We start from the raw sequence: 72,089 nt of genomic DNA, 5'->3' as shown, positions 1-72,089 counted from the left end.
AAATTAGTTTTGATTATTCCCCTTTAATCATTTAATGCAGGTAGTAACTACAAAATAACAGTAAATCCAGTTCGCATTTATGACGATGTATCTCTGTAGTTGTTCGTAAAATAATTTTTTGCTGCGAACTGGTTTATTTTGGGCAAAAAATTCAAGACATTTTTTTTTTAGAATTAAATTAAAAATAAATTAATTTTTAAATGGTAAACAAATAATAAGACAAAAAGTTACGTTGGAAATAAATTTTAGGGGTTGCGTGTCTTTTTGGTAGTAGAAAATGTCAATTTAATTTCAGTGTTGTAACTTGTTTAGTGCTTGTGAAAAAAATTGTTAAACAAATTTTATGTACCCCCTTTAAGGGGCTGTGTTTCTTTATATGAAAGATCCTATCTTTTTTCGATGAGGAATCACCCCCTTAAATGTTTTACACTTATTTAGTTACACCCTGTATAATAAGGCTTACTAATTGAGTGTAAATATAATTTTTGTTTATAGTTATTTTATTCTACTGTTGCTTGAGTTTCAAGCTAAGCTATCTGCAAAAAAACATAACTATGATTTGATATCAGTTGCCACATTGCCAATAGTATCAATATGTTGTTTGTTAATTCAAAGTATTTTCTTACTATTTCTACTAAATTCAGGTCTTCAGTTTTTCTAGATACCACAAAAAAACAATAGAAACTTTTGTTTTGGTATTTGTTATCATGACTTGGAAGTCTAATCCTTTATCTTTCACATTTTCTACGAGAAAATTCATTGGCATTCATTAAAAATCCGTATTTCCTTCGTTGTTAATATATCAGACTTTTAAGTTTGTACCCATCTGATTTCCTCTTCAAGAATGCAATGTACATTTTTCTTGATATTCACATTCTTGTTGAGTGAACTGTTCTTAACATTGAGTAATAACGCCAAAGAGATGAAAGCTTCTGTGTTTTGCTTAGTTTATTGAAGTATACTAATAATTCTTTCCCGTTACTTGAATCTTTTTTCCTCTACACCATTTTTCATGTCAATCGCAGGCTTGTTGGTATTTCTACCGTGATTTCTCTGGATGCTTCATTCTCAATATCATTGTTTCAACTTATATTTAATATCAGGATTTTTAGACACAACTTTCACAATAGTTACAAGAAATAATTCACTGACAGCTCTGTTATACAAATGTAGAGAGTGGAATCTCTAGTACTGAACAGTAAACAATTTTTTTCTGGAATTTTCAGATTATATTCTTGATTATGGTCTAGAAAATTCTGTTCTCCATAACTCAATTCTGATAGTTCAGACTTATTAAGAATGAAAGAAGAAGAAATGAAAGGAGAAGATCAACGCGTTTTCATTGTTTCATTGTTCATTAAAAATAATGAAGGTTTGGCAGCTATGGTTTGCAATTTTAGTACAAAAATAGTCGGAATAGTGACTTAATTTCATCAACTGTGAAGAGATTAATTGAAAACTTCGGAGAGACTGGATCAATTAGTGATCTTAAACACTCTGGCCATTCTTCAACAAGTTGTTCAACACAAAACATCAAAGCAGCAGTTCGTGAGAGTGTTGCTGAGAGTTCAGGGATATCAATTCGGCACCGTAGTCAAGAATTAGACATTTTGAGAAGCTCTTTCACGAAAGATTTGCATATTCATGCTTACAAATTTCAATTTATTCAAGAACTGAAGCCTACTGACCACACAGAGCGAAGATAATTCGTTGAATCAATTATGGAACAACAAGTGGATGCTGACGAACAGCGATGAGGATTTTCATCTTAATGGCTTCGTTAATCGACAAAATTGTCGCATTTAAGTTTCAGAAAATCCACAAGTGATTGTTGAGAAACAAATGCATCCACAACGTGTCACCCTTTGATGAGGATTTTGGACTGGAATCATCATCGACCATTCTTCTTCGAAAATGCGGCTGGTCAGGCAATAAACTTTTGTGTCTAAATTGGAAGATATATATACAGACAACATGTAGTTTCAACAAGACGGTGTCTGCCACATGCTATACAGCCCGAGAAACAATTCAATCCCTGCACGAGTCATTTCCTGGTTGTGTAATTCCTCGTTTTGGTAATCAGAATTGGCTGCCCAGTTCATGTGATTTAACGCTGTTGGAATGGAAATTATTCAAGTTAGAATTAAGCCGATAATCTTCTACGGATGAGATTTGAAGTCCCAGTCGTGGAAGAAAGTAATTAAGTTACAGGGTGGAATCACATATCTGGTAAAGGAAATTACAAAGTTTCCCCAAAAAAAAGTTATTAAAGCTGAAGGCTGTCCTACCATCATCATGGCGCTAATATTTAATGCAAGCTAATGGGGTTAGCTACCTAAAACAGTTAGAAGCAGCCGCTTAACAAATAACTGATCCGAGAATGTGAACGCAAAATCGCATAATAGTAGACAAACAAAAGATTTTTTTTACTATAAATACTGAGGGCTATCTAAAAATGAGATATGGTGATGCACATCTCTGCAACATGTTTACCAGGTACAGTTAAAGGGCAGAAGACAACGCTCCTAAAAAGAATAAGCAACAACGTGACGCAGATTTAACGCGAACGACTTGGATTACCTCACTGCACCGATAGAATTCCAGGAACAACTAACACTGCTTGTGTAATTTAATGCGATATTCGCAGATCACTCAAGCTAGATGTAAGAATATTTCCGAAGTTTAGGCCAAGGCAGTGGACAGCGAAGCCGCCTGACAAGCATCTAGATGGTCAGAAGGCAGAGTAAGATAACTAAGGTTTCGGAAAGATCAACAGCGGAGAGTCGAGAATGAATGGTGAATGATTGTTGAAGAGCTTGCGAGGTTTATTGGGCAATTTTCAGAAAGGACTGTAATGTACTCATTCTTCTGCATTTATTAGGTGAAGATACCTGCAATGATGGAATTGCGGTGTCAAAGAATATCTTAGGAATTTTAATTTTAATTTGATTTAATTTAATTTCCTTTAGTGTCCATGCACTTAAGGATCATTTGGAACAATAATTGCAAACTGGGAAGTAATCAAAAGGAAATTTGGAATCAGATTGGATCAGATGAAACAAAAAGAGGTTTAGTGGGCCAATTGAAAAGATAAACTATCGATAAACTTAACACTGGCTGCAAAATAAATTAGAGATCAGGTTGGACGAGGTGAAACTTCTTCAGTGAAAACACGACATAAGGCTTTTAAAATCCATATTAAATTAAGCAAATAAACAGGATGAATTTCTTCTTGCTGAAGAATTGGCACGCAAAACCCAGATAACTGAGCCCAAAGATCCTTACTTCAGAACAGGTTATGATCCATCCCGGATATTATTTCAAACTATTCTGTTAACAACAACTTGAGAGACAACTTTCTCTTCATGTGAGTATAAGATTTAATTGAGTGATTTGAGTGAGACAAATCATTTACATGCCTACTCTCAACCCTCTTAGGGTTTGAAATAATCCATATTTTCTGTTTAGCTTAACACAACATAATTCGCAACAAAGCGTTTATAGATCATGTTAATATTAATTGTTTTGTTCATTTGTAATCTAAAACCAGATATATAAGGCAGATGTTCTCTTAAAATTCATTTATGCTAGCTATATATTTTGACTGCTTTTTATCATGACATGAGACCATGAGAGATTGCAAGATATGATGTAAGTTAGATTAACGCCCAAGAGGTAGTCTTGTCCAAAGTCATTAGTAACAGAAAATAAAACACAAATGATGTTAGGGGTTTATTATATTTCATTTGATGAGTGTTATTTCTCGTCTCCTAATACGTTAATAACACTAACTAATGATATATGTGTCTCCAAATTTCCAAGTGACCTTTAATGTATTATAAATGCTTTAACAATAACTGTAACGTCTGTCATAATGCTGTGAATAATTGGTGACCTAATTAATTTAATTCAATTTTCAGTAAAGATTAAAATTGTTTTATTTTTAATCACTTTGGGCCTAACGCTTATTATGTTCATGAATGAGGATAAATACACACCATTCTGTGTTATTTTAGTTTATAGCTTAATACGTACTTAATTTTTTGCTGTGATGTAGATAGATATTTTTAATTAGTTGTACACAATATGTTGGAAACCATAAAAAAATTGACAAAAAAGATTATCAATCTATAACTTAATGATTTTCTATAAGTATGTTAGCTTCGGTACGTTTTTCAGTTTGTAGCGACCGCCATAATTATGAGAAAACAAATAATTATATAAAGAGACCTCATTATTTAACATAAATATATTTTTTTCTGAATCTGATTCTCACGCAGATTTGAACTAATGAATTACTAGGCACCAAAAAAAAACTAGTTGATGTTTTGAATAAATTTCTAATATTAACTAATTGGATACATAACATTGAAATCACTAATTACAGATGTTAAAAAAATTGTACCGAATTAACAAGATTTCTTTTAAATGTCTTTCCAATTAAGTGCAACTTTATAATTAATTCACTAATCAATTATAAAATGAATTGTAATCGTGGCAGTAAGTTTCCCATTGTATAAAGTTTCTATATATGCTTCATTATTGATAAAAACTCTGTCCATATTGAACCGGTTATCTCGGTACTCCAACAGTTACTCTGAAACAATTTTATTTTCAGCACCTTTTTAGTATTCATTGTAGGATATTGGTTAGTTTTCTAGGATAAAATCTAGATTAACGTATTTGACCCATTTTTTTCTAAATATAAGCAAAGAATATCTTGGTGGAATGACTGATGTAATGATTTATTGATGTTTGTTTTTTGGCACTTGCAGAAATAACTGTCTGTCTTAAAACTAGAACAGGAATTGGAAAACCGGGAAATAAAATTATTATTATATTTTACTGTCACTATCTTATGTCCAAGAACATTTTGAAAATTTTTTTTTCTATTAATATAAGGGAAAGAGGTGATTATAGGATAGACGATTATATTGCATAGTAATTTTTGTATAAAACCTTATTCAATATTAATTTTACCCATTTGTGTATACATTATTAAAAACGACGGAGAATTTTTTGTTTTCAGTTAGATCTGTTATTTTTTTTTACTTTGGATTTTTGTCCAAACTTTAAATAATCAACTTTCAAAGTTTGTAACTAAATTATTTTTTTACGACTTATCGAGTCTTATCTTTACGAGTTATCAAAAAGTCAATGTTTAATCATATATAATCAATTGAATGTAGTATTACTTACATTCACAGGACTATATCTCAATAGATATTGACTTAAGTAGAGGTATATTGGTCTAAACATTGAAAAAAATGTATTTGTTGCAAACTGCAAAAAGTTAATACGAAATATTTTTAAAAGCGATAAAGATATCGTGAAAAAATGAACAAAAAGGTTCATCTGCCTGTAATTTTTAAAGTCGCAAAATTGTACTAAGATAACGTGATCTAAGTTGGTCTGACCAAAAGATAACCCAACCAGTAGCTATTGTGTAGCTAACTGTGGTTGGTAAATAGGAATAAACTTATATTATTGTCACAACTAAACATTACTGTAGTGATGCATATTACTGCCACAAGTAAACATGTTGCTGTGAACTCTCTCGTTTGCCCCGCCCATTTACGTCACGAATAACGGCGAAGTCTTCCGATGTTATAGATCGTAAACATAATTTTAAGACTGTGTCACAAATCGTTGTGCTGGTATAGTGTACAATTCACGATAACTTTGCGAGTGTGTAGTTTTGAATATTATGAGAAACAATGCTAAAATATATTTATTATGCCTCTCCTTGTAGCATCATCTATTTTTGGTAAAAAAAATGATTACAACGAGTTGGCTAGAATTTACTAGAATTCATCAATTTGATATTACATAATTTTTCATTCACCATCGTTGTGATTTTAAAGGATGTATTTTTAATTTGTCGTATAGATGCGTCATGAAAAAAAATGTTTTGCAGAATCCTTATAATTTCCGAGAAAAAAATTATAGAAGTTGTAGTATTTTCAACCTTTACATCGCCGGATTACGGTAGTCCCTAGCGTCATTCGCGTTGTACGCTGTGCGCAATGCGCGCTCTCTCTCCACGTGGCCCGAGTCGATTCCGAATACTGAAATTTACGTTTCTGCGATAGTGTTTACATCAGTTTTTCAATGCTTTACGTGTTTACTCGTGAGTTGATGAATATCGTTTTAATTTATGGTGAAGCAAGACAACATTTGTGTTATGGTGAAGCATTTGTGTTATGTTGAAGCAAGACAACATTTGTGCTAGTTAGAAACTGGTTAAGACGGGTCCATCAGGACCATAAGGTCAAATTTTACAGTGGACTAGTTTCTAGTGCCATCCAGAAGTATATTTTTAAATCATTTTCGTACTACCATTTTATATTTTTTTATAAAGTTCTATTTGTATGAGTCCCATTGTAGGTACATTAAAAAAATTTTGTTTTGGATAAATCCTGAATCACCCTGTATATATGTAATTTTTTTATACTTAAATTTTATGTGTTCTTAAAACGTACATATTTTTCTACGTTAAGAAGTTGCATGTACAATAGCTGTAGGATTAATTATAAAAATTACAGTTAATTAAACGTTCTCGAAAATTGCATCTTAGTGTTTACGTTGATAACATCTAAAATGCGCCATCTCCCGATATAACAGAATCCAATAATTATTTATTTATAAATTGTTATAATATCTGGTGATTTTACGGTTATAATGCTCAGTCCCGTGCAGGATAAAGGTAAAGAACTACTTATTTACCTTATTAACTCACCCTGAGCATTTATGGTGGTCATATATATTACGGGTCGTTAAGTATCCGTTACTACCGACGAAATGTGATTGTGCTACAAGCAGGAAACCTCGACGTTAAGTAATTTAACCTGGTGTCATGACATTTCCAACCACTGCTAATGAGGTATTCCAACTTCTAATAGGATCGCACCGTCCGCATGTTATGGCTTGAAATTATGGACCGCGATTATTAATTAGATAATTTTTAATTTGCGGAATTAGATGCTTAACGATGTCTCGGAGGGAGCGACGCATTCCGTCTTGGTTGGTCAGTCATGGTGGCAAAAAAACAAGATGTGGGTAATTTGAAAGCAGTAATATTTATAATATTTAGAAATATTATGAGTAGGTGATTCAAATATAAACGGGAATTTTGTTTTAAAAATTAAAAAAAATTACAATAAAATACTATGAATTTTACCGACTTAAGGCTCTTGTAAAAATATTGCATTGTGCTGTAATCGGTATAGCATGATCATATCATTCTTTCTAACTATTAGATTAACTAATATGTTTAGAAGACTCCTAATACAGTTTTTCTATACACAGTGCAAATGCCGTTTTCATTCATTTATTTGCGATTAAGGTAACTCAGCAGAATTTTGTCAAAAATTCCAATAAAAGGCTAAGTAATAAAATTATAAAAATCAATAGAATTAAAAAATTTAAAATTTTTGGAGAATATACAGGGTGGGCCACCAGTAACGCCTCGGTCGCTAGTGACCAAACGGCAAATGTTACAGAAACCTGTTTAGGTGGGTATGTGTAGGTTGATTACGGCTACATTTAAAAAATATTTTGAGATATACAGGGTGTCCAGGAAAAGCGTACCATATCAAAGTTATGTTTTTAAATGGAACACCCTGTATTTTACTGCATTTTTGAAAGCACCGTAAAAAAATAGGTGAACTTTATTAAAGGTTCTGCATACCTAGGACTTACAGTTTGTGAGATATTTCAATTTAAGTGAAAATGCAGGCATAGCGTAGAAATTTAATATTAGCAATAAAAAAATAATTTTAAGGAAGCAGCTTTGGAGGGTCTATTTTAGATCCTTGAAGTTATAAATTGTTATATTTGTCGTCACTTAGTATTATACAGGGTGTTCAAAAAACTGCTGAATACTTCTCTCAACTTTAAACAGCAATAACTTGGTTATTTTAAATGGAACACCCAGTATATTTTTACTTTGGGAGTTGGGAAATTTAAAACTCTTTCAAACTGTGTATAGGTTCCCTATACCTATCTCTAACGGTATTGGAGATATTTGTGCCGTTTCGTTTTTTATCGATTTTTTTTTTAAGATGTATCCACGTGTCTTTATCGAGGTCTTTACTGAATTGGTTTGGGTTCTTCTTGATGACGTCTCTTTAAATATATTGAGAAAAATGAGGATGCAATTAGATGGCGCACCTGCAAATTTTTCATATTCAGTGAGAAATTATTTAAATCGAAAATTTAGTAATAAATGGATAAGTAGGAATGGTGCATGTCAGTGGCCACGTAGGTGTCCAGACCTCACCGTAATGGACTTCTTTGTTGCGAGCTATATAAAAAATCTTGTATACAATGTTCCACCTATTACTTGCGATGATATTGGAGGGAAGGATTAGAGATGCATTTGCGTGAGAATATCATTTGAAGATAGAATAAGATGCTGTATTCAGGAGAATGGTTATCAATTCGAACATCAATTAAAATTTTTCTTTGTTTTTTCTAAAAGTAAAAGTTCCTTTTATCATTATCATGAAAATATTCAAAAAAGTTTTCTAATAAAAAATATTATTTTATAAGCAGAATAATTATAAAAAGTTATTAATTTTGTATAAATATGTTTGTAGTAAGTAACTGAATTATTTATGAACATGAAAAATATTTATTAAAGAAAATTTTACTTTTAGAAGAAACAAAGAAAAATTTTAATAGATGTTCGAATTGATAACCATTCTCTTGAATACAGCATCTTATTCTATCTTCAAATGATATTCTCACATTCCTTAGAATATTTGGGGTGATTGTGGCAAATGCATATCTAATCCTTTCCTTCATATCATCGCAAGTAGTAGGTGGAACACTGTGTACAAGATATATTTTTATACAGCCCGAAACAAAGAAGTCCATTACGAGAGGTTTGGACACCTGTGGTAGCCACTGACATGAACCATTCTTACCTACTCATTTATTACTTAATTATCGATTTATATAATTTCTCACTGAATATGAAAAATGTGCAGGTGTGCCATGTATTTGCATTCACATTTTTCTCCTTATATTTACAGAGACGTCATCAAGAAGAACCCAAACCAATTCAGTAAAGACCTCGATAGAGACACGTGGATACATCTTACAAAAAAAATCGATAAAAAACGAAACGGCACAAATATCTCCAATACCGTTAGAGATAGGTATAGGGAACCTATACACAGTTTGAAAGAGTTTTAAATTTCCCAACTCCCAAAGTAAAAATATACTGGGTGTTCCATTTAAAATAACCAAGTTATTGCTGTTTAAAGTTGAGAGAAGTATTCAGCAGTTTTTTGAACACCCTGTATAATACTAAGTGACGACAAATATAACAATTTATAACTTCAAGGATCTAAAATAGACCCTCCAAAGCTGCTTCCTTAAAATTATTTTTTTATTGCTAATATTAAATTTCTACGCTATGCCTGCATTTTCACTAAAATTGAAATATCTCACAAACTGTAAGTCCTAGGTATGCAGAACCTTTAATAAAGTTCACCTATTTTTTTACGGTGCTTTCAAAAATGCAGTAAAATACAGGGTGTTCCATTTAAAAAAACATAACTTTGATATGGTACGCTTTTCCTGGACACCCTGTATATCTCAAAATATTTTTAAAATGTAGCCGTAATCAACCTACATATACACACCTAAACAGGTTTCTGTAACATTTGCCGTTTGGTCACTAGCGACCGAGGCGTTACTGGTGGCCCACCCTGTATATTCTCCAGGAGAATTGTGAGTGTAATTATTGGAGTGTAAGCCTAAAATAAGATTGTTGAATGAGTTAGTCGCTACTTTACATTAAAGGCAAGTTTTTAATACACGGGGTTGCTGTTAAGTATGGAGACAGTCAATTATCTTTTAAACTAAGATAGCTATCGAAAAATCATAAGACACAAACGTTTTAGTTTTTTAAAATCTGTTACAATAAAGAAAAAAATAAGGATAAAGGATCAGTGATGACTAAACAAAGTTGCATTTACTTTAATGGAACACCCTGCATATTATTCTATATTTAAATTTTTCTTGAAATTCTAAACAAAATTCATATAACGCATCATGTACCTGAACTTAACCGTTTTTGAGATATCGAACTGGAAATTTATAGTCCATCAAGTTACCTTTGAAAGAACAATTCGTTTTGAAAGTTAATACAATCATATAAACTAGACATTTCAGAATATATGTTTAGATCATCATAAAAACAATATTTCAAATACAGAAGGCAACTCCTACTGTCATATACAGAGTGACTCGATGGCCATAGCTTAAATTATGGGCAATATTAAATTTAACACTAAATAAATCTGGTAAAAAGCATGTTGAATAAATTAATCTAGTGTTTTATTTAACAGAAATTTAATTAAACGTTTGGTTGAAAATGTCCCCACGCTGCCGCCCCAAAGATAATGGCCAAGAGCCGTTAGGTTTGGTAACCTCGGAGGCCAGAGAACTGGTCCTCCTCTTCCAATCCACCGGTTAGCAAAGTTGTTATTTAGATATTCCTTCACATTTACACCAAAATGCGCCATATAGTACTGAACCCACATGTTAACTGTATTCTGAAGTGGAAAATCCTCCATTATAGTCCACAGTACAGGCCCCCCCTCTGGAAAGTTGATTACCACATACTTTATAACTCCTGAGGAGCTTCGTTTTGACGAGTCTACCACATTTTTCTTCTGCGACTTTTCTCGATTCCTCCGCTTTTCCACTCGGAAAAGTCCAAAAACATGGCAATTTCCCGGGATCTTGAAAAGTCAAGACCACATCTTTTATTTTTAGTTGAAGTAACTGGAAATTTTGTTACAAATGCCGATTTAAATTTGTCCGACAGAAATTCCTCCGACGTTGATGTGTCTACCGGTCGAAACATGCCAAAATAACGGGGTATTGAAAATCAATTACCACATAGGTAATTTTTAGTAAAATTAATTGTAAATAATTAATTTAGACAAAAAGTATTGTTGTCCGACAAATTTCAAGCCGCGTTTTTTCAGTTCGACAGCTGGAAATCGGAATTTTCACGGGGTATGATAAATCGATTACCACATGTCGGACAAAACTAACACACGATAGAAAAGTGTATTTTATAAGCAAAAATTGTAATGTCCGACAAAAATATATCCGCAAATCGTCAGTCCGACAAAAAATGATGAAAAAAATTTCGTAAAAAATGTACACATGTATTTATAATTTCTAATAAGGTCTTTTTATGTATTAAGCAAAATTCCATATAAATATACAATACAGGGTGTTTCAGAAAGACCTCCCGTAAATACAGGGGGTGAGGACGACAAAAAATAAGAATTTTTTGACATATGATCTATATGTCTATCTCCTCTTCTCAAAGCTCAAGCTTATTTTGAGAAAAGTCACTTATTTTATAGTGTAATATTGTAGGAGTTTAATTAAAAGCTATTTTTCTCGAAAACCGTCTACATTAGGAAGTTCTAACAAGAGTACATTATTTTTAGAAAATAAAATTGTACAATAGAAATTGGAGCCCGACTGGTAAAATACCTGACCTTAAAAAATATATAACTTAAATTGTAATAAGAATGTAGCATAACTAGCGCCCTCTATGCCATATACAAAAAATAATTAGACTAGCGTATTTGGCATCCTTAAACACCTCGGACTACCAAATTTCATAAAAATATTTCGCACCATTTGGAAATTTTCATAAAAATGTTATTTAAAAAATTTTAATTTGTCTCTCTGTATCTCGAAAACAAGAGGAGATAGACATAGAGTTCATAAGACAAAAAATTCTCATTTTTTGTCATACTATCACCCCCTTTATTTATAGGAGGTCTTTCTGAAACACCCTGTATATATTTTTTATTTTATTCTTGTAATTGTAAATCTCTATATGCTCAGTTTAGCCAAACAAGTATCGAGAAAAGAATTAAACGATTTCAAAAAAGTATGTATGTAAAAAAAATATGTACAAACGTTTTTGGATTTTCCTTTAGAAAAATAGGAAAATTTTTGTAAAGAAAAATAACAAACGCGAATGAAAACTTGAAAGAGAAAAAATGATTTTTATATCAAGTATAATATTAATTTATTTAGAAATAATTAATTATACACTAAGATCGTATTAATCGCCTCAAAAATAACTTCATTTGTTTATTACTTTTAAATTTTTAAGCATAAAATAAGCAATATTATAATTATTTATTTGAAACAAATAATAATTTGCATAATAATAATTAACAACCATTTATAAATATGAATTTTTGGAGTGAAAAATTAAATTTCATCACGTTTATTGATTTATTGATTTTTTAATAATTTGCGGACATTAAATCGTCGGACATTTATATCACTATTTTGTACAGTAAATTTAAAAGTGGAAAAATTAAAATTAGATATGTGGTAATCGATTTTTCATATCCCGTGAAAATTCCGATTTCCAGCTGTCGGACTGAAAAAACCCGGTTTGAAATTTGTCGGGCAACAATACTTTTTGACTAAATTAATTATTTACAATTAATTTTACTAAAAATTATCTATGTGGTAATTGATTTTCAATACCCTGTTATTTTGGCATGTTTCTACCGGCAGACACATCAATGTCGGAGGAATTTCTGTCGGACAAATTTAAATCGGCATTTGCAACAAAATTTCCAGTTACTTCAGCTAAAAATAAAAGATGTGGTCTTGACTTTTCAAGACCCCGGGAAATTGCCATGTTTTTGGACTTTTCCGAGTGGAAAAACGGAGGAATCGAGAAAAGTCGCAGAGGAAAATGTGGTCAAAACGAAGCTCCTCACGAGTTATAAAGTATGTGGTAATCAACTTTCCAGAGGGGGTCTGTACTGTGGACTATTAATCCTGGCAACACATTTTGTAAAACATTTAGATACTGCTCGGATGTTAAACGTTCTTGAAATACGAATGGCCCAATAAGAAGGTTATTAAGAATACCACACCAAATATTCACCGAAAAGCGATGTTGAAAATGCGTTTTCCTAATTTCCAAAGGGTTCTCAAGTGCCCATGAATGTGAATATCTGGTATTCGTAATTCCATCTCTATTAAACGTGGTTTCATCCGTCCACAAAGCTGTGGGTGTGTAATCAACCAACAACAAAAGTCAACAAGCGCTGTATAGGCAATTGTAAATGTTGAACATATTGGATGTGATATGCGTACAAACCAAAATTTTGTAATATTCTCCACACTTTCATTCGACTAACATGAATACGATTAGATATTCTTCGTATACTAGTAGAGGGACTATTTTCGATCATGTTAAGAATAGCTTCTTCTTCGGCAAGTTCTTGCTGCACGGGACGTTCTGCAGTAGCTTTAGGAAACATATGTACCTGCTTCTGTCAACTGACGATGCACATTTATGAACACTTGCTTATTAGGTATTATTCGATCAGGAAACCTCCGATGATATTCCCGCACTAAAGCTCTCGCATTTTCGTCACAGTATCCCTAGCCATGTCAAATTAATCTTAAAATTACAACGTCAACGAATAAACAATGCCACCATAACAATATGACAAAATAATATACATGGCCTACCAGATTTATTTACTGTTAAATTTAGTATTGCCCATAACTCCTTAATTATTGAGTTTTGGACAGTGTATAGAAAACTTTCGACTTAAAATTGTTCAAGGAATACGACCTTAAGCTATGGCCATCGAGTCACGTGACACCCTGTATAAATAGTGAAATCAAGTGCAGCAAGGTGTGAACCCTGTGGTGCACCTACAGTGACAGCTACTGAGGAAGTTGAGCACTTATATAGCGCTACAAAAAAGGCAGGATTGTGGACCACACCAGTGTATCCCATAGTATTTTGACCCAAATATTCTGGTAAATTTTAAATATTTTAATTTGTCTTTTTATTTCAATGTTTTTGATTCTTATCTTCCTTCCAATAATTAATAAACATTAATCGCACAGCCGTTTAATTAAACAAATAGTAGATAAGGGATCTAACCGAAGAAATCTTTAAAAAACAAGCTTTAATTTAAAGATACAGAAGCGTTCTTTCTATTAATTATTATTATTACTAATAATCACAATCTTTTAATTAACAAAAAAAATAAAATAATCAACTAAAGGAACTAAATACTTTCAGAATCAACATCAACATTAGGTATCTGCTAATAAAATTTCTACACAGTTTTATAACTATATACATAAAAAATGAGAATCATCAAAGTAGACTATCTTATTAGACTTATAAACTTAAAATAAATAAATCAGGAGCTAGTGGAGAAACCACTTCAACCGCTCAGCTACTTGTCTCTAAGTATTTTTAATGAAATATGCTTTTAAAAATGCAACCGCATTAATAGCGTTATCTGACAATCGGTTTCCAGATAATGAGAAAATCCATTCATTTTATGCCGATGTTGGCTTTTTCTCGTCTCGAATGAGGCTAGATTTCCCCTTCGAGGAATTTCGACCAGAAACCCTACTTACGAAGACACACGCCTTCGTAACTGCAAAACACAGTACGCACTGCAAGCTGCTACGGTGGCCGCCACGAAGTCACTGTCTTTCTACTTTGGGTGTTGAATGCTGTTAATTCCAAGAAAGTGACGCATTCCTTCTCTTTTTATTCTTCTTTTTAATATGAAATTAAACTATCTACGAAACTGAGACAACCGTGACATTTTTCGTTTTCAGTACAAGAATACACTAAATCTCTAGGTATCAAAGAAAAAAAAACTTTTACATATAACTTAAGTTTATAAACAAGAAATAAGAGTAATGAATGTATTCATTCAAAAAAACATATGCTATTATTAGGTCTCATATGTTTTTACTCTTTTTTAAACGTGTTAAGCTAATTCAAACAAATTCAAAATAATAAAGAACAAAAAGAAAAAAAAATCAAATGAAGTCTGGTATCGCAGTCTTCGATACCAGAAATCTAGGTATGCAAAAAATATCCAGCCTTATTGACAAGATTGCTAACTGCTGATATTGCGGGACACAACTACTATAGGGACTATATGTCATTCTCTTTAATTATTATTTTGAATTTGTTTGAATTAGTCTTAATTCCATTAAAATATACTAAAATAATGTATTCTTATTTTTAAATTACAGGCCGTGATTTTATTTTTTGATATTATGTCATTTGTAAATTGTTGATGGTTTTACAAACAACTACTCAGTCCTCGTTATTCATTTTATAGCAAACCATGTTATGGAAAATATCTTGAATTATTCATGTTTGGGTTTATCTGGGTATTAGATTGCGCTGTTACAGAGAACCGTCTATAATATTTTACATTATTTTGCTTAAGTATACATTCATTTCGTTCGTATACGAACCGTTTGTTACCAGCATCTACAAGTTCGATACAATACAAATTCCAATACTCAAAAATAAGTAAATACTTACCTACTTATAAAGTAAGGACAATAAAAGCACTACCACTTTTATGAAAATCAATATTTAAAAATTTATGACGGAATATTGTGATTTATTTACACGATGCATTTTTATTCCTATGATAATAAATTAAAATATACAGGGTGTCCCACTGGGAACTGCGTCGATCGATATCTAGGAAAGTACTGTTCCGAAAAATTTGAAAATTTGACAACATGGCAACGTCCCTAGGGCGAGCACAACTAAAATATCTAGAACTCTCCAGCACTTTCGGTTATACCAGAAATCGACACCAACTTCGTTATTTGAGTAGTGACTAGTGACAAAGTATAATTATTGAATTATCTCGTTTGTTATTGACTTTACGACATAACTATACATAAACAAAGTTGAAAAGAATTATATTTTCTACAATTTTGATCGCTTTGATTTTTTCGCTACTACCAACATTTAAGGTCCTACGCTTGCGGAGACGTCAGGCCTATGGAATGTTGATCCCTTGAGTTTAGTTAGGCTTGCCATAGGCGTAGGCTTTGTCAATATTTCCCCCCTTAACTTGAAAAATATCGATCGCACGATAAAATTTGTAAAGAAAGAAGTTGTAGAAAATCGCATTTGCAACAACTTAAGTCCATACCATTTTTGTTGTAAAGTTGAAAATGGCCGAGATATTGAGCAAAAACTATTCCTTTGAAACCAACTCCCGCAAGCTCCTACGCTCGCGTCTTTACCGCAAGCGTAGGACCTTAAATATTGGTAGTAGCGAAAAAATTAAAGCGATCAAAATTGCAGAAAATATAATTCTTTCCAACTTTGTTTATGTACATTTATGTCGTATAGTCAATAACAAACGAAATAATTCAATAATTATACTTTGTCAATATTTTCCCTCTTAACTTGAAAAATATCGATCGCACGATAAAATTTGTAATAAAAGAAGTTGTAGGAAATCGCACTTGCAACAACTTAAGTCCTTACTATTTTTGTTGTAAAATTGAAAATGGCCGAGATATTGAGCAAAAACGATTTTTCCTTAAATTCAAGATGGCGGCTGTCGCAGGGGTGGAATTCAGTCGCGATTCTGAATTTACGCTACTATTGACCCCCCCCCTAAAGGTTAGAACAATAAAATTGTAGTCCCTAATTTTTTCCCGGTTAAATAACAACCCGACTCGACTGGGCTATTAAGTTTTCATAACTTTGATTTTATTTTGGACGCCATATTGTATGTTTGCTTCATTAGATTAAATTAGCAGCATTAAATTTTGAGTTCAACGATGTGTAATACTTGGATAAGGAGATTTTATTAAAGGCAAAAAAGTGGCAATTTTATGATTTATTCAATTTTATCGTAGTAGCCATGACAAAACTTGATATTTCTGTTTAAAAGTAAAGAAATCATTTGCTGCTGTAAATAAGTGCTCAAGTTTATTAATTGTTTGTGTTGACACAATATTCAGTAAGTGAAAAGCTAGATACTCTTACGATTTATTAACAATAAATTAATAATTAATAGAGAGAAGCAAATATAAAATACATATATTGTTCAAATTATTCCTCCCTATGTTCAATGCAAAAAAGTATTCTACGAGTTATGTTTCTTACTGAATCTGAATCTGAATTGTTTCCGGTGGAATTGATTGAAGCACTTCTGTTATTTTACTCCATTCTTCGATACACTGAGCTAGTCTACCATAAATCATATTATTTCCAGAGAAAATAATTCGAGAAATTTAAACGAGGCGATCTTGATGGCCGACCAGGACCATTATTTCCAATCCAGAAATCCAACATGATCATCCAAAAATTGTTTAACAATTCTTGCTGAAATCATTTTAAGTTTCTCAATTTATCAAGAGTCAACATATCTAGAATTTCTTCAAAGTCATTTCGTAGAAATTCTGTAGTAAAAAAATCGAGAATAAGGACATAATTATCGTATATACCTTAAATGTTGAAAGACTACACAAACACTAGATATGTGTACAAATGTATAAATTCTTCAGCAAACAATCCTCTCTCTTTTTTTGCCGAACGATAAAGAACAACGTCGACCACAAACAACCAAGCACAATAAATGTATCTATCTATAGGACGCATTAAAATATTGTCTCTGGATGGTATTAATCAAAACCACGACAGCTACATTGCCACATGCATCAACAAATCATCCGACGCTTAAATCGCTCAAGAGCCGGGGAACAAACGGAATTATCCCCATCAGAAGTGCGATGATGCGTGCAGAATATAGAATGCCATTTCCATATAGGTATTGTTAGTTTGGCATATGCATGATGTCTTCATTTTGGCAGACACTACCATGTTTAGAGGCTTTATTAGCAGCGTATTAACCATTTTGATGTGCTGACTCTCAAAAGGAAGATATACAAATGGCTCTTCTGAATAATATAACAGTTAGTTTGGATTTAATTATTCAATAAAAATATGATTCAACGCATTATGCATTTGTGTTAAAGAATTATTTCTAATAATAAATATCAACGTTACTTAAAGTGCCACTTAAGAAAAACATAAAAAGCTGATTCTCATCTTTCCTTTGCATTCTTTTAAATTTTTATACGAATGTTTTAAAGAAATAAGAGAAAGTAAATTCAGCTTGGTAATCTGTATGCATTTCAGAAATCTTCAGTTTTGGTCAATATTTCCTTTTAACGAAAAGTTAAAATAATCTTTGTAAGTCGTGCCTTGAGTCTCGGAAATAGTATATAGTGTTAGATGAGGTGCAAAACCTTACAGTAAAAATTGTATCAAAAAACGTGATCTCAATGTTGGTTCAAGTTCAAAACTGTGTAAATCAATACACAAATTTAAATCAATGTAAACATTATTTCGCAGTAACTTTTATTTACATATCCCAAGTGCCTATATGTAATATGTATTATATATAGTTATACGATTTTCTTGACTTTTATGGTCTCGTAGTACTCAGTCAATGAGTGACAAACATACAGACCTTTAAGGCCAACATAACACTTCCACGTATTTCATTTTAAGTTATAACATCTAAACCGTTTTAATATGAACTGTATGATATTGCACACAGATTGGCTAAATTTAAAACAAGATAGTAAGTATTTATGTTTAGGGGTATAGTTGGGAATATTTTTTTTCATTTCTATTATGTATCTATTTAAAATGATTTATTTCTGACATATTTCAGTTTTTTCTCTATTTATTTGTGAATATCTCTATTATGACAATTTGTAGGTATTGAAGCTGCGGGAATATATGCGACATATGATTTCTGCAAAGTTGTATTTCGTGATATCGAAGTTGCTATTGCAGGCTCAAATTTAGAACTAACTAAGATTTACCTACTTTAACTTTTTAATCTTTTTCATACCAAGCTATAAAACATAAGACAAGAATTAACATCAGCGTTTCAGGGGGTATGCAAATACGAGTTTTCTATGCTTTTATATAGGTTTCAATTTAGATAATAGTAAATTTTTATGAGAAAAATATTTCTTTAAACCCTACACGTTCATGCTCCCCTAATTCTAAAATTCGTTTCTGAAGTCTGTTGGCGTCATGTGAAGGTTTGACGATAGGCAACTAAATATACTTCAAAACTCCGTTCAGTTACTAGCTATATGCTACAAAGGAGGCAGCAACACACGGCTGCTTTGCGGGTTATATACTCGTACACATGCAGGCGCTAATTTCGCTTTATATAAAATATCAAACAGATTTTGAAATATTTTCATTGGTATTTTTGTTAGAACGTGGAACAATTGTCAAGTTTGGTACCTGTATATTTCTTCCTTCTTTTAACTAAAATCGATTTTTTATAGTAGATAAAAAATAATGATCATAATTGTGTAGAAGAAAAAAGCTATTTATTGGTTGAACAGTTTCCGAGATAGTCGGTTGTTTCCAAAGCTCAGGTAGTAGATAGATCCTTGTTTTGGTTGAAATATAAGACTAAAAATTTGCTGAAAAATACGGAACATCATGTCAAAATGCTGGAAATTTTATTGACAAGATCAACGAAATTCAACTAGATTCAAATATCCTAGTGAGTTTTGTGATGACATTGTTGCTCAGGAAAGAAGCTTTAGAAGACCTTCACCAAAGGCTTAAGGTAGAATATAAGAATGAAATTTCAATAAACTTGGCAAAAGTGTGCAATAGATGGATATTTTTTTTCCTTTTGGGATCAGTTTCAACAGCTGAAGGAGCAGCTATGGTTTTACTCTTATCTTAGGTTATGGCACCGCATCTGGGGTTGTAGATGATAAAGGGTGTCCCAAAAATAACACAGGATTTGAATTGTGCGTCATTTTAGTTCCGAAGAGTTGGCGTTAGATAAAATGGAGTGCTATACGACGGATGAGCGAGTGAAGATTGTGAAAATTCATTAGTACGGAGAGTGTGTAAGTGAGACTGTGCACAAGTTACGTGGAATTTTTGGTAGAAGGAACGCCCCGAATGAAACAACTGTAAAATTAGTTGCTAAATTTAAATAAACAGGTTTGGTTGCAGACAATACTTATAATGAATTAAAAAGGGCAAATTATTTCCCAATAGACCTTTTTAGTAGTGACGTCACATACGCCAAATAATAGGCAACCCCATAGTGCACATTGTCATGAAGAATTTCTCAATATTTTTACTAGATCGATTTTAGACCTTATGTACTTCGGACATAAGTGCCAAAAAATTTCTTCTTTGTCATATTCTGGCAATATTAGAAATATTTAAGAAGTTTCAAACCCCAAGTGACAAACTAAAAGAATTATAGAATTTCCATATTTAAATTTATAGAACAATATTGACTTTTATAGTAATTAATAAATTAAAATTATATCAATCTTACTGAGCATGCGCATTAAAGATAATTTCATGTAAGCGAAGTAGCCTTGCAAGAGGATATCATTCAAGAAAAAATTAGTTATGGTTAAGAGTACGTATATAATAAACCACATGAAGAAAACAACACTCGATGAACACATTGGTACAGCACAACACCAAGAAAAACAATAAAAATACTTGCCAGAAACTGCTAAGAAAAGAAGAAAAGAAGAGAAAATACGCTAATGATGACATACCAACAAGATGTCACCTGCGTAAGAGGCTATTCTTTCCGAGCATGCGCATTAGGGATCACACGGCTAATTTTTACTTTCTTTAAATTTAGGAATATTCGTTTATATCGATTTTGTAAGTTTTAAGCACATTAGTGTATCCATGATACGAAACAGGTATTGGTTGTTCTTAAATACTTTGAAATTTGAAGTTGTTCTATTCTTTCTATGGTATCTATATAAATAGTACACAAGAGTCAGATTCATTCTGTACAATTTCAACTTTGACAATTTATTGCGGGTTGCCTAAATATGTGACGTCACATTAAAGAGTATTACTCCAAAAGTTGTATGTATTTATCACGTAAACAGCAGTAACGCAATCACTACAACGTTTCTATTTTACAGTAGATACTACGCATACATAAAATGTAGAATAATACTATACTAATGAAATAATACTATACTAATGAAATAATACTATACTAATGAAATGTCAATCCAACAGTGTTACGGACTTGAATTTTCGCTACCAGAATGTGCGTGGACTAAACACCAAATTAGGAATCTTTTACCCCAGTGCTAGTGTCACGTCATCTGAGTTTGTATGCCTGACCGAAACTTGGCTTACTGACAGTGTTTCTAATGCAGAACTCTTCTCCGACGATTTTACAGTCTTCAGATGCGATAGAGACTTCCTAACAACTGGCTTATCTCGCGGCGGTGGTGTCTTAATCGCAAGTAGGGCCAATATTACTTCAAGCTCCATCGATCTTTCCGAACTTAGATCAAATTTTCCTACTGTTGATATTGTTGGCATCAAGTGCTACTTTCAGCAGTGTAGCCTTTATTTGTTTTATATATCCCTCCAGATACTCTTGCTCATGTGTTTGAGATGTTCCTTGATCAATTTGAGCAATATGTTACTAACTATAATAATTATGTAATTGTGGGAGATTTTAATGTACCTGGTCTTACGGCATTATTAGATGATCCCAAGAGCAGAAGTATGAAAAGCTTTATTGACTTCTTATCAGTTGTTCAACACAATTCAGTCACTAACTGTAATAATTCAATTCTCGATCTTGTCTTATCTGTAAAACGTTGCACCGTTGCTCGCGATCACGCTCCCCTTGTCTCTGAAGACTCTCATCATCCTGCACTTGTTTTTACAACACATGTAATAGCTGAACATCAGCAGAGATTTCCAATTAACTCACTCCATAAGTCATACAATTTCAAAAAAGCTAATTTTCGCGCTCTTTACGATGCTATGACTGTGGTAGACTGGTCATTTTTAGAAGCTTTTGAGGATGTCGACTTGGCTTGCGACGCCTTTTATATTAAGTTATATTCTCTTCTCGACACCCATGTGCCGCAGTACGTGCCTAAAAAACATAAATATCCCGTGTGGTATAGCCATGAGTTGAAACGATCTATTCAGCAAAAGGAGTATTTCTTTAGGCAGTATAAGAAACACGGTAATTTGTTTTATCTTAATCAGTTTAAAGTTTTTAGAACTCTAGTTAAAACACTCGCCAGTCGTGACTATAAATCTTATCTGTCACACATAGAGACTAACATTAGAACAGAACCTAGACGGTTTTGGAGTTTTGTAAACGGCAAGGCGGGCTCTAGTAGAATTCCTAACACGATGCACAGTACCGACAACGTTCTTTTAAATGACCCCGGCGCCATTGTGGAATCCTTTAGAGATTATTTTGGGAGCGTTCTCAGTAAGCTCCTCTCGGGTGAACATCGAAATCTTGGCACGTTTAATTGTACTAACTTTCCTTCAATAACTGTTAATTTTCTGACTGATGAGGAAATTATAAACTCAGCTGGAAAACTTAAAAATAAATTCACGTCAGGTCCGGACTTAATTCCCAGTTTCTTTGCTCGTGATTGTCGTTTCGTTTCGGCTAACCCGCTGGGATATATATTTAATCTCGCTCTTAAAACCGGAACTTTTCCTAGCGTGTGGAAGGTGGCAAGTGTTTGTCCAATCCTCAAAGGCGGCGACCCTTCTTACATTAATAACTATAGGCCCATTACTTTGTTATGCAATTTTGCGAAGGTCTTCGAGATGTCGTTGTATAATCGTATGTTTCCACATTTCAGGGGTATCATATCTCTTGAACAACATGGTTTTATAGAAAAAAGATCAACTACCACAAATCTGATGTGTTTCACACAGTTCATATGTAATGTTATTGATCAGCGTGGGCAGGTAGATGTCATATACACCGATTTCTCGAAGGCCTTCGATCGCATTGATCACGGCATACTCCTCCATAAACTCGAAGTATACGGGCTTTGTGGCAACTTTTTACAACTGTTTAGCTCATATTTGTCAAATCGTCTTCAGTATGTCACTTACAACGGTTTTAAGTCTAGCCAGTATTCTATTACTTCTGGAGTACCTCAGGGTTCCAATCTAGGTCCCCTCCTATTTTCCATCTTTGTTAATGATATTACGACTTACATTGACTGTCGCAAACTTGTTTATGCCGACGACTTAAAAATCTTCTCCTCTATCTTAACTGATGATGACTGTCTTCACCTTCAAAGTCAATTGGACAAAATAGTCATTTGGTGCGATTCAAATAATTTGCATTTAAATATCTCTAAGTGTAAAGTTGTTTCTTTTTCACGTAAACTTAAGCCCATTATAGTCAATTACAAAATTAACTCGGACGTCTTAGAGCGTACAGATACCATAAAAGATTTGGGAATTTATTTCGATAGTAACTTTACCTTTTCAAATCATATTCAATATCTGGTGTCCTCAACACTTAGTACACTGGGCTTTGTGATTAGACAAGGTCGTGAATTCAGTGATAATGTTGTGTTGTTTTCATTATTTTACGCGTTTATCCGTCCCAAACTGGAATACTGTTCTCAGGCTTGGATTGTTTTTTATATTAACCAAGCCAGTTTAATTGATTCGGTGCAAAAAAAGTTTTTGAAATACCTCGCATTTCGCTCCGATGGCGTATATCCTGCTCGTGGATGCGATTATAAAATACTACTAACACGTTTCAAACTCGACTCGTTACAATACAGAAAGCACTTCCATAGTTTGAAATTTTTACATGCACTAGTAAACAATAAAGTAGACTGTCCCGAGATTCTAAGTCAATTGAATTTCTTAACAGTTAGGTCGGCTTGCCGCTCTCCACTTACTTTTTATACTTCTGCTTATAATACCAATGTGGGATTGAAGTCTCCTGTTTCTTTTATGTCACGCAATTATAACTTAATCTGTAACTCTTGTGATATATTCAACTGTAGCTTGCAACATCTGTACACAGCTTTTAGAAGTGTCAACAATTCATGATTGTTAACATAGGTAGTAGTTGCAGCTTTTCTTTTTCTTTCTTCTTATTTTCTTTTTCATTTGTTGTTACACTATCTTATCGGTATGTTTGTTGTATTTATTCTTTACATTTTGTTCTGTATGCTCACATGTTTAATAATATATTATATACTTTGTCCTGTAATTGGTGGTTCACTGTTGGACAAATAATTTAAATAAATAAATAAAGAAATAAATAAATAAATAATAGTCAGTGTGTGGCTGATAACAATGGCCTATGATGGTCTCTGATTACAATGGCCTTCATTGGCCAATTGCGATGTTTGGTCCATCATGAAGAAGGAGCTTAACTTTTTAAACATCACACAATACAGTGAATCGATTGACAATGTAAAAATAATAAATTTCCATTCGAGTATTTTTCTTATTCTGTTTTAAGAGGACTACCAAATAGCGGTTTCTCTTTAATTGCGGAATAGCTGCCTGCGGGTGTTTCACTAGGTTTCAGTTTCTACGATTGCATTTCAAACATCTTCAATTGCTGATATAGATCGCTACAACTGATGATATTCCGCGAAACAAGTATTCTACAAACTAATGCCTGGACCAACATTATACCCGCAATATTTAGTCACCAAACATATACTGGTTTCGTCAATGAGTTTTCATAGGTCCAACTATTTTTGGCGTTTTAAATACATACATGGAGTGAGAGTATGAGATGTAACGATGAATCTACGAATTTATCGCTACTAAGCGAAACAATTTTTAACAGATAAATTGCGAAAACAACTATATATTGATATTGATGTTATAATTCAATGTAGTCCCCCTACATTAACTCCTCGAGACGTTGTTTCCTGCAATATCATCACTTTTATAAGTTGTTTCGCCTAGTGACAACTCACGTCACACTTGCATATAGTAGCAGGTCGCTTTCTGCCAGATTGTCCGTTTGAAGGTTTATGCATTGAGTAACGGTGACTGTGAGAAATACTTTTACATTTATAATTACAAATTTACCTAGTATTGTTTATTTTGACAAATATATGTATGTATACTGATATTTTTGTGATTTATAAAAGTTACCCTTAATTCAGATCAATTTTAGACCTAGTTATGATTTATATATAAAAAAAACATGCGGTTATGTATCGATTTTTATTGTAAATACCAAGTAATTCACAATGCATGTCAACTGGCTGACTAAATACATATTCTATACCTGCACCACGAACGTCATTTGCTAAAAAAATTCAATAAAATGCAGTTTGAAATAATTAGAAGCAGACTATTATTAATTTTATCAAATGATTGTTAATGTAGAACCCCTATAGTCACCTGATATACCTTATTATACAGATAGCAATTATACCCACATTCTGTAAAATATTTGCATATAATCAAGCAAAACGACATTCTGTGCAAATATTACTTACGGCCAATAATATCACAGTACATTCTTCTCGGTTCCATGCTAATTAAGTAATGGAAGTAAAAATTGAAACTTAGTTTAACAACATTTTGGAATATTTTAAATTTACCTTTACAGGGTGTTTGGAAAAGTTTGTACAAAATTTAAGGAGGTGAAAATAGAGTCAAAAATAGTAAAAAAAAGTTCCTATAAACATTGATCCTCCGGACCACCGTTACTGAGATATGGCCCTTCAAAGGGGTCATTTGGATATTTTTTAAAATAACTTTCTTTCTGATTAAGTCAATGGAGTGAATATTGTAGGTAATAATCATACCATAAGGGTCTTTAACTATCATAAGTTTCATCAAAATCAGTTATAAATAAGGATAGTTTTCTAACTACCTTTAACAGAAATTTTTCAAATTTTTTGTATTCCTTTGAATTATCAAGCAAATAATATTATTTTTTAATGAATGAAGAAAAAATATCCCTACTTTTTTCGAATTCTGCGTAGTTTAGTCAGAAATAATTATTTTTTAAATAATGTATGGCTCAGAACAGTAACTTTTTTTTAACATTTTCACATAGTAGGCATCTTTCATGTTGACAGTTTCATAGTAATGATACTAATGATTGTTACTTTCGCGTGCTAGCTTTTAAAAAATTCTTACGTTTTTTTATTTTCTTAGTTGTGATCTTTGTGCTTGACTTTGCATTTTATTCGATTTTTCACAACCATGAACTATGCTTTTACTAACCGTGAATATGCCGACATGCATTTTATTTATGGTTTCTGTAATGGAAATAGTCTGGCGGCTCAAACAGAGTATCGGTAACGTTTCCCTAATAGAAGGCAACCTTCTGCAAGATTTTTTGGGAAAATTCATGTAAGAACGATGGAATCAGGAGCCCTAACCCCAAGATACAGGTATCGTGAATTTGGTCGTAGGCATTATTTAGACGAAGTAATTTTCGGATTTTTTTAATGTAATCCTACTGCGAGTGTAAGAAGAGCGTCTACTCATGATGGTTCGTGGTTATAAAAAAATTAAATGAATGCAAAGTCAAGCACAAAGATCTCAATTAAGAAAATATTTCTGACTAAACTACACAGAATTCGAAAAAAAAAGTATAAGACTAAAGTGCTCCGGAGGACCAATGTTTATAGGAACTTTCTCACTATTTTTCACTCTTTTTTTTTCGCCTCCTAAAATTTTGTACCAACTTTTCCAAACACCCTGTATATCAAATTTATATAATTTATACCTTTTATATGTCCACTTAAAAGTAGATGTATGTTTCGCATACCTAACGTATTATTTCAAATGCTATTGAGAAAAACGTAATATTTTAAATACCAAAGAATTATTTCTCTCATGCAGATAATCTAAAAATAGTCTAATATATCTTTTAAAGTGTTATACCATAGATTTTATTGTGAAATTTCTTTCTTATACCCACTTTGCCTAGAATTTGTCTAACATATTTTACTGAATATATGGTGTTAGTAGTTTTTGCAAATAATCAATGAAGGTTATTGAAACGGTTGATTGATGAAATTTCTACGACTTTTTTCCTTTGACTTTTAAAGGAAGGCTTCAAGTTGTGGTTCATGGCCGTTTCTCTCATATCTATAATATTGGTCGCTTACCTCAAGTCTAATTGTATTCGAAAACCTATTAATATGAGCAAGGCAATTATTTTACAATTGTGTATATCTAACTGAAAGGGTAATACCATCTTATGATTATGATGATTTAATTTCAGAGAACATATACTTATGTTACAAACAAATTGCATTATTATGGCTTTACAATTCAGAGTACCGATTTAATAACATCATATCTTACCAATAGGCAACAATATGTAACCCAAAACAATGATAGATCTACTTATCTCACTCTTAGTGCAGGACCAAGCACAGACCCCACAGGGGTCTGTGCTTGGGCCTGTACTGTTCCTGATTTACGTGAATGATTTGTCACGTTCCATTGATAATTCTCTATTAACTATTCAGTTTGCAGATGACACTAATATCACGAGTCAAGGTCTTGAACTGACCGAGCTCCTAGATCGAACCAAACAAGCTGAGTTAATGATGCAGGATTGGTTTCTTTCGAATCATCTAAGCCTAAATAGAGCTAAGACAGAAAATTTGACTCATCAAGTATCAGTACCAACTTTGATTACAGCATACCATGGCCTCATTCACTCTGTTTTATCTTATGCCATACTAATCTGGGGTCATGCTACTCAGCTTGTAGTGTATTCAGCTTGCAAAGAAAAGCTATAAGAATAATGTCAGGACTTAAATTCAGAGATGGCTGTAGACAGCAATTTATTTTGTTGAAAATTCTAACACTCCCTTGTGTATATATATTACAGTGTTTGCTGTATGTAAAGACTCATATCGTAATGTATCCAGCTCGTAGTGAAATTCACTGTCATGGTACTAGATATAAAGACATGCTTAATAATGCGTACCTGAGGCTTAGTAGAACAAGAAATGGAACAGCATACTGGGGTGTTAAATTATATAACGTTTTACCACGTGAAAAAAACCTTAAATTTTATTAGTTTTAAGCGTAACGTGAAACAATTTTTGTTAAGACATGCTTTCTATAGCATAGATGAATTTTTAAATGCAAATATGCAGTAGATGCATCCCATCTGTTTCCGGTCTATTCTTGTTTTAGTTATTTGTTGCTTTATTTATTTTATCATGTTGCATCTATGTATTCCAATTGTCAGTCTTTACTGTATTTTTACGTTTGACTCTTTATGTTAATGTTTGTATTGTATCTAATTTGTATGTGTATTTTATATTTTGATTTTGTATGTTTAGACGTTAGATTTTAATGTTACTCTTACTATAGGACTCTATCCTCATTATTATGTTCATTCGCTTTTCCCCTTTCCGTGTTTTTTGACTTGTGTAAATACTTATGTATACCTAGCACCAATAAACTAAACTAAACTAAACTAAACTAAACTAAACTAAACTAAACTAAACTAAACTGAACTAAACTAAACTGAACTAAACTATGTTCAAATGTCTCAATACGAACATTTTATTACATTATACTTGTATACTACATTAAATGCAGTCTGTCTATATTCTGCTGCTGTTTTAAAAACTTTAGTTATTATTATTTACTTTATTGGTTTTTAGCTTATAATTCTATTTTGTGACGTTCTATCATTTTAGTACGTTAAAATCCTCAAAAATTGTGCAGAAATAGATGAATCATGTTTATTGACTTCGTCCCAAAAACACTGTTTGACAAAAACTGTTCAGTTAGACAATTACTACTACACTTTTTAATATTCGTAATAGAAACTATTCGGTCTACTTTAATAATGCAATCTCCAATACGTTTAGAATAAACTGAATAAAAATTATTTTTGTATAACAATCCAGTTTCTTGCCTTTATTATTATCATAAGTATATCTATCTACTGAAGACTTTAAACAAACTGATTGGTTGTTTGGCAGAATCCAGTCATTGTCTAACACAACACTCTTTTGGTATGTTCTATCGATTATATCATTCTTATCATCAAAACTTAAGTCATTCAAATAAAAGTGGTTATAATATCTGCGGAACCCCTGAGATAGTGGTATACGGTATATTCGAATTTGATCAATTCTGGTTATATTAAATATTACCGAAGTAAATGCTTCCTTTCACCAATCGGGAAAAATATTATTATTCAAAGAAAGATTAAGGAACTTTTGCAGTCTTTGACAATGAAAGCTGGTTTGTTGTCAGCTTCCGAGGTCATCCTATTCTTTAATTTTTTTTATTGCTGATTGAGGTAATTAATAAACACGTTTAATGAACTCACAGAACTCATTGTCAATTTCTTGAGATTTATGGTTTTAATGACACTAGAGGGAATTTTAGAATATCAACTTTTTTATGTAGATATGACCAAAAAAATTGGGGTTGTTGGTAATTGATGTTTTGTATCTATTATAATATTAAGTATCAAAAAAGTAACTCGAAAGAAGTGGCGCTAAGTTGGCAAATTGCAAATAACTGGCAAATTTACTTGTTTTTTCACTTTTTCACGAAAATCTAGACGATCTATCGGAGTTATATTTTGTTCTAGGCAATTACTACCCACAATTTAAGGTACCTAGATACATGTTTCACTAATTTGTTAACTGTAAAAAAAAGGTCAAACGCGGAAATATCAGTATTAGAAAATGACACTTTATTATGGCAAAAAGCGTAGAAGTTGATGAAATTTATGGAAAAGATGGTCAATCCAATGACTAACATGTGTGCCAAACGTCGCTTCAATTGAAATTGTTACCCCAGCTGTTTTTTAATTAATTTCGTTTGTTTTTTTCCAGCTAATTGTTTAATTACTAAACGTTAATTATATATGTTAATATTGTAGATATAGATTCTAATTGATCCAAAGAAACGTATCGAAAAAGAAAAAATTGAAAAAGATAGAGACCGAATTTGAAAGGTTCAAGTAAAAAATCTCGCGCGCGACGAGAGCGTAGTTCACGCGCATGCGCGGACTAGGCGCTCCTTCTCCCGCGTGCAGGCCGCTCATTATCGTTAACTTTTACTGCTGCTAGCCCGTTTATTAGATGAACTATCAACATAAAACTTTTTGGAAATAAAAGTTTTACCCTTTTTTTGATTGTCTCTAAAACCCCGGTCCGATACGTCCAATTAACAATAATTAACGTTAGAAAATAAAAAGCTATCTTAGGAACAAAGAGGCGTAAGTTTTTTTTTAATTAAAAATAAGCTCTATTTAATGTAAAAAGAGCGAATTCCCGAGCAGCTTTTGCCTGACTAGGACAATTTGTTTATAACGCTGTTTTGCACGTCCTACTTTGTTAGTCGTAAGGGGCTACTTAATTTCAACTTTTTGAAATTTTTCGTTTTCGATACGTTTCTTTGGATCAATTAGAACGTATATCTACGATATTAACTTCTAAAATTAACTAATTAAACTTCTAAAGTTTAGTAATTAAACAGTTAGTTGCAAAGAAAATGAACGAAATTAGTTAACAAATACCTGGAGCAATAATTTCATGGTCAATCTAGTCGGCCTTTGGTACACATGTTGGTCTTTGGATTGACCGTGTTTCCATAAATTTCCATCGCTTTTTACAATAATAATATGCAATTTTCGAAAACTGAATTTTCCGCATTCAACCTTTATTTTACAGTTAACGAATTGGTGAAATATGACTTTAAATAGGTACCTTATATTGTAGATAATTTAATTGCCTACAACATGAAATGACTCATTTTCCGATAGGTATAGATTTTCGACGGCATTAAAAAAATGAAAAAATACGTAAATCTGCCACTTTTTGTAATTTGCTAACTTAGCGTCACCTCTTTCTAGTTACTTTTTGATATTATCATTTTACATACACTTTCCGTCATAAAGTGCAATAAAATGTCTACTAATGATTTTTTCACGATCAAAGTCTAATTCGACTGGAATAGAAGTACCAAAGCAACATATGCGAATGTTCCATGAAATGATTCACTTTATTTTACTCTATTTTAAAGCCATCATGTTAAAGAAGTAAAAAAGTTAAGCAATGAAACGTATGCAAAATATATCCAATCCCACAAACAAAGCTCCTAACTGCTGATACTGCGGGAAACAACTACTGTTTGAACTATATGCCTAACTAGTATTGAATTTAAACTAAAAATGATACGTCTAAATATAATAATTAATATAAAAACGCATACCTGATACATTGAAATTGTTAAATAATGTAATTATTCAACGAAATATCCTGTATTTCTGCTACACTTGACAAAGATTAATTGCTTAAAAATAGCTACTACAAAGAGATCTTTTTGTTTCCACATTTTACTTGTTCGATAAGATTTAATTTATTTTAGTTTGTTTGAATTAGCTTCACCTTAATATTAATATTTATAATTGTATGTATGTTGTATGACGTAAAATGTGGAAACAAAAAAAGTTTTCTTTGTAGTAGTTGTATTTTAAGTGATTTGTTTTTGTTAAGGGCCCCATATTCTTTAAATAGTGTTTTCCGCAAAGACAAATAATTTCAAACATTTAATAACTGAATAATCTAAAGCTTATCAAATAATAGGAATGTTATGTCATGCCACCTGAGTATTTTCAAAGACGCCGCAGTAAAACGAATAAACAGGTGCAAAAAACGATCAAACCATCAAGGTTTTAGGTACTGAAATCTACGAAAATACTAACTTTTTTATATATAACTCCACATGTCAATATTCTTATAACATTTACTTGCTTAGTCCTACATATAAAATTGTTTACTTTTATTTATAAGTACCTACGTAAAAATAATTCTTAAAATGTGGGGTTAGGATAACAGAAAACGCATGTTTTACAAACGCTTTTTTTAGTTATTATTTTATTTGGGTAAATTTAAATGATAACAATGAATAAACAAAACATCAAGGATTTTATTTTTGTGCTTACTTTTGTTCTACATGTTTTACTTTTCAAGATTTCAGTACCTAAAAATGCCAGAAATTTCACCATTTCTCGGCCAGGGATATGGCCACCTTAAGGGTGATAATAGGATAGCAAAAATACAAGATATTTTTTTAGTGATTGTATTTGCTACGTTTGCCCACTCATAGACATGGCAGCATACTAAAAAAAACTAAAAGGGGCGAGACTGCTAGTTAGGTATATATAGCCTTTTTATTTGTGATTGATCGGTTGCAAAATTAGCAGAGAGTCCGGCAGCTCAGTGAGATAGGGCGTGGAGGTGCAGTCTCTATCTCTGCTGGTGCATCAAGGCTACGATAACTAAACGAAAATTATAAAATAACGATAGAGTATAATAACTTTAAGATTTATTGTAATGAAAAGAAAAAAATTCAATTAACTATGACTAATAACTGCTTTGATTGGTCAAGCTATGATCATAATAAGAATAGGCAATAGGGGGCGGCACTAGACTCAAAACGGTTACAGAGAATCGTACCAGTACGTCCCAGTTCGTGTTACAAACCCACGGTCATAGAAAATATAGTTACTAACGTAGAATGAAATGTCCCTAATATTGCCAATAAACCGCGAAACAGCGCCACGTAACGTTTTGGAAACTTACTACTTAGCTCCTAATGGGTAGGCAACACTTTATACTTTGTGAACTGATTACAGCGCCATCTATCGTATGCAAACGACTTCTCACTTATATCCTCTAATATATTATTTTAAAAATTTTAAAAGTAAACCCTTATACAAATAGGAATAGTTAAGTGTCAATACTTTTGAGAACAGATTATTTAGTTAAACAGAAAATGTAGGGAAAAACTAATATTCAGTACTTTTCTAATTCACTTCTGCTTTGATAACGAAACTAGAAAGAGGTTTCAGAAACGTCATAGTATTATTGTGATGTGTATTTGTTTTTCCAGTGCGTAACCAGACTTATACATGTAGATGTATGTCTCTGGCATTTCACTATTAGGCAAAAGTTTTCAGTATTGACACTTGACTGTCCCTATCGGTACAAGGGTTTATTTTTCCAGTTTTTTTTCTTCAAACTATGGCAAAATATCCAAATTATAACAAACATTTATAATGCCACAAATAAATACAGACAATTTCTTCTTATTTTATTATATTATAATATTTTTCAAATTTAGACATTTAGATATACTTAGTAAATGGTTTTGATAAGGAAATAAAACATTTTTTAATAATTATAAGTTTATTTTGTATCTACAATAAATCCTAATTGATTTATATAGAATGTTGTTATGCATGTACTATTAAAACAATTTCTTGTTATGTATTTCGTAAGTAAAAACGACAACAATTTAATTCAATTGCTTCATAAACTTGATAAGTTGGCAAGTAAGCTGTAAAAATATAAAAATTATGCATGAACTGTTATAATAATCTCACTTTCCGGAGAGTATAACCGAATATTTGTACAATTTTGGGTTAAATTGAATAGTTCATATAGTTTGGAACTTTCAAACCATAGAAAACTTAATATTAACACTATATTTTCTATGTCTCAAACTGAATAAAGAAAGCAATTCACCACCATTAAAAATTTTGTAAGCATCTAAGTATCAAAGGTTTCATAAAATATTAGTTGGAGTTTATCAACATACACATAATTATTTTTATCTATATTTAACTTAAATAATATGTAATTACGCATTTTATGTGGACTGTTTCTAACCGATTAATATAAGTAACATGAGTACGAGTGTTCCACATAATGTTGGTAAAGATATGGATTTGGTTTTTAATAAAACTATATAGCTTAAAACTTACACATCATATTCCCAGTATAATATAATAACAAATAGAAAACTCTTGAGCACTAAATAATTATAAACACAATTCTTGCAATACTATAATTTACAATTTTCAGAGAATAACCTAGGAAACCAAAGATAACGAAAGCCAAACCTCAAAAATACGTGCAAAGTGCAAACTGCATTATCAACCAACCCAAAATGACAGGGTTAGCATTCTCTGCGCCATCTTTTATTTTGGAAGCTAACTAACATGTGACGCCGCCATGACAGTTTCATTATTCATATGTTAGATTTCATTCTACGTTAGTACTATATTTTCTATGCCCATGGTATAGTACAATTAATATGAGGAATAAGAAGGCCCCCCGTAGTATATACTATGAGGTTTACAGGCGTATAAACGTTAAATATAATGTAATATTAAATGGCAATAAATTATTTTTAAGGGCTTCTTTCAATAAAATGGTAAACCATTTAAGGGCGTGGCTTCACCGGGTGGATCTTGGAACGACTAATGGGTAACGTAAAATGATATAAATTATAAATATGACCTTATCGTCCGGTAGTATAAGGATCCTGGGTGATAAGTAGTCCTCCACGGAGTGACCACGTGCTAATTTTGGGGTTGCGGCTGGTGTTTCGTTTCCTCGATCTCCGATGTTCTAACTGGATGTTATCAAATTATTGGGGCTGCTAGCTCCACGATGTATTATGTAAGTCGGTCCCAGAATGGACGACCATAGACAATCACAAAGAAAAAGGCTTAGAAATGAACGGAGTTATTGCGGGCAATAAAGGCAGTGAGGGTGAATAGATTCACCTCCTCAAATTTGTATAAACGGCTCTCATTAAAACCAAAATGTGACAATTCGCTTTACTTGAGATGTTGTGCGGCCTTTCTTATTAAGTCCTGTTGCACTTCACACCAAAAATCCAGACACTAATCTGCTTTCTAGCTACACCTACAATAACCAGTGGTCGCAGTGCAACGGATTATTTAATTAATCAACTGGGGTAGATCCGCAATTTTGCGTTTTGACTGCTTTCTTTCAAGCCTAAATACCAAGTCCGTCTTTAATTTTATTTCAAGCTGCAAAAACATATCGTCTTTTTGCCCATACTCGGCGGTGATAGAATTATAAAGACGTTCATTTCTAGCTGGAGCGAAATTATTGATATAATAATATTTATTGATCTTTTTCTTTCTTGTTATCAATAAAGTAATGTTAAGTATAAATAATAATTATTATATTACTATTATATAATTGAAATAGTTATGTAGGTATTTTTTGGAACCGAATCGTCTAGATCTTGCCGCAATAAAATAAATTCGGTATTTTAAAGGGTGACAAAATAAACCCGTAACATATTGTCTAACAATTTCAATAATTACAAATGTGTTTCTGTTATTCGATTCAATTTAAAAAAACAATTACTAGGTAAGGTTGTTACTTTTGATGAATTAAATGCGTGGTTAAAATTTTGGCATTTTATACTTGAAAAAAACCTAATTTTACTTTTGTGTCTTTTATCATTGAAATTAAACCAAGGACAGTATTAGATTTTGTAGTTTTTTATATTTTTATACAAAGAAACATTGCATTCCAATATCAGTAATTGTTTGTAGTTGACAGGAATTGTTCAGATAACTGTTTCGAGACCTGTATTATGTCCTTTATAAAAGGCGTTGACAAATCATTAATTTTTAATAGTTAAGTTTAATAGTACATCCAGGCCAATCCCGTTTATTATGTAGCTAGTGTCTGTATTATACATGACCAATGCATGTAAATACTGCTAAAACCGTGGTCGCCATAGCCACCAGAGTTGCAACAAACCTTGCGACAATAACATTCCAGTCGGCCAGCAGGACATCGCTAACAGGACATCGAGGCAATAAGGAAATAAACACTAATACAAAAAATGATAGCAGTAGCCACACTTACATGAATACCAACGTGTATTCCTTAAAATCAATTTACGATACCAGCAAGGTTCAAACGCAATTGTGAATGCAAACATTGAAAAGGGCATGCGTACTGAAAGCTTTCCAGTCGGCGCTTCGTTGAAATAACTGAAACCTTCTTAGTAAGTGCGTGGTGTATCTTGATTACAACTATCGTTAGATATAAAAGAGCCATCTGTTGTACGATGGTGATTAAATAGTTGATATCTGTCTCGTCGCTTTCGTTGACTGACCTTCCATAATTAACAGTTGAATATTAAGAGGTAAGTTGTACTCTTGTATAAAAGTTAGCTTTAGAAAGTTCATCAAGTACCAAATTTAAATTCTACTTATATACAGGGTGTTTCTAAATAACACCAAAAAAATGTAAGGGCAATTCTCTGATGAAATTGAATAAGGGTCTTTGGTATAAAATTTCTATCTCCCGAAAAGTTACGCCGCGCGCCGCTCCAAAAATTAAAAACAAAATGTTTTTCTTTTTTGTCTTCCATGTATATCAACCTAGAGAAAACAAACTTGGTGAATATTATCTGTCAAAAAAACTACACTTTTTGAAATTTTTTAACCCCGATTTTTTTTTTGTAAGTGGTTGAAATAATCAATGTTCAACGGTTCATCTTTTTAAAAATGCTTTGCAATACATTTATTTTTTTCTCATAAATCCTTAACGTTTCGGAAAAACTTAAAGTGATCAAAAATATAGTAAATGAATTGGGTTTTTTAGACATATTTTTTTAAAGAAAAAAAAATTATCTAAAAAAATTATAAGAAAAAATGTCATAGGGGTAGCTTTTTTGACATATAATGTTCACCAAGTTTGGTTTCTTTAGCTTGATATACATGGAAGATAAAAAAGAAAAAAAATAATAATTTTTGGAGGGTCATAACTTTTCAGGAGAGATTTTTTTTAAAAACTTTTATACCAAATACCCCTATTAATTTTTATCAGAGAATCGCCCCTTACATTTTTTCGGTGTTATTTAAATACACACTGTATATTTTGATTTGAGTACTTTTTCATTTTATAAACTTTTTTCTCGTTTTTGATCAGACACCTTGCATAATTTTGTTGGTGGAATTATGCAATATCCTGTACATCAGATTTATTCAGTTGTTTAGGTAATTATTTAAGTACCAGTTTTTCTGTGGTCGTGATTCTTTGGCGTACTCAGATATTTAGTAAATACCATTTAAAAAGAAAGAAGTTGCGGTACCTTAACAATAAATGTAAAAAAATTTTTTTTTTTAGTCATATTTTATTAATTCATTAGATTTAATGTGTAACTAAACAGTGTCATAAGAGTGAAATTTGTTTATCTAAATTCCAATTGAATACTATAGTACAGGGTGTCCCGAAATTAATGCAACAAAATTTGTATCACAGATTCTTAAGACAAATTTAGTGGACCCGTATTTTTTATTTTTGCCAAGTGGCCTTCTCTTTCGGAATTACAGCCCCCTAAAATCCGCCCCTAAGAATAGTATTTTTTTTATATCTCAGAACCCATTTTTCTCAAAAACATTGCGTTTTACAAATAAAATATCAATAGACAAAAGAGTTTCTAAATTCAATGGCTTTCTATGGAACTAATAATTTTAAAGAAATTCAAATATGCGACCAAATTTTTTTGGTTCCAACGACAAGGGGGCCCACGAAAAAGTGTCTTATGGGGGCTCTCCTCCAAAAATCGTAGCACTAACAGATTCCACATATCATAAATCCACTGTGTACCAAATTTAGTGATTCTCGTACAACAGGGTTCTGAGATATAAAGAAGACTTCTTAGAGGTAGATATCAGGGGGCTGTAACTCCGAAAGAGGGGCCCACTTGGAAAAAATAAAAAATACGTGTCTCCTAAATTTGTCTGAAGAATCTATGAGCAAATTTTATTGCATTTCGGTTTAATATAATCATAAATATTTTTAAAAATATTAATATTTTACGTTTCTGAAATAATTTTGACACGCAATATTAATAATTGTCAGCCATTTCAAAAATATTATTTAAACTACGAACATGTATTAATTAATTCGGTCTTTGTCCAGAGCTATTAGAAACAATGATAGTACATAATTTCTTTGACGACAAATCATCAATCGTTCTTTTAAGTCATACTACAAACAGTATGACTTAAAAGTGTTCATATATTTTAGGTATGCGTTTTTCATGAAAATATTTTGTTATTTTAGATAATTAGGTATGAAAATCATATATGAGCATTCTCTACTTCAGAATTTAGAAATATTTTAAGAATTAATTAAAAGCTGTTTAATTTCTTTTTTTAATTGTTAACATTCCTTTACATTAAGATATTAAGTTCTATGCTTCCTTTTCGCGACTTAAATTATTACTATACTATTAACTATATGTGTTCGTAGTACTAAAGTCACAATGTATCTAAAAATATGTTCCGTGTTTTCGATCAACAATAGAGCAATACTAATTCTAGGAATTCACTAACTATTTGAGGATAATTAAAATAAAGCTATGGAGTGGTGCAAAAAATGAAGCAATTGTTTTTGTGAAATCAATCCTCGCACTTAATGAACGTATTAATTATCTATACAATAACTAGAATATAATTCATCAGTTCTTATTGTCAGGTGTTTTTTGTAAGCGCTTCAGAAACGACTGGTACTTGTTTCTGGAAATATATTGACGTGTGAGTACAAAGGCATGAGAGATTTAAAAAATCGATGAAATTATTTGCTGTTTAATTATCGTTTTCTTTATATAAGGTATAGAGGTGTTATTGAACCCTAGTTGTTTTTTGTAGTTCAATTATGCTCTTTGGCTAATATTTAATCGGATAATTAACTTATGAAGTCGGGGAGAATTTTTTTTGTAGTTCTAAAGGAGATGGGGTTTATGTGATACAAATGGCAATTATTAGTATGAAAAACGTCTACATAAAGAAATATAGTCTAAAAACCTTCTCTTTTCATTAAAGGCTCTTTCAAAATTTATGTAATTATGTTGAATATGAAGAGCATCGTATTAGTACGTTTAATTCTTTTCGATAAGGGTTGGTAATCAGACAATAGGTCGTTTTTAAAATCATTAATACATGTTAATTTTTTATTAGTATGACAAATATGCATTGTACAGGAAAAATAATAATCCATTATTAGGACATCTGAATTGGGTCATGCCCTGAAATTTTGACTGAAAAATTGCATCACAACCAATAACGGCGGTGACAACATTTTTAATATTAAGGCGATGTTTCGCATTGTATTAGCTATGTCCTGTACAAATTTAGTTTCGTGCGACTCTCTCAAAGTTCAAAAAAGTGATAAACATTGTATTTTATGGTATTCTATGCACGCAGTTATGTGAATATTTCTTAATTAATATAACTGGTACATCGAGTTGAAGATTTTGATAATTTTTTTCTCGGAAATTGTTAAGTTTAGGACCCAAATCATAAAAGGTTTTTTTTTTGTTTATTTTAATGTATTCTATAATCTGTTAAAATTAAGGCAGTCAAACTTCTAACACCATGTACAATAGATGGTGAATGGAGTAAGACGAACGAAAATAATTTTCACACAGAGTAATGGTAAAACATTACATCCATCCACTAATACTTATAAAATGTGCACATATTTGCTTCGATTTCATTCAAAACGAAAAACTATATTATGTATTCCTTGCGGCAAGTTGACGATTTAGAAAAAGAAGATAGAAAGGAAAAAGTAAAAAATACAAATTGAAAACAACAAGTTGTAGTACAATTGGAACAAAGCAAAAAGAATAAAAACTAAAAAACTGGAAATAAGGAGACCGAATATTTTGTAGAGCCTGTGGGAATGTTTATAAAGACCATCCAAGAGAAAACTTTATACAGTTCTCATATTAGGTACCTGAATATGGGATCTGTATCAGGTGGTCGATTCCAATATATCTGCACTTAAGTTTTCTTACTCCATTAGATTCGTCATCTAACCCTGGCAACGGAATAAGATGATATAAATTGATTTTATAATTATTATTCTTGTTGTTTACAGAAAAATGTTTGTATACTTAACATTTATTTAAGTTTCGAAATTTCTAAAAGAAGTCCGAAACTTCTAAATTAACATTTTTCTTCTTAGTATTATTAATAAGAAGTGGATCTTATTTGTGGAAGGGCGAAATGGGCGGTGACTATTAGACGCTTTCATTATAGCCATATTTCTCTTTCGCGCGGATTTTTATGACTTTCTTTATCGCTCTCACGTAACGGCCGATGAACCATGGGGACTTTCCGACCCTGTATGTGTGAAATTAAACCTACACTTCGGTGAAAACATTTTATGTAGCATATAAATCTTGACAGTTATTTTTCCGTTAAAATCATGTAAATTTGTTAGTATAAAAGTGCATCTAGACTGCAAAATCATATGTGCAGTTTGTAAGAGACCCTCATCATTCCATATAATGTGTTTAAACTCCAACCAAAGGTCAATTTGTTGTGTAGGCTGTAAAATGATTGTCGGAGCGGAATGCTAAAAAACTTTCTTTCGTTTCTATCTGAAAAAACGAATATAGACTGTGTAAAAGGTGTTTAATAGACAGTACTAAAGGCATATAAAGGACAGACATGCTAAGAATTAGTCCATGTAACAAAATTAAAGTGAATTTTGTAAAAATATGTAACATTTTGACATAACGTTCAACTTAACCTAGAAAGGTGTAATTAGTGTCGAAAGACGCAGAAAAATGCAAATAATCTGAAAATGAAAAGTTTATGCATCACAAGTCCATTAAAAAGTCAGTTTTTGCAAAAATAAAATTCCAAAAATATGTTTGTTATGTTGCCATAGTAATTTTCAATTGTTTTGCACTTTTTATAAAACTAATATCCGGGCTCGAGGTAGCCAGTCTCCCATGTTTACCTGTAGCAGCAACATCGTAAGTTTTGCTCCTAAAAAACAAGTGCTATCGATTATTATCAACAAATCATAAAAAATTTGTCAGTAAAAAGTCCGAAGGTTACAATACTGGAAGTGACATTAGCCCGAAAATACGTTCAGCAGTCTCTACAAGCAATTAATAAAACGACAACAAATTGATACGAGGTGAATTTGTAAAAATTAAAAACAAAAAGGTGACAAGTGTAACTTTAAAAATATAGTGTGGTGTTGTTTTCACTTGGAAAAGTTTCTGTGGCATCACAAAGGATACTTCGGCAGTTTCCGCTACTAGACGTCAAACCAACGAGGTAACACTGGAACAGCGCGACTACATGCAGCAGATTTCACAACACAGCGTAGTTACATGCTGATGGAAAAGTCAAAAAGAAATATTTCACTGTAAGTGTCGACACGTAATAAGCAAATTTGCAAATTTAATAAACAAAGCGCTATATAAATTTCATATCAAAATTTCAATTGAACTACAGACAGTAGAAATACACTCATGCACTGTTGTAGTATAAATTTAAAGGGGGAATTTGTTATTTAATAATTTAGGATAAGCATTACAATTATTGTACATTGTGACAAAACCATAACCTGCCAAATTCTGTCAATATATTGAAATTTGTTAAATTAAATACATCTTTTAAGAAATTAGAACATAATCTCAACAGATTCAAACTTAAATTCATAATATATCAGGATATAAAACGAAACATAGGAACCCACACACTGAGAGAGTCTCTAATATCAAATAACAACACAAATAAAAAGTATACAGGCGCCCATAATAATAAAATAACAGCAAAAATAATAACACACTGACAGAGTCTCTCATAATAGTACGATCTTAGAACAAAATTTAATGTGTGTATCACGAGGTTAACATGAAATTCAAATTTCCAGGTAATTTGACGGTTATTTCCCTGAACGACTGGATCACTTTATAGTAGTAGGAAATGACATAAACATGAAATTTGACGAGGTAAAGCCAGTAATAATAATTGATCGGCGGTGGTGTAATATTTTTTGTTAATAATACTTATTTTTTTCAACACGTCGATAAAATTATCGATTCCTTGAATGTTCATACCTACTTTGCGTGCATGACTAGATAGAAGTAGGTATATGAATTATTAATAATTGTACTATGGGGTAGCTGTCGACTATTTGATTTTATTCTGGATACTGTGAATATTAATACACATTTCCTGTTCCAATAAAAATACCGCGAATTTATTGAGCGGACACATTTTTTTTCACTGATAAGAAGTATTCATTCTTCACTTTTTATCGGAAATATAATCACAGTAATCTAAACCACTATTATTTTTTATTTACTTTTTTTTTTTTTGGAACAGCCAAATTGAAAAAGTTATTGTGAACGTTGAAAAATGTATCTTTTTCCAAATGATAATAATTACAATGTATGGTGCATCCCATTTTCGATGCCATGTTAGGATATGTTGAACATTGTTAAATATAGAAAGCGACTGCAGTTCCACATTTTCCTGAAGTAGAGTTATAGTCTAGTGGAGTATTTAATTTTGTAATAATTCTAACGTTCCGACTTATAAGTCAAACTTAATTTTAACTGAACAAAAATTTACGTTGAGAATTCTTTTTATTCTGCGTGCATTATAACAGATAATTTGATGATCTATTTTTTTGTGAATATCGTAGTTGGATATTTCAATTTAAAGAACTGTCTAGACTCTAGAGTTACCAATAATATATCCAAGAGATTTGTAGGCATTTTTGGAAATATTGCTTGCGTCATTGAGTAAAATTAGTTTGGGGTCAAACATAAGACCCAAATCCACCTACAATTGGTCACGTTGTCTTACTAGTTTTATATGCATAATTAATGCAGATAAAATTGGTATTTTTGGTAAATCACAGTCAAAAACATCCTATGATATTAAATGGTAAGAAGTTAGTTAGCTTTACATAAGTTAATTCTTATTAGATCATATTGTAATTCTAAACAGTCGTCAATGTTTTCCAGTAACAGTCCATTGCCATTTTAAATTTTAAATCGTACATAGATTTCAAAGTAGCTCAGAAATGAAAATAACGCACTGTATATTATGGCAAATTTTCGAATTAGCTGATCAATTTCCATATCATTGTGTTATCCTGAATTTAATGTATACAGGGATGGCCAGAAGTACTGAATAAAATTCATATCTTTTGAATGAGTAAATTTTATTTAAAACGTCGAAACACGATAACTGATTTTGATTTTTTCCCATCTTTCGGTTATATAATAATTAATTTTTCTTCAACCCCCTAACCCCCAGCTACCCTACTTTTTCTTCCAAATGGAAACATAAGGCATGAGGGGGCTCGTTGAAAAGCTTGTAGAAAACCGAATAAAGCCATACCAAATAAACAAGTTCTATTTTTTCAATTACAAGTTTTTTTTTTCAACAACTAGATAATTTACAAAAATAAACTCAATGTCGCAAATGCTGAAAATATCCTCCATTCACTATTTGGCATTCTCCAAGACGATAGTAAAAGCTGTCCTCAGCATTCTGAATGACTTCAGCTGGTAAATTATGCATCTCCGCCCTAATCTTGTTCTTTAAATTCTCAATATTATCCTGTCTGTCCTGGTAGACTCTTTCTTTCAAATATCCCCAAAGAAAATAATCCAGGGGTGTTAAGTCGGGGGATCTTGGCGGCCATTCAACTGTACCCCGTCTACCAATCCAGCGATTTGGAAACATTTCATCTAAGTATCTTCGAACATCAATACCAAAATGTTGGGGAGCGCCATCTTGTTGGAACCAAATTCTTTCATTCGGTATATCTGGATCAATTTCATGAGGGAAAATCACAGCTAGAGCAGGTATCAGGTAAAATCCAGGTAGCGTGCGGCAGTAAGATTTTCTTCAAAAAAGAATGGGCCCAAGATTCTGTTGTTGACGATACCTGCCCATACATTAACTTTTGTGGATGCTGCGTATGCGGTTAGCATGTTCAGTGTGTATTTTCCTGGAACCAAAAGCGATAGTTGTGCCTATTAACCACTCCATTGAAATAAAACGTAGCTTCATCCGAAAAAAGTACGTAACATAAAAAATATATCTTTTTTGCATTAGCAGTGATAGGTACAGTTTCAAATTCTTTATTTTATTCTGTGCAGATTCATGATTCATGGAGGATAACACTGAAGATAATTAAATTTTATTTCACTTGTTAAGTAGGTGTTTTATACAACCCTAAAAACCTTGCTATTGAAAAAATAAAACTTGTTTATTATAGAATGGCATGAGTGTTATTCGCGGAACAATCACTTATTTGTATACTTGTTTTATTTATATCTATAGCTATTACATATACAGGGTGTGGCGTGTATAATCTATAAAAAATAGAAAACCGAATCCAACCATACCAAATAAACAAGTTTTATTTTTTCAATAGCAAGGTTTTTAGGGTTGTATAAAACACCTCAAAAGATATGAATTTTATTCCGTACTTCTGGCCATCCCTGTATGTAAATATGCATCGATCCGACCGATTCCCATAATTACTAATGCATATGTTCTGCAGGTATGGGTTGTAGTGCGGCCAAGAACGTAACGGTGGAATCTTTGGATGGCAACAATTCAGGCGAACTGTCGAATGGGAACGGGGTTAGAAAAGTTTCCGTTCCCAATCTGAGTGTTCCGCCCCTGGAGGGAGAAGATCTACAAGCGGAATTGCTAGAGTCGGCCACCGTGAATAACATACAGAAAGGACGTAAGTTCATTTTTAGTTCTATCTTTTCTGTAGGACTGTTTCCATAAGTGAAGAGGAAAATATGAAACTCGATATAAATAAAAGAAAGTCAGTAAACAGCATAATTGATGATTTGTTTATCAAGTTGCACTGCAATTCCTCAAAACATTATTGATGTGGGGAATGATGACATCCTTACTGGAAGCTTAAGAATTAGAATCTCAGGTCAAATTTATTACAAAGTACCGACTTGTTTGCTGTGTAAAATACTCTCCGAGTTATAAATTCTGGGTTTGAGTTGAACCAGTCGAATTTTAGATAATTTTCAGGTGCTAAGGGTGAATTTCAGGTGTGCACCTTAAGATGCAGGATTGATGAGCCTTTGAATACCCAAAATATGTACGCGCTTCACGAATATGCTGCGTCAACTCGTTTATGTCTGTGAAAAATAAGAACCCTACTGAATGCAAAGTTTTGATTCTGTTTCTGGAGGTCCAAATACATAGAATGGCATGAGTGTTATTCGCGGAACAATCACTTATTTGTATACTTGTTTTATTTATATCTATAGCTATTACATATACAGGGTGTGGCGTGTATAATCTATAAAAAATAAACTACAGCTTATACGAAAAAGTTCTATCTTCGCGTTTTTTTTTGTAAATTAAAGTTCATTTATTCAACGAAAATGAAGGCCGTCCCTGTGTTATTTATTAAAAACTTTGGAAATGTTTTTATGCGACCCGAGATGTAACCTTATAATTTAAGTCGGTATACTCTAATACTAGTAGTTATAAAAGGTTAGGTTTCATTGTCAAAAAAATTGTGCAGTCAACTGATTTTGTATTTGTATTGAATTCATTATTCACTTAATTATTAAATATTATGCATCGTCCATCGACCCATCAGTGTTAAAAAATGAAAGATTCCAGACTAAAGTTTTTATTTTGTAATTCCACGATAGTGACAGTGTAATTTTTATAAAGAAGTAAAAAATAAGAATAACCTGCCGATTACATTAAAAACGAGATTATTATTTCTTACTTTGCTTAATTTTTTAGTTTGTGCACAAACTAGTTTTACAATGAACAGAGAAAACAATGCATTTACTATTTCCGAACGTGTCGATATGGTGTTGGTGTATGGTGCATCCGGAGAAAATGGGCTCTTGGCGACTAGGTTGTACCGGGAACAATGGCCACAACGTCACACCCCATGTCCAAATACCATCTTACAGTGCGTTCAGCGGTTGCGAGATACGGGAAGTGTTATTTCTCGAGGAGAAGGACATGGTCAGCAAGTGAACCTTAATGTTGAAGATGTAGTGTTGGAAAATCTTGACGAAGACTCCACAATTAGTACTCGACGACTCGCACAGCAAGTAGGAACCTCATCTGGTACAGTACATCGCATCAAGGCGCCAGCTGTTGCACCCAGATCATCTGCAACCAGTTCAACAGATTTTACCCCCGGATTGTGATCAACGAATGCGTTTTTGCAGATGGTTTTTATGGCAATGTACCAATCAAATAGACTTTCCTGCCTATGTTTGTGTAACAGATAAGGCGACATTTACCCGTGATGAAGTGAATTTCCAAAATATGCACATATGGGCCGATAAAAATCCTCACGCGATTAGGGAAACTCCTTTTCAACATCGGTTCTCGGTAAATGTAAAAAAGGACAACTAAATGGGCCAACATATTCTGACTTTTTGGAGAACCAGTTGCCTGAATTATTGGACGATGTGGCATTACAAGTTCGGGCACGCATGTTTTATCTTCATGATGGGGCTCCTCCGCATAGTACTCGAGAAGTAACGACACTTTTGAATGAAATGTTTCCTCAGCGATGGATTGGACACTTTGATCCTGTGCCGTGGCCACCTCGGTCACCAGATCTAACTTCAGTGGACTTTTATCTTTGGAGTCACTTGGAGTCATTGGTTTACAATACTCTAATTGCTACGGTGGAAGAATTGCGAAACCGTCTACTTGAAGCTGCTGACACAATTAGGGGAATACCTGGAAATTAGGAACATATTCGCCAAAATTGGGTGCGTCGGTGCCATGCCTGTATCCGCGCTAATGGGAAGCAATTGCAACATTTTCTCTAGAAATGATAAGTTTTATTTCATTTTGTTCCATATTTTAATGGAGTTTGTTTAGGGCACGCAGTTGGTTACGGATGTGGTTTTGTTTGCGAACTTTTGCACCAACAACAATGCATTTAAGATAGTAATTATTATTAATTATTATAATAAGAAAATATCAGTTTCTTTTTTTAAATATCTATTTTTCTTAGTTCGTACTTTTGCATTGAAAAATTCGCCAAAAATTGAGAAGAATCTTTCTATCTTTCAACGACGATTTGTTTGCGCGACCGGTCTACAGCACGTAACTCATCGTACAGCACAAGGACAGGGCCGTTCCAGAGAAAATATTTTTATCCATAATTGAACTTTAATTTACGAAAAAAAACGCATAAATAGAACTTTTTCGTATAAGACCTTTCTATTACAAATATCGTTAGGAAGCTGTAGTTTAATTTGTATAGATTATAGGTACACGCCACACTTTGTATGTAGAGTCGATTGTGTATTTGATTTTATAATTGCTAGAAAAACCGTTCTCATTCACAACTTCCCCTAACTACATCATTTTATGGGTAAAACGCATATGATCGGAGATTTTTGCTTTAACGGCATCTAAATAGCATTAGGAATGATAATATTTCTATGCAAATAAAAAAAACGTGGGCTTAATTGTTATTGCAAAAAAGTATAAAAAAATAGCAAAAAAATTAATTTTTTTTTTTGGATTTGGATTTGTAAGACAGATACCGCCTGGACTATATATGAAATGTTGCTTCATCAATTGGATCTTTAATTTCCGAGAAATAGATATAAACACCGACAATACCAATTTCAGTTATGAAATTAGTGGAATGTTACAGCAACATTTTTGAATAAATAAGCAACTATGTGTAGGATTGAATTGAAGTCAATAAATGATAAATTTAACATACAACCAATTACTGTGAATTATTTATATTAATCGATTGTCTGTAAGCTGTGCCACACTAAACAACACTGGACGGTTTTCATTTATTTTAAGTAAGACTACTAAAATTTTATCTAGACTTATTTATACAGGGTGGGCCACCAGTAACGCCTCGGTCGATAGTGACCAAACGGCAAATGTTACAGAAACCTGTTTATGTGGGTATGTGTAAGTTGATTACGGCTACATTTTAAAAATATTTTGAAATATACAGGGTGTCCAGGAAAAGCGTACCATATCAAAGTTATGTTTTTTTAAATAGAACACCCTGTATTTTACTGCATTTTTGAAAGTACCGTAAAAAAATAGGTGAACTTTATTAAAGGTTCTGCATACCTAGGACTTATAGTTTGTGAGATATTTCAATTTTAGTGAAAATGCAAGCATAGCGTAGAAATTTAATATTAGCAATAAAAAAATAATTTTAAGGAAGCAGCTTTGGAGGGTCTATTTTAGATCCTTGAAGTTATAAATTGTTATATTTGTCGTCACTTAGTATTATACAGGGTGTTCAAAAAACTGCTGAATACTTCTCTCAACTTTAAACAGCAATAACTTGGTTATTTTAAATGGAACACCCAGTATATTTTTACTTTGGGAGATGGAAATTTAAAACTCTTTCAAACTGTGTATAGGTTCCCTATACCTATCTCTAACGGTATTGAGATATTTGTGCCGTTTCGTTTTTTATCGATTTTTTTTGTAAGATGTATCCACGTGTCTTTATCGAGGTCTTTACTGAATTGGTTTGGGTTCTTTTTGATGACGTCTCGGTAAATATAAGGAGAAAAATGTGAATGCAAATACATGGCACACCTGCACATTTTTCATATTCAGTGAGAAATTATATAAATCGATAATTAAGAATGGTTCATGTCAGTGGCTACCACAGGTGTCCAAACCTCTCGTAATGGACTTCTTTGTTTCGGGCTGTATAAAAATATATAGCATATAATATAAATATAATAACGCTAGCGACCGAGGCGTTACTGGTGGCCCACCCTGTATATGTATTGCAATCACATTTAATATTAAAAGGAAATAATTTTGTTTCACAGCAACAGTATAATATTTTATTTCCTGACTTGACAATCCTGCGAGATCACTGACATAATTACCCTTGATTGGCCTATTCCTGTTAATTGTTTCACAACAATGAAGTGCTAAATAGTTTTCGAACTATCAGCACATTAGTTTGAGTTAATAGCACCTTCATAAGTGCGCTGTTCAGTTCTCAGAATCAGTGAAACAACAGGTAAATATTGACCGGTGAATTTAATAGACGGTGTACTCCAGGTCAAACTTTCTAAGTAAACTCCAGACTATTGTTGTTCAACTATTATATGGGAGGCGGGTAGGCTCGGACACACTAGGCAAACTGGTTTTTGTGCAATGTTTTTCATATTTTGCGGAAAGAAACCACTGGACCATCACAGCTGATAGTGATCAGCGTGCTGACAATCGCTTTTTCCGTGTGAAAATAGGAACTGACGCCTCGGAATACTATTTTGTTAAAAGTGAAGTTCCTCAAGGCTCAGTTCTTGTCCCATTACTCTTTCTTATTTATACAGCAGATCTTCCTCAAACATTGCCACTTAAATGCTCGCTGTATGCTGATGTTACAAAGATTTATGAGAATCCTATTACTATTATCAACTATTGCAGGAAAGCTTGATTGCTGTAACAGATTGGTGCAAAAAATGGTTAATATCGTTGAAGTCCAAAAAATGTGTAGTTTTGCACTTGGGTAAGAACAACCCAAGATTACATTGTCAAATTGGACAGGCAAACCGATCTCGGTGTAGTGATTTCTAATGACCTCTCTTGGTCAGCTCATATAACTGTTGCTTGCAATGAAGCTAAACGCTCCTTATTTCTTTTAAAAAAAATATTATCTGCTCCCTCATGTGAAACTACTAATTGCTTATATAAATCCTACATAAGGCCCATCATCGAGTATGGTTCAGCTGTGTGGTATCCAAATCTGATAAGAGACCAATCTCAAATTGAGTTGTGACAACGTGCCGCCACCAGACTTCCCTATGGTATTTCTTTTCTTGCGAAGAAAGACTAAATATCTTCAAACTAATCCCAGAAATTGAAAGGCTTAAGCGTGACGATCTGATCACCACATATCGCAAAACAAACTTGATAATGTACTTAATTTTTAATAATTGTACCTATTGTGTATTTTTTTTCGCTCCAATACTCTTCGTAAAGCCTTTTTTAAAAGTTTTGTTGTTTATTCTAATCTGTAATATCTTTTTCATTGCACCCTATATGAATAAATAAAATATGTTTTAATTCTGTTTGTAAAAAATGAATATTATAAATAGGTACTTTATGGAAATAGTTCAAAGAATTTTGCATGTAATCTAACATTGTGTGTTGAACTTCACGAACTGGCAGTCTTTTGTTGACCTTAAAAAACGATTTTACTGAATGAAACGTTATAAAAGGTGTACCTAACCCTGGGATTCTCAGTAATGTGGCAGTACTGTGTTTGATTTTAAACGAAATATGAGGACGTGTATTTGAAGAGTATTAAATGGATCAATTTATTTTATATTAACAATTTATTAGTACCAAAAAAATATTTTATCGGCTTAGAAACCATGTAAGCAGTGTTAAAATACAAATCTAAATTAAACATATCTTTTTATAAAAATGACGAGTAGTTGATGACAATGGCATTCGTTAATTGTGTGTCTTTATATTACGACAGCTGTCCTAATGTGATTAAAAGGTGTACTAGCTTTCAATCTTTAAAATAAAGCTATTTACGGAGTAATTTTGATAACTTCTATTTATATGTACTAGTACTAAACATAAAATTATAGAAATTTTATAAAACAAAATTAAAAATCGTAAAAAAATTTATGAAGCGAAAAAATATTTTTTTTTTTATAAAATAACATAGACTATTAACTCATATACATTTTTTGATTTAGATAAATTTTTATCTATTAAATGATTTGAAAATTTTGACTTCGTTATTAATTTATAAAATATGTTTTTAGCTAAAGTTTCTGGGGAAGAAAATATGTATGTCTTTTCTTTCTTTTCTCTATTTTTTTCGTAGCGCGATGAAAGCTTGTTTCAGGGACAATCCGAGGGAAACTCTATCTTTGCGTGTGCCCCAAGAGTAACTGTAGATGCTGCACTTTAGTATAATGTTGCGAAGTTCTATTTTATTAATATTTCTTTAAAGTTTCATGTCGTACTCACTCAGTCGAAAAACCGTTAAAATAATTAGGTTATGTGACCTTTGCAATTAAACTTTATATATATAAAATATGTAACATTTTTTAATGTTGTGTTTGGTATTAGTTAGCGACACGCACTATATTAATTAACTAACAACCAACTGATTTGAAATACAAATTATTGTAATATGAGTTGGAAAATTATAATCGAATGTTCTTTCCTGAATATTTTTAGAAATGAATATTTTAGTCCATTTTTTGCGAATTAAAAGAAACTGATTCCACTAGTCCCGGATTTGATACATCATGTAAAATGTACCTAACTTTGTTAAAATATAATCTTTGTGTTTATTCTTATTTGACTGGTATAAGATTAGATAAATTCAATTAGAAATTACTGTCCATAACGTGAAAAATCTTAAATTATTGCGATTATTCATGTTTCGTTGCCTATTCGATTAGAAGATTTTATAAGTCTCTGAACTATTGTTTCTAATACAATTTTTTTATGATTACTAAACTATTTGCATGTGAACTACTTGGGCGTACATTATTAAAGGAATTAATTATTGAAAATTAGTTAATAATAAAACTTTCTTCTAACTGTGATGCTCTAGCGGCTAAAACAGCAACTTTGGAGTTTTATTTTTCATTAATGTGTAGTAGTTCTGTGTACATGTATTTCAGTTAATAGTTGCATTCCACTAAATATTATATTTTTCAGAAAATGGGTTGTCTTTCGACATTGCGTTCGAGGAAGAGGGTAATGAAGAAAGCATAATAAAGAAACATCCTCCAAAGAGATTCCAAAGATTGGAGGAACAACCAACCAGTCCTATTACTTTAGATAAATTACAAGAGAAGTTAGAGGAAGCCGAAATCAGACGACAACAGGTGAAATTTTAATTATATTATGGTACTTGAATAGATATAAAGAACTTTGAAGCATTATTATCACAATTTATTTAAATAATAATTTCGATTAGGGCACAAATAAATGTTATATTGAGAGCAAAGCAATGGGAAATGTCTTATTTAGATTGATTCAATATGAAATATAGATAAGGAGGGGAAATGGGGCCCGCATCTCATATTTTCTTTGATTGTATTCCCTATATGTGAAATGAAGTATACTAAATTTTACACAAAATCTAACATTCAGATAGGACGATATAATTATGTATAGGTGTTGCTACACAAAATAAGAAAAAGTAACACTAAAACATTTAGAAATAAATGATGATACAATAATTTAATAAATATAAGTAGGTAGGTAATTTTGCTGTCCAATGAAGTAATATTGAAATTAAAAAAATGTTTAGGAATATAATTATAACTTTGCATATATTTAAAACTTATTTTAAAAGTATTTAACTAGAAAGTAAAGTATTTAACTAGTTAATGTTATTGCTTTAAAACAATGGGACCTTTATACAGGGTGTTGCATCACGAGAGGGACATGGCTTAATGGGAGATAGAGGACATCTAGAGTAACTAGGTTTTTTACTTACTCGTATATTTAAGTAATCATCAAAGTGTAACAAAAAAAAGAGACATGTCGCTGAGATTACTTTTTATGTTCTTTTCGATAATCGTATGGAAATACCAAAAAAAAATACATACGGGGCGATGTTTTCTACTTACAAAAAAAAATTAAAAGTTTTGCAGTCCGGACCTGGAATACATATTATTTAAAGAAAATGAGGTTTAAAATATGCATGCTTATTTATAACATCTACCCTCAATTAAGCCTTCGCTAATTTTAGTTGCAAAACCATTTTTATTGTGTCCTTTACGTAATTTAGCTTTAGAAGCCGTAGTCTCGTATATTCAATAGCTTATTTAAATAACCACCAAAGTGTAACAAAAAAAAGAAACAAGTCTTTGAAATCACTTTTTTATGTTCTTTCCGAATATCGTATCGCAATTTCAAAAAAATACGTACATAGTGTTGTTTTCTAGACTTGCACAAAAATTTACAATTTTTGCAGTCCGGACCTGGATTTTTTTGCTGTCATACATGCATACATGAAGTATCGTGAGTGCATTAACCCTACCAAATATGAACCCATTATTCCATTCCCTACCAAAGTTATGACATAAAGCAGTTTTGACCAAAAATCATAAATCACCCTGTATTTCAATAAAGAATGGCCAATGATCTATTTCTATAGCAATCCTAGTTACCCTAGATGTCCTCTATCTCCCATTAAGCTATGTCCCTCTCGTGATGCAACACCCTGTATATAGGACCTGCATGTTATGTTTGTAACCTGAGGGGTTATTTCTTTATTTATCTATCTATCGTTATGACCAGTATCATAACGATACTGGATTTCAAAAGAGTTTACTAATAACTTCTAGAAAGGTAGTTTATAATTTTCATCATCTATACTTTAATTAATACGTGGGAGAGAATGAATTTTAGACACTTACCGTACGTCGCTCACGTAGAATGTAATCCAGTGGTTGGTTGTATAGGGTGACACTTAGTTGGAAGAACAAGAAAATACCAAAACTTTCCAGGAAGCGTTTTAATAACAATAAAAAAACACAAATAAAATAACGATGACACAGCGGATTTGGAAGGACTTTATCCATTATTAATCCAAGAAGAAACTCCTTTCTTCGGAGATCTCTCCTGAATTCTACACCTCGCTTCGACACGCTCATTTCTGGGGTACAGAAGATTCGGTTCTTATCTTACTGGCTGGATCCCTGAATATCGGGGGTTGAAATGTCTTAACTACACCATGTTAATACCTAATTGACTGAATTTACAATTGTATGGATAATTTTGAGACTAAATTGAACTTACAGGTAATCCTACACCTTCCTTTTGTAACTCCGTACAGCAACACGAGACGGATTAGTCAATCTCATTTAATCTATTCTTATATCTTAAAAAATCCGCCTAAAAACCAATTATTTAATCTATTATTATTTTCCTCGTAACATTTTAACAACTTATTTAAATATCTTGGAATTCCTGCGACTTTTCGAATGTATTCCACGCGTTATTAGAAATATCGATTTTTTTCCTTCACCCTGGGCTAAACCGACGCTACCAGATACTCCTACGGTCTAAGTGAACTTGTTAAAAAACAATGCTAAATTTCCTGAGGCCTTCTCCGAAGGACGGCTTTGCAAATTTATGACTCCCGGTGACAAAAGGCACTAGTCTTTCGACGACTTTATGGCGACGCTAAACCTACTTGAAAACCCTTAACTTTTTAATAATTATTGTTGACTGAAATATTCTACTGTCTGAGTTGGCCCATCCGTTCCGAGAACTAACAAATAAACTACCACGCGTCCTGGCGTTTGTTACATGTTGAAGGGGTTAAACCACATTAAGAGGCTGATTTTATGCGTTTCTCGAATTTTTTAAAGTGGGGCAGATTGATTAGAATTTGATGAAACTTTGACATTATTTTATCAAATTATTGAAATACACTTTCAATTTTTATAACGATCGGTTCATAATTTTTTGAGGTAGAGTTTCCGTGAATCAAATTTCGTGAAAAATGCGTTTGAAGATTTTCGGAAACTAGAAATTTGTGAAAGTTGTCAATAATATAGAGTGCTTTCCCATCAATCAGCGATTCCAATACCATATGACAGTCCTTCTTCTTCCAATTAGGCATCATTCTGAGCTTGCATCTGTTCTATTCTTGCTGTGCGTCCGAGCGCTGACCTGATGGTCGTTCGATTTTTGGCTCATGAAATCGGAAGAAATAGGACTTTTGTTTTGAAATTTTGGCAGCGTATTTTCGAATAGTTAAACTAATATCTAATTTATGCAATAAAAAAAGTCCGATTTTTTTTAACCTCCCAATGTGGTTTCTGCCTTTAAGTTTAAAATGAAATCATTTATCTTTAAGAAAAACGTTTGTAGATTGTGCTTATCGTCTAGTGTATATCTAATTTTCTATAGATTTTAATACAATAATATGTTTTCTTGTTAGTATAATTCTGTAATTGTAATTAACACATATGCAAAAGGGTATTTAACTTTTATAGAAGTTGTCATATTGGTCGTAATCGATCCTGGGAAATACTGATAAAATTAAGATTAGAATTAATAAGGTTTGACGGGAATATCCCTAAAAGTAAAAAATAATTCTGTGTAACAAATACTTAGTTTATTACATTTCATATCATAGATACTTTGAGGCATATCTGTAAAATATTTGTTATTACTAATATCTAGTATTATACTTACTTTTTGTTTACTGACTATCTTCCTAATACAACTTTTTATTTTTTCCTTAGATTCTCGCACAGAGAGTTCAATCGGCTAAGGTCAGAAACCAGTTGAGGAAACAGTCGAGCATAGGGTCCAATTCAGCCGAAGATGATCCTGATCATTTAAAAGTGCCCCCTGAAGTACCTCCAAAAACTCCAAACCCATACGATGTAGCATATGTTTAACCTTATATTTATACACATTGTATTGGTAACAGTTTTATTTTATGTTAATGAGATGACGCACAATGTTTAGCTATCTATTCCGTTAGCAGATTGGTTAAAGTGTTTTTAAGACTGAGCTTTTTGACTAAGCAATAAAGTTTTGTTGTTTTTGTAGTTTGTTGTGCTTTAAATCAACTCGTTAAGGGACTACTAACGTGTGAATTTATTTGTAGGTAAACTAAGCAGATATATTTTTTTTATGGGGATCATTGGTATAGTCAGAAACAGTATCTATTAAATTTAATTAAAGAAGTTATAATAAACTTCTTTTTGTGAATTACGAAGCATTTTTCGAGCTGACGGAGCAAATTTAAATGACGAAGCATATAGGCATAAATGTGGGGCCAAATTATGATAATTGGATCTAATATAACTACACTGTAGACTAAAGACATATGTCAGTAGTTATTTGAGTAGGTGAGACAACCGACGAACTACTATTTGAATGTCTATCTACTCGTATGAACTATGGTTTGATTGTTTGTGATAACCATAACCATAACCATAACGTACAAAGTGTCTTTATTATATTATAATTGTCCCAGTCCCTACTGGCAGATAGCTACCTACTAACCCGGAGAATGCAATTTTTCAAATTTTGAACATCATTATTTGAACGTGTATTATAAGTTTTATAGGTATTAAGAAATGTTTTTATGTTAAATTTGGTACCTATTCTTAATTGTTCTGATAGTACTGGAATATATAGAATTATCAATGTATAGGTAATCTACTCTTATTGTCTTACGGAATTTGTTTTATTTACAAAATTTTTAAAATTACTAGTAACAAACTTTTCATTAGAACTGTTGCGCCTAAATAATGATATTCAAAATTACATTTACAACCGCCTGGTGATTGCAATAACCATTATATTGGACACATGTAAATATTAGAATAAGTGAGCACAAAAGTTAAATAAAAAAGCTGGAACTTGTGTGTTACAAATTGAAGTCGTTTGGAAAAATGATCATAACAATGCAATAGGATTCGGCCAAAAATTTAAAAAATAAAAATAATACGCTTAGAAGAATATTAAAACACAAATATCAAAAGAAATAATAATAGAATAAATATCGTATACCTACTTCTAGCTATCGATGAGAGCAAATAAAATAAAATGTAAACTATAAGCCATATATGAGAAAGAAACGTCAGATTGTTTTTGAAATATTAACTGACTGAAGTGTGTGATTTACTATTGAGTTTTTTAAATCATTTGCTCTTTTGTAGTGTAAGATTTTTGATCAGGTGAGCATAGTTGCGTAAAATAACCCTTGACAAATAATTTTCGCGAAAGGGTTTATTTGATAAACTTCTTTGTTTCTTATTTCTAGGTAGTAAAATGCTTAAATAAACAGAGAAAAACTAAAACTATGCCACAAATAAATAATTTTAGACATAAAATTATTTGCTAACATTTGCTTTATTTAATTTAAATACATCTTGTGTATTAAGTGGATGTTTAAGGGAAAGCATCCATGCATCTGTCCTTTCAAACTTTTTAATGATGAGTCGTAAACCATCTAATAATAATAATTGATAGCTTTTAGACACTCTACATAATAAAAATATCGAAGAACCTACAATTTTAATTTAATGTTGATAGAGTATTACTCTGAAAAGAGTTCACAGCACTTTGATAGTATAATTTGCTATTGGTACGTAAACTATGTTTAGTTTAGTAGCAAGTTTTTAAGTAGACATATTTTTTATTTAATAAAAAACGTTTTTCTATATTTTGGCGAAGGCGCCAGTGAGAACAACATTTTTTTATTTTTCGCGTTTAGTCGTCGTTAAAATAAATATCTCAAATTTTACTTGAGCAATCCTGTATAGTATGTATCATTTATTATCAATATATTACGTTTATAAATCATATGTATTATCAATAGATCTACAGATAGTTTGTAAAATTAATGGTATTGTATACTTGTTTCATATTTATTCCGGTACACACTATGTAAGTCACACCGATGTAAAACAAGAAATTTTTTTGGCCACATTATTTAGAAAGAGTTCTTAGGAATAATGATTGTGCTATAATAGTAAGCTTGTGGCATACTTTATTAGCTATATCTCTATAATCATTTGAGGCTATCAAATTATATACCACAGTAATCCTAATAAAACTGTTCTAATGTGAAAAAATTTTGGGCAATTCTTATTTAAATTTTGGTTTACATCATTGAAACCCAACATTTAATTATTTTTCTCACACTGCTTTAAAATCGCCTAATTTTTTTTAATTAAAAGGGATAAGAAATGGAGCATATTATATGAATGTGCATGTTTATTGACGGTAAAATTTTAGCATCTTTGTTTTAATTAAAAAATTGCAATAATTAAATTTAAAAAAAAAGGGAGATGAAATTAACAATGTATCCTTTAAGAATTTAACAGTGGTCGATGTTTTAAAACCTCACTGTTTTCAAAAAAGAGTCTCAAATTCCTCACAATCGTTCTTGTCAATAGATTAGAATTTGCTTAGTTTCGAGATCTACATAACGCACCCATCAGGTCACTGGTGTATCTAGTTCTATAATAAAAAATAATGTCTCGAACAATAGTACTTTCAATTAGTACATCTACTTCAATTTCTTCTTACTACTATGTTCTTTTGTGGTTACAGTTTGTTTTTAAATACCTGTATTCAAATAAATAATGCCATAATAATATATCTTTATAGTTGTAATAAAAACATTTTTCAGTTCTATTAGAATATGTAATCTTTATTTGCACTGAAGTATGTCACTCTACTCAGAATCCTCTTATATTATGACAATTTTGCAAGAACAGCTTTTTGTTTAAAATTGATTAGCGAGGTCAAAAACGTCTTGAATTTCATTTAATAAAAAGGCACTAACTATACGTCTGCCACCGTCTGATGGTTGTGGTGAATAATTTTTAGAGGATGTTGTAGTATAGTCGTTCCGAAATCAGTTGAACATGTATAAAAACACCTAGCAATAAAATTTAATGAGTTTCATAGGCGTCCCTAAAAAAGCTAAAGATAAAAAATTATAATAATTTGTATATAATGTGTAGAAAATTTCTATTATATGTTCGTTTGGCCAACAACATATTTTAATTATTTATGTCCTCAAACAATTTTATTATATTGATGGTAAATTTTGTTCTGTTCCGTTTCAAACGGTCTCCAAAATGCCATGTTGTAATAATATTAGTAAACAAAATATCCCTATTATTTCTCCCTTTCGCAATTGTAATATGATTGAATAATAGAAAGTACCTATAATAAATTAAAATGACCTGAATCACACCAAATTCCGCATTGCTGCACTGCACTGCTAGGTAATTTGTCAGCCACTTGTCAACAGCTGAAATTTATTGCTCAGTCGCCCAGTTCGGCTCTCTGTGTACGCCGCTTGCCCGTGTGCGCATTCTTCAACTGGGCGTATACATTTTTATCACCTCCACGTTTAGTTCGACTAGACTTGTATATGGGTATGGCCAAATAAATAAGGGAACAAGTTTTTCAAATATTTCAATGCCGAGTTGCTGCGTCAGCGACCGAATCTGGTACATACTGCCTACCTCTTGGTTCTTCAATTGAAATCGGAAAAACTATACTTATTGTTTATTAGATATCACGAAAAATATTAAAAAGTAAAATAAATTCGACGCTCTGTATGTCAGTTAGGAAGCGATTGACAGCCTATCTTCACCAAAACTTTTTTGTTAAAAATGAAGTCCTCTATCAACTGTTAAAATTAGTACAATGGAACATCTAGTATATATGGCCTGAAGATGTGGTGCATAATGTAAAATCTGAAACTAATAGTCAAATAATTATCTGTTAATAAAGAGGTACGTGAGAAATTTAAGATTTTTTTTGAAAAACAATACCAATAAACTCACACTTATTGATTTTGATCTAATTTAAGATCTTGTCCAAGAAAATTAATTAGTGGATAACGTCTTGGACACGTGATTGAACGAGGAATTTGTTTTAAAAAACTACATAATAAAATCACATAGAATTATATTTGTAGTTTAGAAAGGTCATAAGAGAGCTAGAAGAATAAATTATTAAATTATTTCTAGCATATATAATTAACCGTTTGTGGAGGAACTTCGTTATATTTCCATTCCTCCGTAAACGGTCATGTATTTGTCTTAATGCTACAACATCCAAAACATCAAGTAAAATTTGTAGTCCGTTTTAATTTAGCTTTATTATCTCATTTACTTTTATACAACTTTATTATTAACATCATATTTATAATACCCGTAAGTTGTTCAGTGATTTAATGGGAATTTTAATAAAATTTCTTTATTATATTAGTATATAAAACAACATTTTATTTTATTAACATCATTTACAAACTATTTTATATCGGGAATGGTAAATGTTACAAAAGTCTCGTCCATGTGGCTTTACTTTATAACAAATTGTACCTAATGTGCGTAAATAGTTACATCCTTTTGAAAGTCCCATTGGATCCATAAAATAAACCTCGAATCAAGAATCACACGCAAGAAAAAAGCCTATACGAACTACAAGTGTGATTCTCTTACACTCTACATCTCGGTTTTTATAATCTTACAGTCATCCAGGCATATTAAACATTAAAGACACCGATTATGGCTACATTGGAAAGAAGAATACCATAGGTATTTGTTTTGTTCAGAGATAGGTACTTCTTGATAGGTAATAGATGATAACAACACACATTCGAAGGTGTGGTAATAATACAGAGCAATTTATCTGAATTTTCCAATATTGTAAAGGTAGGTTAGTCTAGTATAGGATGTCGGGAAATAACTTTCTGAAATTTAATAATTTTTTGTATCACTTTCACCAAAAAAGTTCATTATACCTTGTATTCAAAACGATCTTTTTCGAGAGAAACAGTGGTAAAGTTGTGAATTTTTAATTACTACATATATTTTAATTTATTTAACTGCAAATTAATTAGGTATGTATCATTGTAAAAAAAATTCAAATTGAAATTTATAAAGGGTGTCCACAAATTTCAATGACAACGTTTGAAGTTAAATAAAACATTTTTGGTTTTTGAGTTACAAGCCTTCAAAGTTGTCAGAAATAATACCTATTTATTGTATAAGTGTTTTAAATAGCATTTTATTTTATTTTATTTATTTATTTTATTTATTCTTAAGTAGATAAAAGGCAATTAAACACGAATGCAATACAACGTTTTATCCATAATCACATCACAATCATATTTGTGGAGTCAGAATTATTGGAATTTAATAAAAAATATTCGCACGACTTGATATTTCTTACTAGTGAACTCAATGAAACGTGGTAGGTTTTGTTATACCTACTGCTATGGTATGTTGTTTGTTGTCAATTATTCAATAAACAGTTCTATCTGAATTTGGTAAAAATGCAAGAAAGTAATTTTGTTCCTGTGGCTGTTTTTGAACAAACTCAAGAAACAATTTTCCTTTTATTGCCAGCGAAATCCAGGGAACATTACGAAAAAGTGTTCGCCGAATTTAACGAATGGAGGGAAAAAATGGAGAGTAGTGACAATAAATGTCGTATTTTTTTAATTTGAATAAAAAATATGCAATTTCATCTATGTGGTCGAAGTATTCGATGTTGAAGGCTACTATAAACGTCTACAAAAATATAGATATTGGAAAATATAACAAGTTTACTGCTTATTTGAAGAGTGAATCGAGAGGATACAAAGCAAAAAAAGCTGCAGCATTGGAAAGAGCACATATTGAAGAGTTTTTGACTGGGGCTTCCGATAAAGAATATTTAATGATTAAGGTACTATCTCTTTACCTTTTACATGTTGTTTGGTATACAGGGTGTCCCATTTTAATGTCCCACCCCAAATATCTCGAAACCCGAGCAGAATGAGGAAAAATGTTTTAGACAAAAGTTATAGGGTTCGGAGGGGGACATACGATGGTGACCTTGAAAATGACCTTGAAGTCGATTTTCAAGGTCAAACGAGGGTCAACTTTGATTTTTCAAATGGAAACCCCTATTTTTTATTGCAGGATCGTATTCTACGGAAAAAAATACAAACTTTTTGCAGGAAACTTTTTTTCGAAAATGCATTTTTTTCCGAGTTTTTCACGAATTTCGTTCGTCATGTTGTTTGAAGTGTCAGATGGATCCTGGCTGGGATTCATGCATTACTCGCTGCCTGAGTCTTTAATGCTCGAGAGCAGGGCAACGGAACTTATCAAATTATCAAATTTTTTAATTGTTCGGTACGATCCAATAATCAGCATTACTGCGAGAGCGAAGAGACCGAGCGAGAACGTGCCATCGCGCAACTCCCGGGCCCCTACCGCATGTTCGAAGACGCTTGAAGATTACATGAGCAGGGAGCTGCGGCAGGAGAGGCTCGCTACCCCATCTGCCCCTACCGATCGCGCTGCTGCTGGAAAATAGAAAAACAGAAAATAACACAAACTTGACAAATCAAATCAACACACATGAGACTGCTAGAGTTCTCTGAGGAGAGGAACGGGGGCGTGCGTTCCCCTCGATTTTTTGGCAGCAATTTTATCCTTGTCTTGAACTGTTCCTCTCACACCTTTGATTTTATCAGGTGAAAATTGTTTACAGCTATTCAAAATAATAGAGAAACAAACGCGCCCCCTCTTCACTTTGTCCAGACGATCCTTATGTGTGTTAATTCGGAGAGTTGAAATTTCGCTGTTCCGGATTAGTTACACAACCATCGAGTACTAGTGTTTCTAGTGAAATAATACCCCAGTCTGTCCTAGTGGTCAATAGGATCCATCTGACACTTCAAACAACATGACGAACGAAATTCGTGAAAAACTCGGAAACAAATGCATTTTCGAAAAAAAAGTTTCCTGCAAAAAGTTTGTATTTTTTTCCGTAGAATACGATCCTACAATAAAAAATAGGGGTTTTCATTTGAAAAATCGAAGTTGACCCTCGTTTGACCTTGAAAATCGACTTCAAGGTCATTTTCAAGGTAACCATCGTATGTCTCCCTCCGAACCCTATAACTTTTGTCTAAAACATTTTTCCTCATTCTGCTCGGGTTTCGAGATATTTGGGGTGGGACATTAAAATGGGACACCCTGTATAGTGAACTTAGGTTGCACTAATAATGGGGGTCTCTGGTGTCTGTCAATGCTGCGAATTGACAAATTTAGTGACGTTGGCAGTTACCTACTTGTTTCAATACTTGACCCCAAGACGGGCATTATAAGAAAATTTACAATTCTAGAAGAAGGGTTTTGCGTGAATGCTGTTGAAAAAATGCAGAAAATACATTTCTCTGCGCCCAATTCGCCTAAGACAAGACAGATTCTTTTTAAGATGATTTGCAAGGAAAATTCAAGGAAAATATAGCTGTTCCTTACAAGAAGAGACATCCGTAACTTGTGCAAATTCTTCACAAACTTCAGCAGATGTTATGCGTTTTGAAAATGATGACAATAATGTTACAAGGGTTGTTATTAATGGAAAGGAATGTGATAAAACAAAAACGAAATATCTATTACTATAAATGTAAATGTTAATGTTAATAAGTAAATAAATTAAATGTGATTTATTATAAGGTTTATTAATTTTTCATTATTGAAATAAAGTTGGTTTATTCCACTAGTGGATAAGTATCACTTTAGACGGTTCATGTGTGTGGATAAAAGTCCGATTATAAGGTGATTGTGGATAAACTAATTTATTTAATACCTTTTACCGATTATCTGAACTATTATGGTGTATTATAATGGGTAGTGTTCTCCGGTTATCTCCCCTTTTAGCAGTCAAAACTTTTAAAGTGGTCGTATTTTTTTTAAACGAGCCGCAACCTTGAAAAGGTCGATTTAATAAAAAAAAAAACATCCTGTATACCAAATAATAGACGATAATGTCGCCAGAAAGTCACACAGTAGCTCGATATAGCAAAGCATTTTTAAATTTCGTAAATGTCAAAACCACTGTGTAGCAGCGACCATTTTTAGGTGTTACATTATTACATCTAGTTAGGACAACAAAAAATAGCTGAATCATTCGTTCGTTGTCCACCTATGTATATTGATCAAGACTAATAAGTTCGAAATCGGTATTTGTCTGGTGGTTTGGCTGACTAATGATCCTAGCGGTTTATTAATCACTACGGATATATTTCGGGGCGCTAGTCTCTGGAATGGCAGTTCCATGTTTAAAAAATAAGGAATATACCTAAACCTTTTCAACGGATAGGATGTCAGGCTTATTTAGATTCAAATAGTGGACATTTTGAACACTAAATATGATACAAAAACTTGTTCATGTCCAATTAATCAAACCAAATTTATGTTTTGGGTATATTGTGTTGTACACAATGAAAACATGTTTTTTGCTAAATTAATAATTAATTGGTCAAAAAGAATACTGCTTTTACTGCTTCTCTAGAATAACAGTCATATGTTGTGCTGTGTTGTCACTAAAAAAAGGTATAGAACGTTCTGGAGTGTTTTTCTGGAAAACTCGTTTAGGAAAATGATGCAAATAACTAACTGAGAAATTTATGAAAGTTATTTCCCACTCTGAATAAAAAACTAAATGAAAAATTTCAAGTCAACCCCAACTTCTTTAATTCTTTTGTATCCTATCCCCTAGTGTTACGCCAATGGAAATTCCCATTTATTAATTCGCTTCAAGTGTGGCAAATTTAAATTTAAATAAGGCCTTTTGCACTTACCAACATTTCTTAGGGGGAATGTCCATTCCTTTACTTCCGACTCATTCAAATAAATCACCCTGTGCATCAAATATGTTGGAGATAGGAAAACAGAGGCGAATGGGTCCCTTGGAAACACAAAGCTGCATTTAATAAACCTGGTAGAATGTATGAAATAATAACGAATGCCGTGGCTGAGGACACTAATTTGGCACAGGTTCTTGTCAAATATAATTTCATACGCGGTGGACTGACAGTCTAGCTCAAATTTAAAAACTTCACAATTAGGAATTTTTTGCGTGCGTCACATTATTGCTGATTAAAATCATCAAAAAAGCTGCTCGTTTTGTCACTCTACCGCGGCCTAGTCATAACCTCCTCATGAGCACGAAATTAAATTTCTTAAACGAAATCCGCTCTCATATTAAATGAATGAATTAATATAATTCCATTTAAATTTGTTCATGGAAACAATACAACATCTCTGCACTGCACAAAAGGGTAGAACGCTTTCAAGCTAACACCATTCGCCTGGAATTCATTTCATTAAAATTGTTGCATTAAATATAACTATCGTCTTAAATTATAGGCTTCCAGCTAGGTCGTTTCCTTAACGATTCCTTAACTATACCTCGTCTTTTATAAAAGAGAAATTAGACTGAAATTACATTTTATAGGAAATAATAGTTATAAGTGTGAAATATCCATACAGTTTCGGCATACATGGTATAAAAGATGCAAACATTTGAAATATGTAACTTGTAATGTCTTGATGTCGAAAAAAGTGAAATGGTGACCGCAAATGAAATCTCGCATTCTTTGGCGAATTTTAAGGGGAGTCTTTAAAAAGATACAGGGTGTTAAACTCTCCTGTTCCTTTTTAACGAAACGTCCTAGATAAAAACTTTATAGGAAAGACCTCTCTTAAAATTCACCAAAGAATACGAGGTTTAATTTATGGTCACCATTTGTATATATAAAGAGGTTCCCTTATTTTTTGTACTATCTTAAAAATACAATTTAGGAACACAAGTATGAAAAGTGTATATATTTTGATAAATGTCTATAAAAATAATCCAATTGTACACTTTATAATGGGGAAGAGTATGTAGAATAATAGTATCAAAAAAGGAACTTGAAAGAAGTGGCGATAAGTAGGTAAATCGCAAAAGTCATATTTCACCAATTTGTTAACTTAACTGTAAAATAAAGATCGAACGCGGAAAAACAAGTTTTCGAAACTTGCGCATAATTTTTGCAAAAAGCGAGCGTATTAATTAAATATAGCTTGGAAGTTAAATAAACGAAATATATCAAAAACCTTGCGCAAAGCCGAGAGCGGCGCTCACGCGCATGTGCGCTCTCAGCGCTCCTTCTCTTAACGCAAAAATATGCTCTATTTAATGCAAAAAGAGCAAATTCCCGAGCGGCTTTTGCCTGACCCTGAAACAATTTGTTTATAACGCTGTTTTGCACATCCTACTTTGTGTGTTGTAAAGGGGAACTTGGATCAATTAAAACCTATATCTACGATATTAACTTCTAAAATTAACGTTAATTGGTGAAATATGAGTTAAATTGTAGGTAATTTAATTGCCTACAACTTAAAATAACTAATTTTCCAATACTTCGCCGTCGCGCGTCGTCTAGATTTTCAAGGGCTGTTAAAAAAAAAGTGAAAAACACATAATTTTTACATTTATTTGCAATTTGCCAATTTAGCGTCACTTCTTTCGACTTTTTTGATATTGTAATCCTATATTATACCCTTCACCGTCATAAAGTAGTACAATAAAATGTCTACCAATATTTTTTTTAAGTTTTCAGGGTTATGATCTAATTCGACTGGTCTATTATTATTTTCTCCAACTCTGATAGGGAAAACCATTTTGGAAATTCCACAAAATAAGGCAGTAATAAGATATTTATAAAAATACAAAACTTTAAATATTGCAGAAAGCTTTTTTCTCAATTCTTGAAACAGTAAAATTTGTAACAAACATAAAAGAAAGCTTGTTATTATTTGTCTTATTTTCTTGTAGAAGATATAAAATTTCAGCGATTGTTTTTGACGGTTATGATGTTAACTTGAAAGCAGTTCAGAGTTTTAAATATAATTAGAAAAAGCACTATGAATTGTATGAAAAATATACATTAAACGTAGTACAAGCGTGTTTTACATACCCTACATTTTATTACACAAAGTAAAAAATGAACTACATGAATGATATACGAAGTGGAACTTACAATAGCGAAACTATTGACACATTCAAATTACATTTCCTTAAATAGTATTAGATTATAACTAACACACTTTCCACTTCTGAGCTACATCTGAACATTGTTATGTGAATCGGTACAAACTAGCTTGCATACGAATATCGCTAACATTACAATTTTAACATTACCTTGCAAAACTGTAAAACACGCTTCGGAAACATAAAATTATATCAACAGTTATCTCGCAATTCATTGTATAGTAAGTAATTGCTTTAATATACCAAGTTGACATGCAGATTGTCAGTACATATAATAGTAAATACCTTATTAAGCGTAATTAGCCCAATTATAAATTTTTACATTGATGTCGAGAAGACCTGTTACCAAAAACACTGATAAGTTTACAAAATTATAGATTAATATAGATACTACTTACATATTTCTAGCAAACAATAGATACATTAAAATGTAGTATATGTAAAAGTTTAGTTACGATGAGCAAGTGGCAATTTTGCGACAAACTGTCTTGTAGATACCAATATTACTGATTGTAGACTGGAGATTAATGAAAATCTATATATTTAACTGTAACAAATAATTTATTTTTTGAAGTGTGTTTTGTTTTGTGAAGATGGAAGAATTACGATTGTTTACAGATCAATACTACACAAAATTATATATATAGTGAAAAAGAAACAAAGGTTTTTCCTCACTTTACCAATATTTTCCTTATCTTCAAAATGGCTTTTTCAGAATTAGAAATTATGAATGACAATCTCCAATTATACAGGGTGTTAAAAAAGAATGCAAAAGAGTTAGTGGGTGATAGTAAATAAAAAAATTGATGATTCTATCCAGGGAACCATGTACCTATCGTCTTTTGTTTTTCAGATACAGCCAGCTTCTATTACTTAATGTACAGAGTGTCCGGAAACGAATAGCACAATTTCACAAGTTACCTTGATACAGTGTTCCTTGGTTAAAAAATTTCAGGTATTCGCAGAAAATGTTTCATTTCAAGGTCCGTAACTTTTAAGAGAACAAAATTATTCGAGGATAAATTGATCTAAATTTAATTGCCTTCATTTAAAAAAGCGTTCTTTAAAGTATCGACCATGCATTTGCCAATACTCTGTATATTAAAAACAAAAGATGGTTGACTTCGGGACAATCAGTTAAGTTTCAAGAGCCGTGAGTTTTCAGCACTTTTAACAAGAGTATCTTTGAATTTTATCTGTATCTGTATCTGTATATGTGTATCTTTGAGTCTTTAATGTCCTGTATCTTAAACACAATGGACTACAGAAATGAAATGGTCTTAATTTTTGAAGAAACCCCTGGAATATTTTGCAGCCACTCATGCAACACCCTGTATACAGTGCAAGTATTAAGCTTAAAATAAAAGAGGGACTGTCGATATCTGATTTGAATTCCGTATCTACAAATTAAAACAGGAAAGGACCACTCACAAACTTTATGGATTTCATGTCCCGGTGAATTTGTCTGGCTTTTTTATATTTTGTACAGGTATTTGATATCGTCTTGATCAAAATTGTTAATCGGCACAAAGTCCAAAAATGGACAGTTTTTGAGAAGCCACCAATCCGAAAATAACCCTTACGAAAGTTGTTGGGCTAGTGACCTTCAATTTGACCTTGACATCGACCTTCAAGGTCATTTGAAAGTCAAATCTAATTTTTAAATAAGAACCTTTATTTTTGACCCCGAATACAGAAAGAATGCAAAATTTTACGTTTAGATAAGTATTTAACGCTCTTCTTTGGAATGACCTTTAAAGGTTATTTCAAGGACAAATATTTTAAATTACACACCTGAATATCTCGTCAGGTGAGCCCAAAAATAAGTCTTACAAAAGTTGTTGGGCTCGGAGGAGGACATCGGGTGGTGTCCTTCAATTTGACCTTGATGAACAGGAAGAGCCCTAAGTACCTATCTAAACGTAATCGAGCCATAAGTATCTCCCTAAACGTAAAATTTTGCACCCTTTCTGAATCCGGGGTCAAAAATAGAGGTTCCTATTTAAAAAATTAGATTTTACCTTTAAATGGCCTTGACGGTTAAGGTTTGTGCGGGGTTCTTTGATTTAATAGTTTTTTGCTTCAAAATTTCTGAAAAACTGTCAATCCAAATTTAAATTTATTCAAACGACATGCCACCTGAATCTCTTCATATAGAAAGATTTATGCCTTGGCGAAATTAAAAATTGACCTGTGCGAGCGTTTTTCTTTTTTTGATCATATAAAAAAGTAAATTTTAATTTATCTTTTAAAATAGAGTTTTTCTCTAGCTTTTCCCCTTATCAATGAAATTGATGCGTTTGCTCCTACCTTAGTCTTAAGTTGGCACTAGGTCCTACAAAATTAAAGATCAGCAACTTGTATCCGTTTCCGTCCAATTTGTTACAAAATTGCCAAGACCGGAATTTCATTTGAACTAATCGTTGCGATACTTGGCACCTTTTTCATTACAACACTGAGAAGTTATTGTTTCACACGTTGATTATTGCTTCTAAACAGAATCGCTACACATCCAGGCGCTACAGAAGTCCTGACGGTGATATCCAGCGAATGAACAGCAAATTGCAACGTCGCAGTAAATAATACACGATGGACATAACTGGAGTACAGGCACAATGCTATCGTTAAAATGTACATATATATGATGCTTATATTATATTCTTATACATGGATATACACAATGATTTTGTTTAATATTTAAATGGTGCACTCCAAAAATGCAGTGTAACTCTTGTATTATTTTCTCTGTTTAACGTTGAATGCAGAATAATGGTTCATATTTAGATGAAAAAAAAGTTGGGTGTCGATTCATATTGTTGGTATTTGACACATGCCTCGGTACATCTAATTGGCTTCAAAATGTTCATTCGCTGGATAAAGAAAGGGAAAAAATTCCTTAAAAATAGACATAAATGTTAGCCAAAAAGTCATCCGCAGACCTCTGTTTAGGGATATTTTAAAAAGATAAAGAAACTGCTGTGCATACTTCGTTCAATTATGTACATGCGGCTTAACAATTATAATGTAAAACAGGATTTATTTCATTTTTGCTGATTCGTCCAAAAGCGGGTCAATGTTAATCATTTGTCTGTATATAAGACACTTATAAGCTCTAAATAATTATTTCCGTTATTTTATTTCATTCCAGAAACATGTTGGAATAATCTTGATCAGAATTTTGATGTCCTAGAAGGTATAAGAAATAGGTACAAACTGAATTCACTAAAAAAAACATTATTTAATTTCTCGACAATACAAAAGAGTATTTTCTTTAAAAAAATAAATAAATTTACTAAATCGGGTTATATTCGGGACATTTGAAGTCAAATTCTCAATATTCCATGTACAGGGTTAGTCACCATAATCTGACAACTCATTGTGAGTTTATTATTGAAATTACAAAAAAGTTTTTAATACAAAAGTTTAACTTTTTTATTAATTTTTATAATATAGTATTAGAAAAAAACAATTGAATAATTTAAATCACTAAATTAAATTTTTCGTTATATTTTTCTCTTTTTAAAAATATATATGCTACTGTTTGATTCAGGACTTTTCGACATTTCAGTTTAAAACTATTTTTGAAATAATGATTAGTGGGGACAAAAAATTAGAAGTTATCCGTTTATGATAATAAAATCATTCTTAACTTTAATAGAATTTTAATACCTAATTACTAAAAACCAACTAAAACACAAATGGTCACAGATGCTCAATGTGACCGCCATTATTACTGATGCACTTCGTACAATCTTCATTAATTTTCAAAACTGCATTTAGTATAAAATGGAAATTCACTTAAATTTTGTATATATTGATCAACTTTATGTCTTAGTTCATCTAAGTTTACACTAGTTTTCTTATAAACCTCATTTTTTAAGTAACCCCACAGAAAACTGTCCAAGGGTGTAAGGAAGGTCTGGGCTATTTGAAGGCCATTGAATATTTCCTCTATTACCAATCCACAAATCTATTATTTAAATAATTTCGTACTGCTCTGGTTCTATGCGGAGGCGCTCCGCTGCATCTTAGTGCCAAATTAAATTGGTACAGTCGATCAGCGGCAGATCTTCCAATTTGTTTTCTATTTGATTTTCAAGAAAATGCAGGTATCTTTCCCCAGTCAAAGCACCTTCATAAAAGAGTGGACCAATTATTTTATTTCTCAATATACTTGACTTGGAATTTCCCTATTATTACAATGAGGATTTTCATTTGCCCAGGTATGAGCATTTTTTCTATTATAAAATGCCAGCTGTTGTAAAAGTCGACTCATCAGTCCATAAAATCTTTTCAAATCTTTTTAGGTCGCCATTTTTCAAGTGCAGCATTTCTCTGCAGTACTCTAATCGCTAATTTTTTTAATTTTGAGTGAGTTTTTTGACCGGCATAGTTTTATAGGGGCGGTATTTATATTTATTTGACGTTCTAATAATTTTACTTTGGTTATTTATAACTGTCTTGAGGCATTTACTGTGGCCTTTCTACAATAATTTAATATTTGAATTTACCATGGTAAACCTCTAATGAATATTTGCTTACTTTGAAAAGATAGTAATATAGTTAGTTCTAATTCTTCATTTGGAATAATTCTTCGTTTCTGTGTTCCAAGAGATTTTGTTTCTCTAAAGCATCGCTCAATGTCGTAAAATGCAACTCGAGACGGAATTGGAAACCCGGGATGCAACCGAGCATACTTGGCGCGTACTGCATTCACATTATTATTATTATTCTTGTAAAATAAACGGATAACTTCAAATTTTATGTCCTCACTAAACATTATTTCTTTGTTAAAATAGTTTGTTATAGGAAATAAATTGATGAAGATAAATAAACTTCTTTCAAAGCCATTTGTTTGTTCCGCGTGCATCGTCCATAGCCATTGCGATCCGTCAGACATAAATTTCTCTCCAGTTCTTTCAAAAATAGTTTTAAAGTGAAAAGTCCTGAATCATACAGTAACATCATATATTTTTGAAAAGAGAAAAAATTAATATACTAATATACATAAAGGGTGTTCCATAAAAAAAAATTTTCTTTAGTTTAGTGATTTCCATTATTCAGTTGTTTTTTCTAATACTGAATTATAAAAATTCATAAAAAAGCTAAAACTTTTGTATTAAAAACGTTTTGTAATTTCAATACCTAATAAACTCACAATAAGTTGTTAGATTATAGTGACTAACCCTATCCTAACTACCACAGATTCTTGGGGTCAAAATAAGATGGTTCAACTAAATTTACCTCTATCCAAAGTTACTTCGTTCAGCAATCAGACGTAGGCTTTGGTAAAATAAATAGTTTTTTTTAAATAACTCTAAAATGATTTGTTCGGTTTAAATACGATTTGATCTAGTACTATACTATACAGAGTGGTCCGAATTTTATGCAGGAAACTTCGAGGGCAGATAGATCTCTTTAAAATAATATGTGTTTGCCTTATAAACATAGGTCTGTAACGGCAGCGTTTTAGAAATACAGGGTGTTGAAGTTGTCAAAAATAATTTTATTTTTTGTTTATATCTCCGGAATCTAATAACCGATCTCAATAAAATTTGGTACATATAATGTATGATAGTAGGCCTTATATTCTCTGAAATATGAGCTTTAAAGGTTCAACCAGTGGTGTTCAACTGGACAGGGTCACCCCCTTTTTTACAAAAAAATCTATGCCACTGCATTTTTTACATGTCATTGTAACTGATTTATATTTTAATGCACAAAATACGTAAAAAAGATGCCTTTAATTTTTTCCCTAAGATTCGCCGTTCTCAAGTTATTCATACCAATACAATCCCCTTGTGGCAGACACTTCTAACGATAATATTACAAGAATATTTGTTTATGTTTAAAAGTAGGTAAGTGCAATTTATAAGCACATCAACAAAATTATTTACACTCCTTTCTACACCACCTGTGAGGTAGTGTGCGATATAAACAAAAAATCAATTTTTTTTGAAACCTCAACCCCCTGTATCTCCAAAACGGAGTCGTTCCAGACCTATGTTTATAAGGCAAACACATATTATTTTAGATCTATCTACCCTCGAAGTTTCCTGCATAAAATTCGGACCACCCTGTATACTGTGTATAGATATCACTTTGAATATGGCAATTGAAGTGGGAGAAAAACCCCGCCATTAAACAAATATGTTAATATTCTTTGCGGATAATTTAGCATCATTAATTCTTATTTTATGATATAAATAAAAACTTCTTTTTTTTATTTTCAATATTTTTAACTTGTACTTTTTTAATTTCTAGGGTTTTGTCGTTACTTTTTTTAGTCATTATCGACGCAATGTTATTCTAATTTGACATTATTCAAAAATGTTCCAGAATATAACCGAGATAATGCTTTGTAAACTTCTG

At 32.0% G+C, this 72,089-nt stretch overlaps 1 protein-coding gene across 1 annotated transcript; it reads left to right on the top strand.

Moving 5' to 3' along the window:
- Positions 1-35,566: 35,566 nt before the first annotated feature.
- On the top strand, positions 35,567-54,812 carry LOC108913415. The gene is made up of 4 exons (XM_018718964.1): positions 35,567-35,686; positions 43,888-44,076; positions 51,048-51,217; positions 54,599-54,812. The coding sequence occupies exons 2-4, from the start codon at positions 43,890-43,892 to the stop codon at positions 54,755-54,757; spliced, it is 516 nt and encodes a 171-aa protein (XP_018574480.1). The 5' UTR covers positions 35,567-35,686; positions 43,888-43,889; the 3' UTR covers positions 54,758-54,812.
- Positions 54,813-72,089: the final 17,277 nt, after the last annotated feature.

Source organism: Anoplophora glabripennis, unplaced genomic scaffold (assembly GCF_000390285.2).
Source record: "Anoplophora glabripennis isolate ALB-LARVAE unplaced genomic scaffold, Agla_2.0 scaffold37, whole genome shotgun sequence".
Lineage (NCBI taxonomy): Eukaryota > Metazoa > Arthropoda > Insecta > Coleoptera > Cerambycidae > Anoplophora > Anoplophora glabripennis.
This window is presented reverse-complemented; position numbering and strand designations above follow the sequence as displayed.

Excerpts from the sequence above, each read along its gene's own strand:
- LOC108913415 (XM_018718964.1), top strand. The coding sequence starts at position 43,890 with ATGGGTTGTAGTGCGGCCAAGAACGTAACGGTGGAATCTTTGGATGGC. Across the intron at positions 44,077-51,047 it reads GAATAACATACAGAAAGGAC|AAAATGGGTTGTCTTTCGAC; the intron begins GTAAGTTCATTT and ends TATATTTTTCAG. Across the intron at positions 51,218-54,598 it reads CCGAAATCAGACGACAACAG|ATTCTCGCACAGAGAGTTCA; the intron begins GTGAAATTTTAA and ends TTTTTTCCTTAG.